Source organism: Talpa europaea, assembly GCF_964194135.1.
Source record: "Talpa europaea genome assembly, chromosome: 5".
In the NCBI taxonomy this organism is placed as follows: Eukaryota; Metazoa; Chordata; class Mammalia; order Eulipotyphla; family Talpidae; genus Talpa; species Talpa europaea.
Window position 1 is genome coordinate 142,781,254 of NC_140071.1, and position 60,948 is coordinate 142,842,201.

Genomic DNA, 60,948 nt, shown 5'->3' on the forward strand with positions numbered 1-60,948 from the left:
GCGGCTGCCGTGGAGGCCTTGTGGGGTGGGAGGGAACGTGCCTGAGCCCATCTAGTCTGCAGAGACAGGCCTGGGGGCACCAGGGAGGGCGGAAGAGGCAGGGCCCCCAGCACCCAGAGCAGGCCCGGCCTCCCTCCCTCCCCCGTGGCTGCCTGCATGGCCGGGTGCTCTGCTCTCAACTGCTGACCCCATGCAGCACCCCGAGTAGAGGACAGCCTGCACCCCCAGTTTGTGCAAACACTGGTCGCCACGTCCCACTCAGCCCTGGGGGGTCAGGGAAGGCATGTCTTCCCCGCAGAGTCCACTTTCTCCTGGGACATGTCCAGTCTCTGGCCTTCATGGGGGTCTCTCGATGTCCCCTCCCGAGGGGGCCCAGCGTCCACTCTCAGCTGGCCTCCGGGCAGGTGACTTGTTTCCGGGTGCCCATGCCCCATGGCGCAGTGCGTGGCGAGCTGCTGGGTTGGCGCTCGGTGCCTCTTCCGTGTGCTCTTCCTTCCCTGAGACACCAGAAGACCACAGGGCCACCTGCCCCTCACCGGACTCTCCCCCGGTCAGCAGCTGCTGAAGGCCCCGGCTGACCCCATCTTGCCTGCAAAATGTTAATTGCAAACCCAGCCCTCCCCCACCCTGGAGGGAGGCATCCAGCTCTACTGCAGGGACAGCTCTGCCCCGGCTAACCAGCAGGGCCGCGCCTGGGCGTGCATGTGCCATTAGATGCAATTGCACCCCCAGCCCACCCCCTCACCCTCCACCATCCCTCCACCCCCCACCCATCCACCACGCCTCCTCCCATCCACTGTCCATGATCATTCTCTCTCTCTCTCTCTCTCCCTGGAGGAGCCTTCATGAGTCATTGCTTTGCACCATTATCTTGATGCCCTGATCACTCGGAACAACGTTGCCCGGGTCCCGAGTCCCCGCGACCTGCTGCTTTTCTTTCATCTTCTTGTTTCAGGCACAGCAAGACACTCCAGGCCCATTCAGGTACCCCCTGCCGCAGCCCTGAAGTCCGCCACTTCTCCAAGAAGCCCCAGCTCCATGTAGAGGGAGCCACCTTAGATGAATGGGCGCAGACACAGGCTGGGCCCCTCGCAGACTGCCCTGGGTCCTGTGCACGCACCCTTGGTGCCATCACACGCACAGCCAGGCGCATGCACACACACAGACACGCCAGCTGCACCTCCGAGGAGCCCCGAGTCCACACAGGGCTCTGACTGAGCCCTCAGAGGGTCTTCCTCGGCCTGCACAGTGGCACGGCAGCCCCATCCCCTTGGGAAGCCCCCCACCCCGCCCCCGGCCCAGGTCTCTGCTCGGCCCCTCAGGCCATCCTGGCGCGCAGAGCCACCCTTGCCTCCCTCCCTCCTGTCAGTCTGGCTGCGGCCGTGGGAAATGCCGTGGGCTGGTCTTTATCCAACTAAACGGGATTGAATTGAACCCACAGACTGTCAACCAGCGGGAAGTCGCGAACCCCAGCTGTGGCCAGGCCACCTCCCGTCCAGGCGACCCTGGTGCCAGCTCTCACCTGCCTGCTTCCCTGGGTGCAGCTGCACCTGCGCTGAACCCTCCCTCCAGCCACCCAGCGCGTCCGGGCTCCCGGCCCTAGTCTCGCCCCAGCTTCCTCCCCGCGGCCGCTGTGGGCCCAGGAGCCTGGGGGTGTGTCCGCTGAACAAGCACTGTCCTCCTTGAGAAAGGCCCCCACGTACGTTCCGTGCCCCGCCCCGCCTTTACCTGCGTGTTCTCACGAGGGCATCTCCCAGTCCCGCGCAAGCGTGTCAGCTGCGTGACCTCCGCGGGGCCTGCGCCCTGCTCTGGCCCCCGGGCTGCTCGCCACACGCCGCAGGCCGCTGGGGGCCCTGTGGGCCTCGCCGCATCGACACCCAAGCCCGGCCTGCGCCGCACTGTCCGGGGAGCCTCCAGGGCCAGGGCAGGGCCTGGGCAGCCACGTCGCTGGGTCACTGACACTTGGGGTGCTCGGTCGAAGCCCACCTTGCTCTGTAAAGACGTGCTGTCTCCGCTTCCTTTAGAGGAGAGGCGGGGTGCACGCAGGGCGGAACGTGGCAGCGCTCTCCGGGCCGTGACCCCACGGCAGGACCAGGGCTGGCCTTCTGGGCCACGGCAGGGGCTGTGGCCCAGCGGCTCCCTCCCTGCGGTGGCTGGGGGAAGAAACGCCAAGGTCGAGGGCGAGGGGGAGCAGCCCCGGAGCTGTGCTGGTCCCGGCCGGCCTTGGCGTGGGCGTTTGGTTTTCCAGAGCAGCTCCAGGGTCACAGCAAACTGAGATGATGGAGCTTTCTCGCACGCCTCTGCCCCCCCCACCAGTGACACCCCTGCTCACATAAGCCTCTGCCCCCCCCACCAGTGACACCCCTGCTCACATAAGCCTCTGCCCCCCCCAGTGACACCCCTGCTCACATAAGCCTCTGCCCCCCCCACCAGTGACACCCCTGCTCACATAAGCCTCTGCCCCCCCCAGTGACACCCCTGCTCACATAAGCCTCTGCCCCCCCCACCAGTGACACCCCTGCTCACATAAGCCTCTGCCCCCCACCAGTGACACCCCTGCTCACATAAGCCTCTGCCCCCCCCCAGTGACACCCCTGCTCACATAAGCCTCTGCCCCCCCCAGTGACACCCCTGCTCGCATATTCTAGTTGGCGCTGGTAGAAGTGGAAAAACATGTAGCTGCACCCCAAGTCCCAAGAAGCTGAGGCCGATGACCCCCTGTGAGTGACAGGGTCTTGGCTGGGTGGGATCAGTCAGGCCTCAGCGGCACCGAGGGTCTGGACTGAAGGCACCAGTGCCCCCCAGAATTCAGGAGCCCCTGAGTCTGGAGGCAGAGGCTGGGGCAGGCTGGAAACCCATAAAAACTAGGATCCCATCTGCCTCCCCAATTTGTTTCTTTTTTAAATAAATATTGACGGAGCTAAACTTGGTCTGTGACATTATGTAAGTGCAGGTGCAGAGCACTGGCGTCCGTACCCGGCTTGTCTACTGAGGGGGTCTGAGTGCCGTGGTCTTCAAGACCGCGACACAGGGGTGGGGTCCCAGCGTCTGACCTGGACGCAGGGAAACACCCCAATGTTCCAAGAGCCAGCAGTGGTTTGAGAGGACGAGGAAAGAAACCTGGTCCGGGGGCTGGCCGCAGAAGGCATGCTCCCCGTCGCCCCCGCCCCCGCCCCCTGCCCGGGGCCCTCTGGCCCGGGGCCCTGCCGGCCTCCTGGAGCCCCGCTAGCCGAGCCCCGCTGCAGGGCTGCTGCGGCTTTTTTGATTGAGCTCTTTTGCTTTCCACGCAGGAGCTCAGCACGAGCCCGCCGCCTCCCGGTGCCGGGAATGAAGACGGGGCACACAGGGGACCCCGGAGCGCGAGCGTTCATTTGCCTGCCGGCCTCCTGGCATCGAGGCCTGCAGGTCTTGCAGCGGCCGGCGGCGGGTGGATGCTGCGGGGACGGGAAGTCAGCCCAAACGGGCATTAGCATCCCCGCACCGCGCGCTCACGGAGCCTGGGTGATCAATTTTTCAGTGGCTTTAATGGAATATTATTTCCTTCTCTGAAATCAATCTCTCCAAGGCCAACACTTCAGATTAGGTAAAGCAGCTGCTGACACGAAGGGAGGGGGTAGCCAACAAACAGCCTTTCTCCTGAACTGACTGCAGGAGAGCAGGGAGGTGTGGGGACCAGGGAGCTGTAGATGGTTCTGTGGCCTCGGGAGAGAACGGGCCCGGCTAATTCATCACCCCCTGACACCTGGGGGAGGGGGTGGCAGTGGGCGAACGGCTAGGAGCGCAGGAGAGAAGGGGGCACGGCAGGATGAGTGGCTGGTGGGTGCGTGCGTGCATGATAGGTGGATGGAGGGCTTGGGCAGAGGCCCGCGTGCAGCCGTGCGGGGTGGATGCGTAAGTGGGCGGTGGGTGGGCGTGGGTGGAAGGATGAGGGTGGGTGAGGAGTGAGTGTGCAATGCTGCGTGGAGTGGCCGGGAGTAACAACGTTTCTTTGCTGCTTCAAGACATAAGTTGGGGACCCAGGGATGCTGACTTTCCCAGGACGAGCCCCACACGACCATCCAGATCACCCTGGGAGTGCCCGGACTGGGTGGGGAGCGGCAGCTGTGCCCTACGCTCTGAGCCCGCCTGGCCCGGCTGGCGGGGGCTGGCTATTGGGCCTCTGGCTCCTGAGCTGGGCTCCGGCCACGTCCCTGATCAGACACTGCTCAGCACCCTGTGCCTCGGTTTCCCTCCAAGAGGCTTCTCCCAGCCAGGGCTGCTCAGTGTGCCTTCCCCGCCGCCTCCCGGCCCCCTCTGTCCAGTCCTCTCGCCGAGGGGCTCCTGGGAGGGTAAGGCCAGGGCGGACCCGCCAGCGCCCACCGAGGCTCTGCCCAGCTGCGCCCTGGCCAAGCTCCTGGCCGGCCAGCGGACCCAGGTGGACGGACAGCCAGGGCGCTGCTCAGGGTGGGGTGGGGTGTCCCTGGGAGGGACACACCCTGAGGGACGTGGACGTGTCTCTGGGAGGAGCACGTGTGGCCGCAGGCGCTGGGAAAAGCCTGAGCTGGGCTGGTTCTACCTCCTGCTTCTGCACGGCCTCAGCAAATGCCCTGCGCACCGGTGCCTCAGCCTCCCCCAGCGGGCTCCGGGGTCTCCTGGGCCCCCTCTCGGCCCCCAGCTTCTGCCAGAACCTGGCCGCAGTAGCCGGCACCTCCCTCCTGCAGAGGGACAGCAGGGGGGCGGCCGCCAGGGCTGGACCATCCTCATAAATTGCACCGAATGGCTTTGGGCTGCTCTTAGACCCCCCGTAAGCGCCTGCCCACACTTGGGGCGCCTCCCAGGGGCTCGGGCGGGATCGTGCTCAATTTTGTCCTCAGTATGATGTTTGGGGTGCTTTGGCGGCACCCCATGGATGCCAGGCCGGCGCTACAAGGTCAAACGTCACCCCCCGCAGCAGATGACCCCCCCATGGCTGGAAGCGAGCGAGGGCCACAAGCCGTGCAGGGTGCACCCCAGCCCACTCAGCGGTTCCCCCTCCTCCTCCTCCGGCCCAACCCCAAGGCGCTGCCCCCACTTAGCGAGGAAAAGGAGGCTTGGGCCTGTCATTCAGACGCTGCTCCCCCGCCCCGCCCTCTGCTCCCACCCGTGGGTGGTGGGGGGGGCGCGGGCAGGCTCCCCCAGCGCCAAGAAGGCCGTTTCCTTGGCAACAGGGTCCTCCTGCTTTGGGCGGCAGGGCCGGCTTTACCTCCAGCAGCCCCTCCCGGGACCCCTTTGGGACCCAGCAAAGTCAAGTGTCCGTTTCAGAGTCGTGGGGGACACGGCCCCGGGGGCTCAGGGCCCCGCCCTCAGCCGTGGGTGGAATTTTAAGCTCAAGAAATCTTCTCACACAGGCTGGCGGCGCGGTTGCACCTCCTGAAGTAACCGCTGTCGAGCAATCCGCCCGTGAAAGGCTCCAGAGGTGCCGGGATCTGGGGTCTCATGCTTGTGGAAGAAGCCAGCCCCCTGGGCTCGCTCCAGCTCCAGACCGCTCCCGTCTGCGGGTGCTCCCCGGATGCTGCGGGTGCTCCCGGGACCCAACCACCCGAGCCTGGGCACCGGGAGGCATCTGCATCCCCACAGCCGCCCGCTGCAGAGTGCCCACCGCCCCTGCCTGCCTGTGGGCCGAACTGCCCTCGGGGTCCGGCCCTTGGGACTGACCGGAAGTGAAGCCCTTGGGGAAATGCCCCACCAAGCCTGACCTGGCCCTGCCCCGGACTCGGGGCAGCCTCCACCTTTCCACACCCCTTCCTGCTTTCACCCTGGGTGGTGGCGCATCTGGCAGCTGGGCCCCTGCAGCGCCTGTCCCGACTCAGCGCATCCACGCGCCGCGGGCTATGACGGGCAGGTGCGGGGTTTGCAGGGGCGCCTGGCGCTGGCTTGGGGCTCCAGGGAGCTTCAGAGAGGTGCGGGCAGAACAGCGGGCAGTGGCCGGGCAGCAGCTGCCCTCCCCCACCTGGTGCCCCTCCAGGCTGTGGGCCTGACCTGGGACACGCGGGCCAGTCCCTGGACACCCGGGTCAGTGGGCCAAGGCGGAGTCTGCTCTCAGGGAGGGAGGCCACGGGAGACGGCGCACGGCCGGCCTGTCCGGGCTCTTCCTCCACTGCGAGCAGGGCAGGCCGGACAGCGGCTCCCGGAGGCCAGGCTGAGCTGTCACCGAGCGTGGCTGGCTGTGCAGGGGACACTCCCTGGGCCAGGCGGGAGGGCGGCCGGGCCAAGGGGAGGCCTGCGCCAGCGCCCAGCCCCACCGCCCAGGGCTCCTCGCTGCCTGAGCAGAGCCCCAGGGCAAGGGACCCTCAGGGCCCACCGAGTCAGACGGGGGGAGCCCCAGTCCAGTCCTCATGCCCTGTCCCTCCCACAGGCCACTGGGCCTCCCCGCACAGAGCCTGCCTCTGCCCAGGCTGTATTTAGGGTGCCTGGGTGTCCCAGGAAGAGTGTGTCTGCAGCCCAACAGGGGCCCTGACCCTCACCAGCCCCTACCTCTGGGCCTTTGCCAATGCAGTTCCCTCCACCTAGAAGGTCCTCCTCCTGCCCCTCCTCCCCGGGGTCCCTCTGCCCGCGGAGTTCCCCACCCTCAGAACCACGCTCTGGCGGCACCCCACTCTCCAGTGGCAGCCCCCACCTCTATCCAGAGGTCCAGGCACTCTGTCTGGTGCCAGAGTCAAGTGAGGGTCTCGGGGTCTCCCCGTGGGGTGGGCACTGGTGGCCCCCAGACCGCCCAGGCCAAGCAGGACAGGTCCTGGGCTGCGCCTCCAGGGAGACGCTTCACTGGGTGCAAAGATAGGGCCCGCCCCACAGCTGCACAGGAGAAGCAGGCGGTCAGACGCGCCCCCGCCCCCGACAGGGGCAGACTGCGCGTCCTCTGCTGACTGGCCTCGGCCACTGGCAGAGCCTCTGCCCGGGGACACTTGGAGCTGTCAGTCTCGGAGATGAAGAAAAACGGCTGCATGCCCTTCCGAGACACCCCCCGCGGCTCCGCCACCTCCCTCGCCGGCTCCGCTGCGCCTGCCCGGCTGGGAGCCGGGTCTGAGGGGCCACAGGCCAGCGGGCTAGGGCCCAGGCCCCCACGGGATCCGAGCAGACCCCCCATCTGCCAGGCGCTCCCCCACCCCTGTCCTGTACCCGGAATTTATCCCAGGTGTGGGGTGCACCCTGACGGGCCGGGCTGCCCCAGGAGGGCTGACGGGTGGGCTTCAAGGTCCCAAGGCCCCCACCCTCTGCCAACCCGCAAGGACCCCTCTCCCAGCTCCTCCTCCAGCCTGCAGGGCCCAGCCCCAGGGAGGGCCCTTGCTCCACCCCCAACCCCGCCCTGCGCCCTGGGCCTGCCCTGGGGGAGACCAGTGTGTCCGCTCTCCAGCCCCTCCCCAGGGCCAGTGGGCAGGTGGCAGGACACCCCCCAGGCCTCAACTGAGGCCTCAACTGGCTTCGGGAGGAGGAAGCCTCGGGAGACTCTGCAAGTTGACCCAGGGCGCAAGTGGGAGCTCAAATAAGACCCTTCCTCACGGCAGCTGTCGCTTAGCCCCGGGCGTGGCACCCGGGGGACGCCAGCTGCCGAAGCAGGCCCGTCACTGCGAGGCCGCCCAGAGAGACCTGCGTGTGGATCCCCATCAGCCAGGCGTCCCCAGAGGGGAGGCGACGGGGAAGCAGACACCAAATTGCCTCCCTCCACGCGCGGCGCTCAGCAGTGGCGGGTGTTTACACACATTACATCAGGGCGCTCAACAATTAGTTCCTGCTCCCCGCAGCCGCTCGCCTTGTTAAGGAAAGCACCAATTTCTCAGATAAACAACCCGTCCTTACTCAGCGGCAGGCCTATTCTTAAACGTCTACTTAATTGCAGCACCGCTGTTCTAGCACATTCTTCCTTAGTCTCCACAGAAGACACAAGCATCCTCGCTCACAGCCGCACTCCCTCGGCCGCCCGCCTGCTGCGGGTCCTGGGCCGTCCCGGGAGGCTCCTCGCCCGTCCCTCTGGCTTCGCTGTCCCCGTCAGCGCGCAGGGAACAGGACACAGGACCCAGCCAGGAGGAGGCGGCTCGGCCTCCCCAGCCCCCATCGCGCTCGTCCTTAGCTGCAGGGCTGCCACCCAGCCCCGCTGCCTGCACGTGCGTGCGGGCGTGAGCACTGGCCAGTGGCCTCTGCACTGGGCAAGGGAGGCCGCGTCACCAGATCAGCCTGTAGACGCTGGGGCGGGGCGAGGCACCCGAGCCATGCCAGAGCGCCCTCTGACCCCGGCGTCCACTCAGGTACGTCTGCCCCAGAGCGGGGGTCTGTGCTGGGTGAACCAGAACGCTGGCCGGGCAAGGAGAAGCAGGGCAGTGCCAGCTCTCAGCGCGGCCGGCTGGCGCCAGGACGGCCCACAGCTCAAGGTCAGCAGACTTCCGCCTGGGTGCCCTGGAATCTCCAGTCCACCTCTCCGGGCGATGGCTGGAGCCTCAGGCACGGGGCCAGCTCCCCCATCAGCTGCCAAAGGGGCGGGAGAGGCAACCTCAGTGCCCCCCAGGGGGCCAAGGGCCGGCTGCCCCCTCTCCAGAGACTCCCCAGCACGGCCCGTCCGGCACCGCCCTCCACCTCCCAGGTGGCAGTGCCGCAGGGCACCCCCAAGTCCTTCCTTCTCCTCTGGGCTCCCCCAGATTTCCCTCCTAAATAATCCACTGGCCTTTAATCCTTGCCTCAGGTTCTGCTTTCCAGAGCTCAGCTGAGACCGGGAGGAGGGGAGCCCAGCAGGCAGGAGCAGCCCACGCAGTCCCCGACCAGAGGAGGTGGGTGGTCAGGGGCTTGAGGGCCGTCCAGTGGGGCCCAGTGGACGGGGTTCAGGGACCGCAGTGGGGGGCTGAGCTTGGGCCAGCGCTCCGAGGAGGCAGGCTGGGTCTCCGGAGCAGGAGGGCAGGACGCCTGGAGGGGGACGGAGGGTGGCTGCCCCCCGCCCTGGCCCAGGCGGGCAACTGCAGCAGAGTGCAGCCCCTCGGCCCAGGAAGGCCCCAAGGGCAGAGGCTGGTGCACACCCCTCCCCCTCGCTCCCCCGTTGCGCCAGAGTCTGCGGAAACTCAAGAGCCACAGGCCATTTGGTTCTGATCTGCCAGCGGGTGGCCAGCCAAGCCTGCCCCGGCCCCTCCGCCCGTCCTGGGCTTGTTTTGTTCAAAGTCAGGAAACTTTTCCAGCCCCGCAAGTGAACTGGAACACGGGGTGAAGTTCAGGTCAGAGTAACGCTGCGCCCCAAGGTGGGTCCCGTCCCTGGGGCAGCCCAGCCATGCCACGCGCACACGTGTGCCCACACCCACACCCATGCCACACCCACGCGTGCGCACACGCACATCACACACGCTCACACGCCTGTGCTCCCATGCACACATCCGTGCACACACCCGTACGAGCTCACGCACTCACAGGCACACTTTACACATGTGCTCTGTCCACACGCACCATCACGGCACCCCGGCGGCCAGGCACAGCGGGGGAGCCTCTCTGCAGGGCCCGAGTCTGCGCCGGGAACCAGGGTCCTGCGGCCAGTCAGGGCCTGGGTGCCCACCGCCATGCGGGGTCACGGGGCTGGCCCCAGCCAAGCGCTTCCCCGACATTCCTTTTCTTAATTCTTCTCTCAAGATGTCGAGTTGCTGTGAGTGGGCTCTGAGCAGCCACGACGCCCGCTGGGGGCACAGGGCGCACCCGCCGCACCCGCCACACCCGAGGCAGGAGCCGCCCCAACACCCAGCAGCCCGCTGGGGGCAGAAGCCCCACGCCACAGGGTGGAACTCGGGGCGCCCCTGCCAACGAGCGGCCCTGAGGCAGAGCAACATGGGTGGGGGCAGGGCAGCCCCCCCTTGGGACCCGACACCCTCTGTCCTTGCCTCAGGACCCCCGGCGTGGAGTCGGCTGTGGGGTGGCCATTACCCCCCCAGAGTCGGCTGCACCCACCGCTCGGGGGCCTGATCCCACCCGGGGGACCCAGTGCTCCTCCCACCGGCGCCCGCCCCCCACCCCAACAAGGAAATAAATCACCCGCGGGCCCTTCCCCTCCCCAGCCTGCCCTGCCCGCCGAAGCCCAGCCTTCCTCCGTGGAGTCTTCCTAACGGCCTCAGCCCAGATTTGAGGCTTCATGCGAAGAGCGCAAGAGCCCAAGGCTCGTCCAGCCGGCCAGCATGCCCGGGAGCGCCGGCCAGCGGTGGGGTGGGGGAGCGGGGAGAGGGAGGATGGGGCAGGCGGTCTCTGGACCCCAGCTCTCCCTTCCCCACCTGCTGCACCCAGGGGTGGGCGCATTACTCCCCGGCCTGGGTGCGGGCCCCAGGAATCGGGAGGTCAGGCCGCCCCCAAGGCCACAAGCCAGGCGCAGCAGGCAAGACAGGGCGGGCCGTCCCCAACGCCCTCCCCTGCCCCTCGCCCCTCCAGCCTCTCCCTGAAGCTGCCGCCTGCCCCGAGGTCCTGGGACTCCACGGCTGGGTCTGCAGCGGGGCAGGAGAACAGCGGCCAAGCAGACCCGGGTGCAGGCGGGCCAAGCCGAGGTCCGCGAGGCCTGGGCGCCCCCTGTCTCTGGTCTGGGCGGGGGGCAGCAGCGCCGCGACACCCACCCAGCCCCTTCCCTGTGCCGCCTGCTGGGTCCTGGGGCAGCACACGAGGCCTCAGCCCAGCCCCGCCCTCACCCGGGCTGAGGCCAGCAGCTCTCGGCTGCCCTTCCCTAGTAAACACCCCACTAACGCCATCTCCTGCTCCCCAAAATGTGCGTCCACAGCTGGGGAGCCGCTGGGAGAGGACCCTCCTTTCCATCCCCTGGTCTCTCCTCAGGCAGAGCAGTGGGCGGTGGGCAGTGCAGCCCTCCCTCCCCACGGTGTGGTCACTCGGGAGGCAGGCAGCCTGCCCCAGAGCACAGGGTGGCCCTTGCTGCACCCCCAAGAGGGCCGGGGCCTACACGCCTCCAGCCCCCGACCAGAATCACTCGACCAGCCCCCACGGTGGCCCAGAGACGGGGTGGCGGAGGGGAGAGGCTCGACCCGCTCCAGGGAGTGGCCCCCATGGCAGCCCACGACGGCGGCTGCAGGAGTGGACGGAGGAGGCCCGCGGGACAGGAGGCGGCGCTTCTCCAGAGGGGACAGCTCCCTGCCCCTTCCCTGCCCGCCCTCCGCGGGCCTGACCCGCTTTCTCCCCAAAGCAGCTGGAATCTGCCCGGTATTTCCAGCCCCCTGGCCGCGTCCTGACCGCGGTTCGAATCAAATCCCTGCTGGCTCAGCGGGCTCGCAGGCCACAGGTGTCTTCAATTTCTTTGAGGGGAAAAAAAACAAAAGAAAATCATTTCCCGAAGTATTATCTTTCTTCCATCGATCTCAGCCGCCGGGGCTGGCGCTGGCCCAGGCCAGTTGGACAGCAGGTCCGTCTGGGGACTCAGCCCTGACGGGGCTCAGGCGTCCAGCCACAGGCCAGGCGGCAGTGGGGCCCGGTGGGGCTCCCGCCCAGTCGGGCCCACTCGCCACCCCTCCCGGCCCCTCTGCCCAGGGCCCCAGCACCACACCCCTTTGACCCAGTGTAGGGTCAGGACAGGCCACGGGGCAGGTTTTCTGACCCAGCAGACCGGGTCAAGGAGGAGTCAGAGTCCTCAGTGGCTTGTGCGGGTCTTTTATTTAGATTTACCAGGCACAGGGCAGGCAGGGGTGCTGGGGGGCCGGGAGGCTGCAGGCCTCCCAGCCCCCAGCAAATCCTCACTCTGTGTGGGCTCTCCAGCCTTCTCTCAGCTTCTTCTGCTCTTGCTTCTCTCTCGGCTTCTCTTTCGGCTTCTATTGGCGTCCCCGTGACGCCGCCTTAAAAGCCCAGTCTCAGCCCAGGTGAACCCCATCTCCCTAGGCCCACCCCCCGCTCCAGGTGCCGCCATCAGGCACTCAGGACCAAGAGGATCCGTCATCTATCCTGATGGCGGGAGGGCGGAAAAGCCTGACATTTTTCCTTACCCTACACCCAGGTCTGTGGGGGCCAGGCCCCGTGGACCCGGCGCGGAGTGGGCCGGAGCCCAGGGGACACGCACTGCCGGGCTAACGCCAGGCAGTGGAGCGGCAGCCCGGGCCCCACCCGACGCCCGGAGGTGAGAGGCAGCGGAGGCCGGAGCCCGGAGCCCTGCCCAGGAGCCGCCTGCCCCCAGCCCCCCGTTGGTGTGGACGCCCTGTTTTGAGCTCTGCCCTCATGGGGCCGCTCGGGGCTCCCCCAGGCTGGGACAGACCCACGACCCGCCCTCAGTGTCACGTGCCGCCCGCAGGGCCTCCTCCCACTCTGGGCGCTCACCGGCCGCAGGCTGAGGGACCCGAGCGGGCAGGACGGGCAGTGGGGAGGGGTCTGGGCGGCAGGATGGGGCTCCACCCTGGCCGAGTAGCCCAAACTCCTGCAGGGCCCTGCGGTCACACGCCAGGCCGGGTGTCACGTGGTGGCGGCCTCCTGACCGCCCACAGCCTGGGGACCTGCCCCTGATCCTCGTGTCCTCACCCGCCCCATGGCCTTGGTCCCACTGCCCCTCTGCCCTGGCCGTCTGTCGGCTAGTCCCCAGGGCACTAGCCCCTTGGCATGGCACCCAGCCCCTGGGGGCAGCTGGGCCTCCTGACCACAGCGTTGTGGGGTGGGTGGCTGGAGGGGGGAGGGGCAGGGCACAAGGTGGGACAGCACCGTGCTCCCCACCGTCCTCGCTCGTCTGTGAGCAGGGAGACCGGGGCTGGATGGTCTGACGTGGGCCCAGAGCCGCGCAGACAGCCAAGGCAGTGGGGATCCTGCTGCAGGCATCTCCCCCACCCCAGCACCGAGCACGCGGGGGGGTTTACACAGGAGGGGCCCTGGAGCACGGCCCTGCGGTGCCGGGGTGCCAGGCTGCCTGTGGGGCAGGACCCCCACTCAGGCTGCTGCGCGGCTCTCCCCCTCGGCCAGGGGCGGAGGCTCTGGGGAGGCCCAGACTGTGAGGCTGAGGCTGTGAGCTGGGAGCCAGGCTTTCCTGTCTCCATGGCAACCCGGAGCCGCTGTCAACGCCCTTCGGTAGAGGACGACCCCGGGACTGGCCCAAATCCCCTGACCCAGACAGACGTGGTGCTGGGACCGCACCTTCACCACCTGCGGCAGGTGGGGCGGGCTCACGCCAGGCGCCCCGGAGCCTCTCGCTGGCCGTGCACCCACAGCCGATGCGCAGGGTGTGCTGGGCCTCCCACTCGGCCTGAGACCAGCGTCTCGCCCACTTGGGGCCTCCAGGACCCCGGGCGGCCAGAACAGGGGCCCAGGGCCGGCAGGAACGGGGTTCGCAGCGTCCAGATTCCAGTCCCAGGTGCCAATTCTGCTCAGGCCGCCGCCGCCCGGATCTAATTGACTCCATCTCGTCTCACACCGTCCGGCCAGCTCCAGAGAAGCCCCAGGTTATTTCAGTTCCTTTCAACACGACCCGACCAAAGCGCAGCTCCCCCTAATCTACGCACCGCCTCCTGGGGCCTTCCACGCTCGCCACAAAACTGTGCCGGCCGCCACCGCCCTTCAGCATGCACCCCGCCCCCCTCCCCTGCAAACGGGGCACCTGCAGCAAGATCGGGGTCCTGTGGTCCCCGCACCCCCACCCCCACCCCGCCCCTCTCATGTCCACCTTCTTCAGCGTCGTCCCGTCGCCTGTTCTTCTTCTTTGCCTCCTGCCCCCTCGTGGGCACTGCGTCTCCACCACCCCCACTTGCAGGAGCCCCGACACTGTGGCGGGATGGACGAGCACTTTCCACACCCCGTCCCGCCTCACGGCCCGGCGTGGCCCACTCAGCGGGGCCGGGTACAGGAGACACTGGCTGGTGGCGTCCCCTCCGGGAGTGGACCCCAGGCTGGCCGGCGGCCCCCAGCGCCCGCCGCCTGCCCTACTGTCTGCCCTGCTGCCCGAAGCCTCCCTGCCAGGCGGGGCCCCAGCTCAAGCCCAGGGTTGCTGGGCCGCTCCCGGAGCCCCTCTCCTCCACCCTCCCCCGCCGCCCCTCCCACGGTGCCCCACCGGCCCTCCCACGGCCATGCCCATGAGTCCCCCTCGCGGGGACCGCCCCCTGGCCCGCACTGCCCCTAGAACCTTGACGGCCTTGGCGGGGCTTCCATCAAGACCGCGGACAATTCTCAAGATGCCGGCGGGCCCGGCGCTTCCAGCCTCCCACGCGGTCATCCGCCCGGCGATGCTGACCCTGCGGGCCGCCGGGCCTTGGGGCGGGATCGCCGCCGGGCGGAGGCCGGTCCAGCCAGGCCGCTGTCGTGAGATGAGCGGGTGGGGCCGACTTCAGGGCCACAAAGACGGTCTGGGCGCCAGGTCCCGGCAGGGAGAGGAGCCCCCCGGGCAGCCGGCCTGAGACTCCCCCCTCCAGCGCGGAGGCTGCGAGCTTCTTCACGTCACATTTTTCAGTTTATTAAATATTCATTGAGAGCATGATTTTTTAAAATCCTTATTGTGGAAATTTCCGAACATACGAGAACGGAGCGCGCAGCCCCGGGAAGGCCCCCCAGCGCCGACACTGCCGTCTGCTGTCCTCACGGACACCTCACGCGGGTTTGAGGGAGGACTATTAGGGGCCAGTGAGGTCCCCCCAGAAGGCTTGTCCACTTCGGAGCCCTGGCACCTCTGAAGGTCACCGCACGGGGAATGCGGGGGCAGGGGCAGTTGGAGGCCCTGCCCCACCCAAGGGTGCCCTTCCCCGGGGGACAGACGTGGACATGGGGTGCCAGGGCAGGCAGGGAGCAGGACAGAGCCCCAGAGCCTGGGAGCGGCGGGACGGGGTCCTGCCCCTCTCTGTCGGCCCCGCCGACCCCTCAATGGCCTGTCCCTGACGTGGCCCCAGACCCCAGAATCCCTTCCAGACCTGTCCGGTTGCGTGTTCCCCTTAAACACTCCAGAGCCTGCGTCCAGCGCTCCTCTCCTCGCAGCCTGTCTCACAGGCCAGGAGCCCCCCAAGGCCGTGACCCTGGGACCTGCTATTGACGACTCTTTCGCCCGCTCGCCGGTCCTCATCCCTCATGCCCCACCGCCCCACCACGCAGCCCAGCTTCAGGGGCTCTGTGCCCATGTCACACGCACCCACACCCCCCACACACACCCCACACCCCACACATATCCCCCACACACCCCACACGCAACCCACACCCCTCACACACTCACACCACACACACCCCACACGCATGAGACAGAGGGTTAGTCAGGGGGCCACAGGAACCAACTGAAGCAGCACCCAAGGGTCAAATCTGGAAAGACGGCACCCACGGGCCTCCTCAGAGCCAGCAAGAGGCTGAAGAGATGCCACAGCCAAGTGGGTGAAGGCAGCACCTGGGGGCAGACACTCACCCCCACCCCCACCCTCCACGCAAATCAGGAAACACAAGAGAGCATGGGCGCCCCGAGACCCGCCTGGGCACCCCCAGATGCAGGGGCTGCACCTGACCGTCGGGTGGAAGAGGTGTCTGGCTCTTGTGCGTCCCGCCGTTGGCATGCACACACTGTGACTGTGGACACCTGGCCCAGGAGCACCGCTGGGCACACGTGCGTGCAAGCGCTCACACCTGGGCCCAGAGGAGCGGGCAACAAGCGGAGAGGGGGCCGCTCTGAGGCAAGGCCACACGACCACACGGGACTGAGAACACCAGAGCGAGGAGCACCAGAGGAACACCAGAGGAAGAGCACAGAGATTCGGGGGGTCCCCAGCCCTCCATGCCGGGCCCGTGTCTGCCTGGTCCGTCGCACGCCCGCCCCCCTGCCTGTGCACCTGCTCCAGCACTGAAGCCTGAAAAACCCACTGAGGGCCCTGCGCTCCCTTCATCCGCCTGCCCGCGTCCACGGTGACCCGGCCTGCGCCTGCGGCTCTGCACTGACCCTCCCCACAGCCTCCACCGTGCTGGGGCCTCCGCGCAGCTCCTCACTTCACCCCCAGGGCTCGGGCTTTGGGGTCCTGCAGAAGCATGGTGGTCCCAGCACCGGCTGGGACAGGAGTGCGGGGCGGGGTGGGCCAGGAAGCCTCGGGCCTGTAGGTATTTCGCTCCAGGACCCTGCAAGGCAGGCGGGTTGCTGCGCTGGCCGCGGTGGAGGCATCACTCACACGCTCGCATTGTTTTTCAAGTGGGCTGGCAACACCTGCTCCTTTATGAGCGCAGCGCAATCAGCCTAATGGGCGCAGGCTTTTGTGCGCCACCATCTGCCCCCCTGGCTCCCCGCCTTGCCTCTGGGAGTTCTATTTTCCCCACAAAGAGAGCCCCATAAAGACGCCGGGACTCCTGCCGCGGTGGAAAGGCACAGCTGGAGCCGGCGGTGGGTGGGCCGGGTCACGCCGCGCCCGTCAGCTTTCAGCTCCCAAGTGGGGGACATGGGGCCTGTGTCCCCAGGGACACCCCCTGTGCTAGCCTTGCCCCCCAAAGCCAGTCACAAGCAGGGGCGACCTCAGCCATCTTGTTCCCCTCCTCAGCCCCAGTTTCCTGTCCAGTGAAATGGGACCATGGACTCACCTGTGCCGCGGGGCTTCCCACAGACCTGACCTTCCTGCCTGTGCGCCTCTGGAGGATTGAGAGTCTAAGCAGTGTCCACCTCTGGCGCCCTTGTGGGTCCCTCCCCAAGCCCCGGCTCTGAGGCCCACTGAGTACTTGAAGGCACAGTCTCCAGATCTCATGCCCCCAACCTGCTCCACCTGCATGAGTTTCAGCTGCTCCGTCACTTCTGCCCTCGTCCTGCTGCGCCCAGCCCAGAGACAGGCCGGGAGAAGCTAAGGCGCCTGGCTGCAGACAGAAGGCGGGGCTCTGTGCTCACAGCACTAAGGTCCAGGCTGACCGAGACCCCGGCGCTGCTCCCGGGCTGCTGTCCAGAAGGACATGTCACTGGCCAGCAGGCTTCCTGGCCGTGTCCCCCCACTCTGTCATTGAACCAGCTATTTCTGTGGCCGTGTCCCTCCCTCCCCACATAACTGGCCAGCAGGTCCCTTGTCCATGTCTGGCCATATCCAGCTTCCCATATGGAGGTACTATGAGCACCTGTGAGCATTTGTAGAGATAGTGTCAGCAGCTGTGAGTGCCTGGCGAAGTGTGGGCACCTGCAGAGGTGCTGTATCTGTGGGGCCCTGGGAGTATCTGTGGGGCCCTGGGAGTATCTGTGGGGCCCTGGGAGTATCTGTGAGGCCCTGGGAGTACCCATTAGTATATGAGGAGGTATGTGAATAGTCGTGAGTGTCTGGGGAAATACTGTGAGTTTTCATGTTCACATCTTTAGAGTTTTTATCATAAACAGGCACTGAATCTTATTAAATGCTTTCTCTGCAACTATTGATATTATCATTTGATTACTGTCTTAACTTTTGTTGATATGTTCTTGCATAAGTTGATATATAATTTCATATATATATAAATATATATATATAAAAACCATGATTGCATCCTTGGGACAAATCCACTTGGTCATGGTGTCCCTCCTTGTGTTATTCTGCTGAGTTTGGCTTGCTAGTATTTTGTTGAAAATATTTGCTTCAATGTCCATCTGGCATATTGGTCTATAAACTTCTTGTGTTATCTCCGTCTGGTTTTGGGATTAGGGTATGTTGGCATCATAAAATGGATTAGGGGGCACCCCTGCTTCTTGAATTTTTAAAAACCATTTGAGCAAGGTGGACAATAGTTCTTCTTTAAAAGCTTAATAAAAGCCATTTGTAAGTCATCTGGGGCTGGGCTTTTGATTGGCGTGTGATTTTTTCCAATTTCCCTATTGGTGATTAGTTTGCTTAGTTCGTGGGTGAGTCTTGGTAGACTACCTGAACAAGAAATGTATGCGTTTTACAAGGTTATTGAATTTATTGACATAGTTTTTCATAGTCATCCCTGACGATTTTTTTGGGTCTTGTGTCTTTCTGTGCTGTCTGTGGTGATTCTGGTTTTTTAATGTTTTCTTTTAGCCCAGCTAGGGGTTTATCTATTTTATCTTCTCAAAAAACAAAAAAAAAACAAAAAAAAAAAAACAAAAAAAAACAGGTCTTGGTTTCATTGGTTTCTTGTATAGTTTTGTGTTTTTTTTTTTTTTTTTTTTTGTGGGACCCTCGCCGGCGGCCGGGGAACGAACCGAAGCTGCAGAGGCTGCAGGCAGCCCCGCAGCCCAGCGCTCGACCGCTGCGCCGCCAGGGGAGGCCCTCTTGTATATTTTTTTTTGATCTCTAGTTCATTTATTTCCACATTCCTTCCTTTCACTAAATTCGGATCTTGTTTGTTCTGCCTTTTTAAGTTGCTTTTGGTGTGATATTAGATTGTTTATTTGGGAGTTTTCTTTCTTCTTAATGTGGGCCTGTATTGAAGTTTCTGCCCCTTAAGACCGTTTTTGCAGCACCCCCTAGGTTTGGGTAGCTTGTATCACCATCTTCATTTGTCTCCAGATATTTTTTAATTTCTGCTTTGATTTTCTCTTTTATCAAATTGCTACTAAGCAGCATGTTGTTTAGTCTCCATGTAATCATAGTTTATGCATTTTTTTCTTTTCTTACAGTTGCTTCTAATTTTATAGTATTCTGGCCAGAGAAGGTATTAGGTATAATTCCCATTTCTGTAGTTTTACTGACAAATGACTTGTGTGCCCAGATACGGTCTATTCTTGAAAATGTCCCGTGTGCGCTTTAGACAAACGCCGATGAGTGGGTGGGTGGGGGTGCTGTAGATGTTGGACAGGCCTCTCTGGGTTAGCTCCTCATTTAAAGGGATTATTTCCTTATTTATGCTTTGCTTGCTGACCTGGCATTATTGTTAGGGCGGGTGTTAAAGTCCCCTAGTACTGTCTTGTTGCCAATCTCTCTCTAAGTTCTGTTATTGGCTTATGTACCTTGGTGCTCCATATATGTAAGGATGGTATTTCCTCATATTGCACTAGACCCCGTAATCGTATTAAAATACCCCTCTCTAACTCGTATTACCCTTCTTAGTTGGAAGTCCATTTTATCAGTATAAGTGAAACTTCTGATTTTGTTGATTGCCATTCGCTTGTATAACTCTAGTCTGCGTCAGTCTTCATCGACGAGGTGGGTTTCCTGTAAACAGCAGAAAGCTGACTTCACTCTGAAATCCATTCGGCCACTCTGCATCTGTTGACTGGTAAGTTCAGGCCATTTATACTTAAGGTCATGATTGAGACATAAGTGCTCATTGCCGTTTTGTTGTGTTTTTGTTTTTTGTTTTTACTGTTCGGTTTGTCTTGTCTTTACTTTTTGAGAGCTTCCTGTTACATTTTAACTTCCATTTCTGTTGCCTTATGTGTTATTTCCATTATTTTCGGTTTGAGGCTAGTATGTGACAGGCTATTTATGTGACCCCTCGGGCGGCCTGGTCACTGACGGTTCTGACAGCCACAGTGCTGGTCTGCCCCAGCCTCCTGCACTGCAGCCAGGCCTCCTTGCGGGTTGTGCTGCCCCAGCGATCACTCTAAACCCAGTGCACAGGACATTTTTCCTCCCCCTTCCTGACAGACCAGTGCTCCCCGTGGGTGCTGTGGCTGTCCAACCCCCACCCCCACCCTGGGGAGCTCAATCGCAGGAGTGGCGTTGCATCTGGAGGAGGTGAACCTGAGGTCTGCACTCTGCCACCATCTTGCTGGACCTCCAGTGTTGAGGTCTTCTTTCCCCTCGGCTGCTCCCTTGCCTTGACAGCACCAGGCGGTTCTGTGCATTACTGGTTTTAGTGGAATGTCTGATGTCTCAGGGGCACGTCTAACTTGGCTGCCGTATTAGACAAACGATCCTTCATCATGTTAAGGAGATACTTTCTTTTCTAGCTTGCTAAGATTTGGAGTAAATTAATGAGTATGTTTACCCCAAAATCTAATCCTTAGTAACTTATAGTCTCTGTAAGTGCTCAATGAATATTTTGGAAAAATTTGTTTTTATTTTCCTCTTGTGTGATTTACTGTTTTTCTGGTGAAAGCTTCACATTTCCAGGATTAGCTCTCATGGGTTCATCTTTCCATGTAAAATAAGGCTGAGTTGTACTTGCTCCCATTTTCATTGAGATTTTACATCTGAATTCACAAGGACACAAGTTCTGTGGTCTGTGTGCACGTGTGGGCCACAGCTCACGGGTTCTGATGTCAACTCAGCTTCATCAAATTTAATTGGATATTTTCCCATCTTTTTCTCTCTGCTGGAAAAATTTATACCAGATTGTGATCATTTCCTTGATAGTTATAAAGAACTCGCTGGAAAAACCACTGGCCCCTGGACACGTGGGGAGAGATGATGATGACAGCTTTTCAATAGTTTCCTCACGTAGTCTGATTTCCTGCTCTTGAGATAATTTTGATAGTGCATGTTTTCCAAGTAAACCTATTTCGTCTGAATTTTTACATTAATTTTCTCTTTGCTATTTAAGTTTTTTCTTGTTTAAATTGGATGAACATTGTCTGTCTCAGAGAGGGTGGGTGCGTGTGGCCGCACATGAGGACGAGTCCTTTGCGGGTATCACGGCTCCTGCCATTTCCGGGATAAGTCGACCCCAACCCCTTGTGCTCTGTTCCTGCTGACTCCCTGACTCTGCTCTCACTGCGCTTTCAGAACAGCCTTGGCTGGGGAGTCTTCAAGGGTCCCTCTGCAGCCTGAACACGAGCTGTCTTTTGGAGGGGATGCCCTGGGGTCTGGTTCTGCAGGAATCGTGGGCAAGAGGTAAGAGGGGACGGGCCCACGAAGGCATTAGAAGGTTGGAGGCAAGAGATGCATGGAGGTGGCTCACTTGGACACCTGGGGGGCCCCACCTGCAGCCCTCACTGCCCATGGGAATGCCCACGGGGGTAAGCAACAGGGAGGGCCTCCCCTCTGGCTCTCGGCACCCAGCCTGCCCCTAGCCACCCAGGGTGCACTCTGGGGCACACGGGTGCTGCACCCCGGCTTCCCTCACACGCAAGCCTGGCACTAGCGCTGGTGAGTCCGAGCCAGTCCTCAATTTTTCTATAAGCCTGAAACTGTTCTAAAGAAACACCCCTTGGGGGCCTCCCTGGTGGCGCAAGAGGTTAAGACGCAGCACTATGAAGCAATCCGCAGCCCCTGCAGCACAAGTTCGATCCCCGGCCAGGGAGCTACCCACATGGCACAGCAGACCTCTCCTGTCTCCCCACTGCTCCCCTCAGCAGTGTGTTTCAGCCAGTCTGCCTGTTCTGCTCCCCACTCTGTCTCTTGTGGGTCCTCTCGCTCCCACACCTCTGACCCATGCAGCAGCTCTTGTATGCATAAAGAAAGAAAGAAAGAAACACCCCTCTCTAAGAAAGATGTCACCAGGCTCCAAACTTAAAGACAAGCTGTCCACGGGTCAAAAAAGCAGGGAAATGTGACCGGACGCAAGGGGCAAGATGGCCTTTTGGACATCCCCTCCCCCGCCCCAGCAAGGCTAGCTCTGGCCATGGCTCCAGGGAACAGGCCTGAGTCCCCCCAGTCCTGCCCCCACCCCTGGTCCAGGTGGAGACAGAGCGGGCAGCGCCATCAGGGTGGCACGGGTGACGGGCATGAGCCTGGTCCCAGTGAGGTGGCGGGGGCGCCCCCGGGGGCCTTGGCATCTCTGGCTGCACGGAGGGTCAGGCTGGGCCCCCGGGCGGCTGATGGACCTCAGACCTGGGTTGGAGGGAAGCGGCAGAGGGGATGCCGGCTAGAGGAGCTGCTGAGGAGGTCGGGTCCTGGGGCCTGCGGGCAGGCAGCGGGACACGGAGGACCGAAGGGCAGGTCTGGCTGTCTGCTGGCTTCCCCGCCCCCCGCCTTCCTCTCCTGCCCCCCAGCTTCGCTGAGGCTCCCCAGTCTGGAGGTGGCCCCAGGCAAACCCCGCTGCCCGTCCCCCCCAGTGCTGGCCTCTGTGCGGGTCTGGGAAAGACCCTCCGTAAACACCGGCCATTTCCTAGGCATCAAGCCCTGGCTGTAGAGGCTGCCCCCGGCCCCCGCTGTGGCACAAGATGGAGCCAGGCCGCTGCTCCCGGGCCGAGGCTCAGCGCTCAGCCTTCTGGAAGCGCTCGGGAAAGCAGAGGCTGTTTCTTGTTAAGAGGATATTGTGCCCTGAATCAAAATGGAGCGTCAAATTACCCTGATGGCTGTTCCGTGAAGTGCCTGCTTAGTCATCCTCCTCAGCGCTTTGCTGAGACGGGATTTCTGAGCTCATGTCCGAGGCTGCAATGAGCTAACGTGCATTTTCACTCCAAGCTAATCAGCAGCAAGCGCCGGCCGGCAGCTGGGAGGCCCCCCCGGCCCCCTCCCCTGGCCCTCCCCCCCCACCAGTCATCGCAGGGGCGACATGAGCCAGGCCCCACTCTGCTTCGCCACCCGGCTGGGTCCCCAGGAGGAGGGTCGGTGGCCTGCGCTGAGCGGGGCTCCCTCCCCTCGGGCCCTGATCAGAGGGGACCCGCCTGGGACGGCCCTGTCCGCTCCAGCAGCCCAGCTTAGAAGATGGAGGCTTCGCCGGGGCTGGGCTCGGTGCTCCGCACATGGGCCGCCCAGTGCGGGCTTGGGCCATCCTTGTGTGTGATGCCCACCCGGTGACCTCGCTGGCCTTCCGGCCCCCAGAATGAATAGCCAATTTGGTCTCCCCACAGCTGCAGCAGCTGCCAGGAAGTTGGATGATTAAATGGCCCCCTTCGAAGTGAACGGAGCTGCCCTTGAGAGGGTGGCGATGAAGACGGCTGCAGTGTCCACTCTGGGCCTCCCCGAGGGAGTCTGGAGGTCAAGGGCAGGAGCTTGACCTTGGAGGGCGACCTCTCCCCATCTCTCCTTCCCTCGCCCAGAGAGGTCCATCCAGCCCCTTCATGTGCCCGGGGGCTGGGACCGGCAGGCTCCACCCCAGCCTGGCCCCTGCCCCCAGCCACCTGGGCTCTGTCCCTGGGGACACAGGGCTGGATGTGCCCCAGGGCGGCTCTCGGATCAAGCCCGGAGCCTCAGGAGGTGCTGGGCAAAGCACTGTTGTCCACCCCAGCCCAGGTGTGGGGGCTCCCGGGCTGCCGGGTAGGGCAGGCGAGGAGTGGGCGGGAGGGCTGGGCACACACAGTCACGGCAGACCTGCCCTAGCCGGCCCCAGCTGGGCTCCTGCTGCTGACTGCTGGACTCGGGGCCCGGGGCCAGGAGCCCCTCTGCCACCCTTGTTCCCCCTCAAGATCCTGTCCGCAGCACCCCCACCCGGGCCCCAGAACCCTGCAAGGCCCAGAGCCCTGCAAGGCCGCATGCCGGCTGCCCTTGCGGCTGCGCTGTGTCGAAACCCGAGCCCCCGAGCAGGGTTTGATCCTCCGTGACGGTGGGTTGCTCTGCCAGGACGGCTGGCGCCCCTTTCTGCGAGCTGACCGACCTGCCAGGCCCAGCTCTCACCCACACCGATGCCCGATGCCCTGTTGTCCTGATACTGAGGCCTCCGCCCAACACGTGCCCCGCAGCCCGCTCTGCCCCTCGCCCCGGAGCCTGCCGCCCATCTCGAGCCCCTGAACCAGCTCCGCAGCCCTCGCCGGGCGCTGCTGGAGTCCCTGCTCGCCAAGGCCAAGGGAGCAGCCTTGCTTGTTCGCCGCCTCCGGCCTCCTGCAGACAGCGGCGTCTGCCGTCTGTTCCTGGCCAGTAGCTGCTGCTGACAGGAGACCGGGCTCTCCGCGGCCACCCTGAAGTCCGGCCCCTGGCACCGGCATCAGCGGGCGGGTGCCCCGGTGCGCCAACGCGGCTGGTCCCGGGGGCGGTCGGCGCACGAGGGACAGGCTCTGGGAAGGGTGGGCCTGGGCAAGGCCTGGGGTTCCCGGGGCGCAGCTCCTTCCCTGCCCGCCTCCAAGGCACAGCAGAGCAAGGGGGATCCCCGTGGGCCTCTGCCCTCCAGGGCCCCCAGGCCTTCACCCACACCCCTGGGCAGGCACCCCCTCCCGCCTGGTTCCCCAGGCATGCCCCCCCAGCCTCCGTAAAGGAAGGCCAGTTCCCCTTGGCTTGGGGTCCTCGATCTGCCCCCCAGATCTGTTGCAGCTGCTAATGTTCCAGAAGCCCCCGGGGCAGGGACACCAGACTGTGGGGAAGGGCCTGCGCTCCTGGCCCCGGTCCTCTCCCCGCGTCCTCTCTGTCCACCTCGCAACATCCCGGTGGGGGGCGGGGCGGAGGGGCCTCGCGTGGGGTCTCCGGTGCGGTTACCTGACCCCGCCTGCTCCTGCCGCCCAGCCCGTCCTGTTTCCAAGGGGCTCGTTCATCTCACAAAACGATTCCAGAGAACTTGCTCTGGGGTTAATTACCGCTTCCTGGGAGCTTTTATTTTTGAACTTGTTTACTTGGTTTGATCAAAATCTCTTCCTTCCTCTGCTCTGGAGGGCATGCGGGGGTGTCGCCGGCAGAGGGGGGGCTGTGTCCACCGGGTCTCAGGCCCCGCCCCCCTGCCCTGCTGCTGGTGGACCGGGTTCCCACCCCGCCTCAGGCCGCTGAGCACCATCTTTGCTTTAAATTATGCACTTTCCCCAAATGACACCAACCCCCTAGTCTTGCTTCACCAGCCTCCTCCCACTCTCTGCCCACCGCCTCTGGAGAGCCGAGCTCTGACTCCGCTTCGCTTCCCTCCCTCTGGAGACGCCGTCAGGCTGCAGGCGCCCCGTGCAGCCAGCACCCGAGGGTCCCACGCCAGTGCTGGGCAGCTCTGGGCAGCAAAGGCCCCTCCGGCGGACAGCAGCGGCAGATGCAGCCCTTGTCCGGCCCCGGCCACGAGAGCTTTTCTCAACGGAGGTGCGATTCGCTTCCCACCCACACCAGCTTCAGGGGTGCAGTGTCAGCCCCCCACCTCCCCACAACCCCTCCGATGCTCACCTGACCCCGGAAGCACCCCTCGGGGCCCCCTCGCTGCCCACTCGGCAGGGCCAGCTGGAGCCCGGCAGCCCAACCAAGCTCCCTGGCCCCCCCAGACCCCTACTCTGTCCCCAGGGCTGTGGTTTGTGACGGGACACCTGGCGGCCGCCTCCTTGGGGACAGAGAGATTCTGATCAAACCAAGTAAACAGCAGCTTGAGCACCAGGACCCCAAAAGGGGCTGGACTCCACTTCCAGCCTCTAAGCTGCAGAAAATAACCCCAACTGGGGAGGAAGCTGCCCCAGCCCCTGCCTGCTCCTGGCGCCAGGCGACCCCCTCCCTGCCAGGCGAGACCCAGACCTGCTCCCCAGCTGCCCCTCGCCCCAGCAGGACAGGGGTCCCCACAGCCCAGGGCGGTCAGGGGAGTTCCACAGTCTGCAGCCCCGCCTCCCTCTCTCTCCTCCCACGGCCCCCACTCGCTGCCCGTCACACCTCCAAACAAGGCCTCCCACGACCCCAGGCTCAGGGCCCCCCAGCACACAGAGGGCGCAGGCACCCCAGGGAGCAGACAGCCCAGGGAGCGGGACTGTAACCCCGGGGTGCCGGGCGCGGGCCTGCAGCCCTCTGTGTCCGTGAGGAACGTGCTCGTGTGCCGCGTGGCTGCATGATGCACGTCCACTGGCCGGCACGTGTGCATGGCTTCCTCTTTGCACGCATGCGTGTGCCTGGAGCGTCCGTGGGTGGGCTGCGGGTGTGCGCTCGTGTGTGCATGGGGGCCAGGGGCCTTGGGTCGGCAGGCACTCCCCGACGCGGCCACTCAGGCCTGTTCTGAGCTCAGCCGCCCCAGGGCTCCCGCTGGCCGAGCCCAGTGCTGGGACCTTGTTAACAGCTGGGAGGACGCGTGGGGCGCCCAAGCTCGGCCACAGCCCGCTGGCAGGCCCCGCCCCCGCCGCAGCCCCGGCTGCCCCTTCTTTCGTGTGGGAAGCTGGGCACCCGTACAGCAGGGTGAGGGCTTGGGGGAGAGAAGGGGGCCCTCTGGGGCTTCTCGCCGGCCACCAAAGCGTCCGGCTCGGTCGGGTCTCCGTGGTGAGCTGGGGAGCCCAGTGGGAGAGGTAGACAGGGCTCAGGGATGGGGCTGAGAGGGGCACAGAGGGAAACCGAGGTGGGGAGCAGCAGCGGAGCGGCCTGCTCGAGGTCACAGGCCCCTCTCAAGCCCCCTGCACCCCCAGCTTGACCTCATTGTTCTCCCCCAAGCCACCGGGCCCTACAGCTGCCTCACTGACCCGGAGGGCCAGCCGCAGGTCTGCAGCAGGACGGCAGAGCCAGAGGCCGGCCAGCGCCAGCCCCGAGGGCTCTGCGAGGTCCCGGCCGAGGTCCCAGCGGGCGGGTGGGGAGAAGAGCGGGTGGGGACCAGGCCTGCCCTGCTCGGCACTGGCCAGCAGCATCTCCTGGTACTTGTAATGGATTTTCCACTTCCTCTGATGTCTTGCAAAACCTAATAACACGCAGAGCCATTTTTCAAAAGCAGTCAGGCTGCGACCCACACCGGTGCTCAAAGCATCCTCCCCCAAGGAGCCCTGAGGGGCCTGGGCAACACACAGAAAGGGGGTGCCCTGTGGTTGGCCAGGAGCGGCTCAGCTGGGGCGCCCAGCACCTCCCCCAGGGCCAGCCACCACCCCCAGGAATGTTCCTGAGTCACAAGCTCCTCCCATGGGTCCCCGCACTCTGGGGTGGCCGCAGCCACAGGCAGGAGCCCCCCGCGCTCCCAGTGGGCGTCCTGGGTGGCATCACAGACGACCTGAGACGTCATGGGGAGTCTCTTCTCTCCCAGCTCCAGAGGCCAGAAGTCCCAGACCAGAGTCCCCTCCGAGCTCTGGGAGGCCCCTCCTGCCTCCACCGGCTGCTGTGGCCGCGGCTGTCCTGGGGGTGGCCACATCACCCGGTCTCAGTTCATTCCCCGTGGCTCACCCGCCCGCAGTGCGGGGCAGCCAGGCCCCAGCCCCTGCAAGGGTGCCCGCCACCCTCCAAGGACCTGAGCCCTCTCCCTGACCCTGGCCTGCTCTGGCCGCGACCCCTCAGCTGCCCCCCTGCCGCCACCTGTCTCCCAGGCTCGCCCTGCCCCAGACACCCACCCCTTTGCTGCGGGCATCCTCCAGGGGCACCGCTGCTGCCGGGCCCTCAGGGGTCTGACGGGGCCTCGCTGAGGGGAGCAGGTGGCCAAGGCCTGCAGCGAGCGTACATACTGGTGGTGCCGGGTCCATTTTGCAGGTGAGGAGACTGAGCCCAAAGGGTGGCCCGCAGCTCCCCCTGGCGGGGACAGAGGCCGCATCCCTGAGCCACAGCGCAGGGACAACAACCATCCCCGCCCCCTGCATCATGGGCCCCCACAGCCTCCCGCCACCCCCGTTCTGGGTGGAGGGCCTGGCTCGGAGCCCAGATGTCCTGGGGCAGGGCAGGACCGACCCCACACTCCAGCCCGCAGCGAGAGCGGGGACCCCGCCCAGGCCCGAGCTTCCTGAGGCGGCCAGCAAGGGCTCCTGGGCGGGAGCGCCCACTCCGGGGTGGAGGCTGGGCCTCCACCTGCACAGAGTGGCCCCGGCTTCACTGCGGGAAGCAGCAACTAAGGAAAGGGGGGTCACAAGGGTGAGGGGAGGAGCAGAGACAGAGCGAAGGCTGCCCCCCATGGCCGGCTGTCGGGGCGGGCAGGAGACAACGCGGTGCTGGCCGAGGCCTGGCCCTACCACAGCACGGCTCCCGCCAGCCGGGCGTGCCGCCCCACGCCGGGGAGACTGAGGCACGAGCAGGAACATCACCCCAGTCACACCTGAAGCCAGGGCACAGCCCCCTTCTGGGGGCACAGGCACGGGACACCCGGCGGGTCTGGGCGCCTGGGTGGGGCCCCCTGGGCAACGTGAGGTGCAGGGCCCCCCCAATCCGCCCGTCTCCTGATTCCGTTTCACAAGCGTTTCAAGCTCGGCGTGAGCAGGAGAGGTGGCAGTCCTAGTGGAAGGAGCCCCGAGGTGCTACAGGAAGCTAGAAACGGAGACACGGGAGGCTGAGCCTGCCCTGTCCACCAAGCAGCCCCGCCACGTCCGGCGAGGGGCACCCAGCACCGACGCGGGGCAGGACACCCGGGCGGGAGGCTGAGTGCGCTGCCCCTTGGCTCTGGAGGCCGGTCGGGGTGTCCGCAGGCCGGGGGTCTGTTCGGCCTCCTGCTGCGGGGTCTCGCGCTCCTTGGCTTGTCCAGCCTCTGCCTTCACGCGCCCCAGCATCTCCCCATGGGCCTGGCTGTGCCTGGCACCCGGAGTTCTGCACGGAGCCCTTCGCATGCCAGCTGGGGTGCGGCCCAGGGTGCGGCCGCCCCTACCCGGGCCAAGTGCAGAGAGCAGGCCGGAGGCCAGCGCCGCTGACCGCTCCCCGAGTCCCCGAGCGTCCCACAGCCCAGGCAGGGGCAGCGCCTCCATGCCCGGAGCTCAGGCCTCAGGCGAGCTCAGGGCCAGCAGACCTGGGCACGGGCCCTCTACAGGCGAGACGCAGCGCAAAGCCCCACAGACGCTCCTGGCTGCAGAGCGGGCGCCGGCCCGATGCCCCTGGGAAGCAGAGCGCCAGGGAGAAGGGGACGAGCAAGGGGCCAAAGCAGGGAGACGTCAGGAGCAGAGAAGGTGGCAGCCAGGGTCCCACAGAGATGGGCGCCACCCGAGGAAAAAGCGCCAGAAGGGAGCAGAGCCGCGGGCAGGCCAGGGGGCCGGGGGCTGGGGATGGCAGGAGGGGCCGGGGAGCAAGGCCACCGTGGGAAAGCCGAGGCACCTGCCAGGCTGCCCGCTGCTCTGGAGTCAGCAGGCGGTGGCCCCCCACCCTGCTGGAGGCAGAAGTGGAAGCAAGGGGTGCCAAGGTGGCAAAACGGGGTGCCTTGAGGGCACTGAGGAAACAGCTACCCTTGGCAAGGGAGGACAGAGGAAGGCGGGGGAGGGCAGAGGGGGACAGGACAGAGGAAGGTAGGGGAGGACGGGGCGGGGGGGGCAGAGGAGGACAGGGGAGGACAGGACAGAGGAGAGCCAGGCCCCTCGTCTTCCGTGAACGTCACCCCTGGCCCTCGACCGTTTGCCTCTGGTTCAAGACTCGGTCAAGTGCTCGGCTGGGACGCGGGCATCTGGCTTCTCTGCGTCGGGGATCTTGCAAGGCAGACGAGCGTGTGTGTGAGGACAGAGAGAGGCAGGACAGAGGCAGGCGCCAAGGGGCAGCGGGAGGCGTGGGAAGGACAAGGCCGTCCCGTCAAGCTCGCGGCAGGCCTGTCGCTGGCCATGCAGAGGACTTCTGGCTGCTTAGCAGCGCGCCCGTGTCCCACAGATCACACAACAGCAGCGCGGGATGGGGCGGCCAGCCGCCCAGCGCCCGCGGGACGTCGGCGTGCCGGAGCCGGCCGGAGCACCGCCCGCCCCTGGAGAGGGGACCCCAAGGCTGGGGAGGCGCGGACTCTGGGGCGGGGCTGAGCCGGGGGGAGGCGGGCGAGCTGGTCCTGGGGGGGCCTGGGGGAGAGGGGGGACACTCGGAGGCTGGCGGGGAAGGACAGCATTCACCTAGACACAAGTAAATCCCAGCCAGTACCTCACATGCGAACCCGACGGGCGCTTCGTCCTTACCCCGATGCAGGACGCACAAGCCATGAAAGTTTCCACCAAAAACCCAGCCCCGTGAAGACGTAAAAGAAGGACGTCAAGGAATGTCTCCTTTGTCGTCAAATAAACATGGGGCCCCCGGGAAAGTCACCCCCGGCTCTTGACCATTTGCCGCTGGTTCAAGACTCGCGAGACCCAGCCAGCACGGCGTCCAGCACGGCGTCCAGCACGGCGTCCAGGCAGGAAACGACCGCTCCAGCAGCAAACACGTTTTTCAAAAGCAACATGGAGGAATGAGTCGGCTGGACGTCGGGCTTGGGATCCACCTCTGGGCCAGTGTCCAGGCAGGTGGCCCTTGACGCGGACCCCAGACTCGGCCGGGAGCCCAGTGGGCCCCGCCCCCGCCCGGGCCTGCTCCAGCCCCACCCATCCCCTCCCACAGGCCCGGCCTTCCAGTGGGAGTCACCCAGCCCCTTGCCCCCTCCTCACTCCACCTCCATCTGCCGCTGTGGCCCAAGAGCCTTGCACCCGGTGGTGATGGGGCGACGTGAGTGCCCCCCAAATCTGCATGATAAGCCCTAACCCCCAGGACCTCGGTGTGACTGCACTTGGAGGGCAGGTCTTTACAGAGGGGACGAAGGGAAAATGCCGTCACCAAGGAGCGCCTGCCCGCCTGCCCAGGGTCCCTGTGGGGAGAGAAGAGGGGGTGCAGACAGGCAGGCAGGGGGACGACCCCGCAGGGCACGGGAGGGGAAGCGCCCCCCGACCCCGCCCAGGAGGAGGCCTGGGAAGCCGTTGGCTGTGCCTGGCCCTGGGCGTCAACTGCAGCCGGAGGGCGGCCCCTCCATGGTCCTTTGCTCTGAAGCCCAAGCTGGCCAGTCCACCCACGGCGGACACTTCAGCCAGACGCCCGTGCCCCTGGGAGACAGGACAGCAGGCTGTCCCAGGAGCCCAGCCGAGGAAGACTCGAGTCAGAGAGAGAGAAGAAGGTGGACACAGGTCAGCCCGGAGCTGGGCTCACACGGGAATGGGCTTCCCAGCGCCTGGAAACGCGGTCACCCGCAGACGCAGGAGACGCAGCAGAGTGCAAGGGCGCAGGCGCGGCGCGGGAGGCACCAGCCCCAGCACCATGTGCCCCGGGACCAGAGGACCCTGGACCCCTCAGCAGCCTCCGCCCTCCCACGGGCAGACTCCGTCCACCTGGCCCTCGGGGCGGGGCTGCAGGGAGACCAGACCCGGCCCGGTGGGCCCCGGCCAGAGAGCCCCGTCTAGGGGGTGCACTGACCGTCCTCACCACCCGCCTCGGCCTGACCTAGAGACCCCGAGAGTGAAGGGGGTGGCAGGGGCGTGTCCGGGGAGAGTCCAGGTGATGTGCCCTTTTCAGCACGTGGCTTCGCCGTGTGGCTTGGTCCCTCCCAGCAACAAGGTAAGGTGGGCACAGGCCCCAGGGAGAGGGAGAGCCCCCGGCCCTGTCCTGCTGGAGACAGGACACTGCACCCAGCCAGAGGCCAGAGTCAGCCCTTTCTCCACCCGGGGCTGGGCACTGCGGCGGGAGCACCCTCGGTGGGGCCAGGCAGGGACCGTCCCGGCCACGCCACGGGGGAAGGGAAGGGCACCCCCACCCAGTCCAGCCCAGTGTCCGGGCGCCCTCTGCTCCACCCTCGGCTCGCCGCACAGATTCCCGTGGAACAATCCAGAACCCAGCCCTTGTCTTCATGGCTGGGACCTCAGCCCCAGGTGCCAAGGGGACAGATGGGCTCCATGCTCCTATATCCGCAGCCCAGGTTGGCCCGTGCCCGGCGGTGGCCGCACGTTGACCTCTGGCCGTCAGTCACTGCCCTTGGCAAGGATCCTGCGCCTCAGGAAGCTGCCCACAGGGCTTCCAGGCCTGGCGCCTGCACTGCGCTGGGGCGGGGACACCAAGGGGATGCCAGGGCCCCGCCGGGCTCTCGTCAGCCCGGACCCCTTGGGCCTGAGACCTGAGGGAGCAGGACAGAGTGGCCGGGAGTTCAGGCAGTGGGCCGAGCCCCTGCAGGCCCCAGGCGTGCCGTCCCGCCTTCGCCTCAGACGCAGGCAGCGTGGGGCTCTCAGCCAAGCGCACCATCTGCCGCGGAGGCCGAGAAGCCCACAGGCATGGGGCGCCGGGAGCAGCGGGCAGACGGGCTGGAGGGGCATCGGCCCGTCCCGGGGAGGGAGGAGGGCAGAACCCCGGGCTGGGGACGGTTGGGGCCGGGACTGAGGCAGGGGGTTGAGGGTGGAGCTGACTTCTGGCGGCAGAACCGGGGAGCAGGGAGGCAGCGCCCAGCTGGAGAGAGGGGCTCCCTAAGTCTGGCACGAGGAGCGGGGCTGAGATTGACACGCGTGTGCCCTGGGGGTGCGTGTGGGGTGTGCGTGCGCACAAGTATGCGGGTGTGTGCGTGGGGAGTCTCTGTAGGCCGCCCTCCCATGAACCCCCTCCCCGTCCCCAGGCCCTGCTCCCCCGGCCTGGGCTGGTGCGAGGCGCTGACCTCGCTTCATTGCCACGGTCAAGGCGCCTCCCGCCCCCGCCCCCGCCCCCGCCCGGGTACCAGCACATGCATGAACCACCTCCCTGGCTGGACCAGGCCTGGAGGACCACCCGGAAGAGAGAAACGCTGGTTGCCGGCGCAATGTGCAGGCCAGTTTCCCTGCCCCCAGCCCAGGCCTGGCCCTGCCCCTGGGCTCTGGAGTCCCAGACACCTCAGCGGTCACAGTCAGCGCCCATGTCGTCTGCTGCCCGGCACCCGGGGGCTCCAACGCTAAGGAGCGAGGGGAGAAACAGAACCTCCAGAGTTCCACTGTGTCCTGCTGGGCCCGTCACACCGTCTCGCGGAACTGCTCCCCTAGCAATGCCTCCCCACTCCGCACCCCTACAAATAAACTCAGCCCGAAACCAGAGGGGTACGCGGCTCGGCGCCTTGGCGGCAGGGGCCTAACCCCTGTGTGGCGCTCCTGCGGGGGGCTGCCTGCGGGGAAGGCCCCTCCGTGCCTGAGAACGGCCCCCAGGCCCTGCCCACCAGGCCCCACGGCTGGAAAGGCCAGCCCCCGCCTGCCCTGCCCTCCGGACCCTGCGCCCTCAGCCCGGAGCCCTCCTGCTGGATTTGGGGAGAGGCTCCCTGCGAAAACCCTCCCTGTGTCTCCAGGCACACCTGTCCCGCCTCTCACCCCCAGCCCAGCCCCCTCCCCAGCGCCCCCAAAGAAGGGAGGATCCTCCAGGCCCCTCAGTTGCCACAACCTGGGGGTTTAGGGTTGTGCTGGAGGCTGGGCCTGCCCACCACCCGGCGCAGCTCAGGGGGTGCAGCGTGGCTCGCCTGGCAGGCTCCATTCCCAAAAGGGAGAGGAGGGCACGGCCTGCCCACCCCTGGCCCAGCCCGCTGCCGACCCCGGGCTCAGAGAGGCTGCAGACGGGCACCAGGCACGGGGGAGGGGGCAGCGGAAGCTGCCTGGCCCTCAGGCAGATGGCTGCAGGCCCGGGGGTCAGGCCAGACCCAAGGCAAGAGCTTGGGGCTTGGGAGCTCAGGCGCCAAGGCAGATTGGGGCACAGTGGGGTAGGGGGAGGGCGGCTGTGTCCTGGCCTTGGCTCAACTGTGGAGACGAGAGCTGCCGGGAGGACCTGGAGACACGGGCACCATGACCCCAGCAGCAGAAGCAAGGCAGGGAGCCCCGACCGTGGGGGGGCGGCCATGGCTTGGACCCCTGTGCTGAAGGCCCAGCCCAGGCACTCAGGACGGCGGCTCGGAGGCAGGGGCTTTAAAGAGGTGACTGGGAGGGGCTCAGGACACAGGCCTCCCCTCCGGAGCTGCCCCGCTGCCGGCCAGACCCCGCGGGCTGTCCTTGCATCGCCAGACCCTCCGGACAGCAGCTTCCCCTTGCGGAAACGTCCTCTTTCCCAGGATTGTCCGCGCCTTCAAGGGGAGCGCAGACGCGCCCAGCGTGTCCGTCACCCTGCTCCGGGTCTCCAGATACTGGCCTGGAGTCCAGGGTTGGCCCGAGCCTCCCCGGGCTCAGGGCTTTCACCCCCTCCCGTTTCGTGGACGAGCAGACAGGGGCCAGAGGGGGCGGCTGGCACCCGGCAGCTAAGGCAGAGGCGTCCCTGGCTTGTGAGCACAGCCCTGCCCACAGCTGCCCCAGCACTGCTCTGCCGCCTGCAGCGCACCCCCTGCAGGGAATGCAGACGATTCTGTGCAGAAAGCCGCCTCCTCCAGGAAGCCTCCCAGCTTCCCAGCCCTCGGCCTGCTGTGCCCATGCCCTCCCTGGCAGAGGCTCCGCCAAGGAGGACACCCTGGCATTGGCTCGCGGACACCGTCTGGGCAGGACCACGTGCCCGGGGCTCTCCTCTCCACCCGCACTCGGCAGGTGGGCCGGCGAGGCCAGCCCCGGCCTGAGCAGCCCCCACCACTGGGCGGCGAGGAGCGACGGCGCCGAGATGCTCACGCTGTGTGTGTTGGGGCTTTTTTTTTCCTTTTAAAGTAAAAATAGTTTATTTTTAACATATTCATGTTGTTTTCTTTTTTAAGAGGTGCGAAAATAAAAAAATCCCATTTCTGTTTCTTCTCTTGGCCCAGCATGTCTGTGAGCAGTCTCCTCACACACCCGAGGCTGCGACAGGCCCCAGCCCCAGCGCCACGGGGTCCTCAGGGGAGACTCAGGAGGGGCAGCCCGGCAGCAGGAAGAGACAGAGCAGGGCATCTTAGGGACAAACCAAAGAGGTTGCCCCCAGGCGGAGGGCCCGCTTCAGGGAGGCCAGGCCCAAGGGCATTGTGCCTGGACACTTTGCCAGGTCAGCTCCTCTCCCCACTGGGCTGGGGCCTGGGGGCAGCCCAGGCCCTGCCTCTGGAAGGCCACGGGGCAGAAAGCGAGACCCGAGGGCTGGGGCCCCACAGCGAGCTGGGAAGGCCTCCTGGAGGAGGTGGCTCGGAGCAGCATCCTACAGAGGAGCAGGTGCTCAGCAGAGGTGCGGGCATCCCAGGGGAGCGCCAGCCCGGAGGCCCGGAGACCTTGTGGTCAGTGAGAATTGGGGAAGCGGGGCCGCGTCCATCCCTGCCCTGCACGCAGGCCTTGGCACCCGGGACCCACGCCCCAGGACGGGGAAGCCGCCAGATGCCTGGCCGTATGGAAGGGACTCGGGAACCACCAAAAGGCAACCAGGAGGTAACAGAGACCCCATCGCAGCGACTGGCCTTGGGGTCTCACCAGGAGGGGGAGGACAGGGCCGCAGCGCGAGGGTCAGGGGGCAGCACAGGCCGGCGGGCGCTGAGTGGACGTGCTGGGCCTCTGAGGGCCGTGCAGTAGATGGCGTCGGTGTGAGAAGGCCAACGAGGCGAAGCCTGAACTCTCAAGGGCTGGCCTGCGTGTGTGGCACAGCGCCAGCCGCTCCCAGACGAGTCTCAGGTCACGCTGAAAACCCAAGCGTGGCCAGGGAAGCCCGAAGGAGGACGGCGGGGCCAGGCCGGCCCTGGCTCCTCACACGCCTGGTCTGATCCCGCTAGGGGCCTGGACCACCGGGACCGGCCAAAGCACCGGCCGCAGGAAGCGCCGGCAGAGACAGTCTGAGGAGCCGTGAGGGCGAGGACGCAGACGGGGCCCGCCGGCCAGGACGGAGCCCCTGCGTGCAGGGCGCCGGCTGCAACAACGCCCGCCGGGGACCCTGAGGCCGGCAGCGCCACAGACTCTGTTTCTGGCCAGTTACTTCACCCTCCTCTCCCCTCCCACTGCCCCCGCGTCCTCCCTCCTGGGCACGCTCTGCGCCTCCCAGCCGCTGCCCCGTCGCAGTTCTGGGAAGACCCGGCCTGGCCTTCTCATGGCCTGGCTTTCAGGCTGACCCAGGCCCGTGCACAGAGCAGTGTCCAGAAGAGGACAGCCCCGGGCACACCGGAAACTACCGGAGGCGGGGGTGCTGGGGCCGTGGGGACCTTCTATTGAAGGGTGTGGGTGGACCCCAAATCCATACTAGTAAGAAGAGGCTCCACCCAACAGCTTCACTGTTGGGGGCTGCCCAGCGTGTGGCCTCTGACCATGGGACCGGCCGGCGCCTAGGGCCAGGCAGCACTGCCACAACGGCCAGGGCCTAGGGGCACTGGCAAAACTGGACAGAGACGTGGCCCACCACTCGTGGACGCAGTGCCGCTCCCACGGCGGCAGGAGGGCACTCGAGGGAACTGGGGTGAAGCCAGTCAGGGCAGACGCAGAAGTGGGGCATTTACATAGCAGATGACCCAACAGAGCCACATCCTCGTAAACACCGGTGGGCGTTAGCAAGGCAGTGGGGCGCTGAGGCTGTGGGCGCCAGAGAGGCTCAGAGGGCGTGGGGGTGGCGGGAGGAAGCACACAGGTTCGCACACAGAGAAGAGGGGTCAGGACCCCGCCCGTGTCCGCCTGAAATTTAGCCTCGAAGGCCTCCGAGGTCAGAGACCCAGGAGACGGCGTGTAGTGGGAGAGTCTTGGTTCCAGACACCGGCACAGGAGGGCTCGGCGCCTTCGGGCACCTCTAACAGGGCCAGAGCTGAGATCCAGGAATCAGTGTTCGCAAGGTGGTGACGGCCACTGGCAGGTGGCCTGGGGACGTACTCTGGTCCCTGAAGCACCGAGAGGTGACGGGCAGGGCCGACGGGTTGCAGCGTCCGCCACTTACACCGAAATGTGCAGCAGGTAGAGCTTGGAAGGGCAGGAGCCCACGTGGGGCGCCAGGGCCCCGTGCCAGCCTCCTGACTACTCTGCCATTATGAAAATCCCCATAATGAAGGGGAAAAACCTGCAATTCTCTGCAGATCAGATCTCCAGGCGGCTCAGCCATCTGGTGCCGGGCCCACGTCCAGGAGCAGGCGAGGGCTGCTGAGTGGCCAGCACGCCGAGTCCACGCCTCCAGGCGCGGCGGCCCCGTGGGCGTCTGTTGACGGTGCCCTACAGCCGCTCCTCAGTCCATCTGCTCTGGCTTCCCGTGGGCGCAGACGGCCGTAGTCTGCACGTTCCAGGCTCGACCACAGAGGCGGGTGGGACACCATGGGAGCCGCGAGTCGCTCGAGTGTGAATGTTGGCAAGCGGGGAGGCCACGAGGGAGACCGCTGAGAGGGGGTGACTTGCAGCAGCAGCTCCAAAGGCTAAAGACCTGCCTGCAGGCGCCTGCGCCTCCCCCATCATGCTCCCGCCTGAGCGAAGCCCATGGAGTCCCCCAGGCTGCATTTCTGTCCTTGCCACCAAGGGCGTCCTGACCGTGCAGTCTGGCAGGGTCCTCGGCCGGCCCTCCGTCCACCTGCCGGCTGGCGCTCCGGAGCGCACTCAGGGCGGGAGCAGGAGGACGGCCGCAGGCGCCGCCACCGCGTGCACAGCGCGAGCAGACGGGCTTCCTGCAAAGCAGGGAGCCCAGATGCTCACCCAGCCGGGCCGCCCCTGTGCGGCCAGGGAAGCAAACTGAGCAGCAAGGAGAGGCGCCTCGGGCCCCGCCAGCGCGGCCCCAGCCAGGGGAGGCCTCGCCCCGCACTCGCACCTGCACACGGGGAGCTCCCGGCGGGCCCGCGTGTGCGCTGGGCCCATGGCGTGCAGCGTGCAGCGTGCACCACACAGGGCAGAACTCGAGCAGCAGGATCTAGTGGGGGCAGTGCCGGCCGTGGCCATTCTTTCAACTTTTCTGTTCCAAAAAAACTTCTCTGTTCTCCAAAATAAAGAGGGGATGAACTCTAAGAAGGTAGGATGGAGAGGAAGATGTGCACATCGCGGGAAGCGGGGCGGCCGCTGGCGGTGGCGGGTCTCAGAGGCTGCGCTAAGTGGGTGAGAGCGGCCATGAGGCCTCGGGGCCTTCTCCTCACCACACCTTGGCGGGTCCCTGCAACTACAAAGCACATGGGGGAGGCCCACAGGGGTCACAAGGCGGGGAGGGGGCACTGCCCACCATCTAGTCCTGTGCACCCAGAAGCTCCATATGGGGGTCCTGATCCTGCCTGGGGGTGGGGGGCGCTGAGCAGCAGACATGCCCAGGAGACAGGGTGCCCGCCCATGCCCATGCTAGCGACCTGAGTGGTGAGCCACCAGCCAGGGGCGTAGGGGTGATGTTGGGAGGGACCGCAGCATAGCCCGTAGCCACACCTGCCCGCACCCTGGGGACCCTCCGTCTCCCGTTCCCGCTAGAGCACGACAGCTGCTGCCAGGTGATCGCTCCTCGCCTCTCAAGCACTGCCCTCTGCCCAGCGCCTGCCCTTCTGCCAGCCCAGCCGTGCCCCACTGACCCTGCGCCAGCCAACATCCTGCTCGAGGTCAAGGCCGGGAAGAGCCGGGCCCCGTGGGCGTGATCTCCGTCTGGCTGCCTGGAAACGCACCTGGGAGTCCGCACCTGGAGGGGCAGGTGCACCAGGAGCCTGTCCCCTTCCCTGGGCCCGCCCGGGCCCTGCTGGCCCCACTTCCAGGCCTGCCAGTGGGAATCCACACCCCACTTCTTCCCTTCTCCCTCTGGGCCAGCGGGGTGACCCCTGTGCACGCCACCTGCTGCCCAGGCTGGTGCCTCCTCCCCCTCGGCAGGGAGGAGTAGAAGAGAGCACGGGCCAAGGAGTCCCAGGCTGGCCAGTCACCCCCGGCCTGGGTCTCCCCTTCCTGGCAGGAGGCCACAGGCCCTTCCTGAAGCCGAGCCGTGCTTGCGATCCCCACGCCGCATCCGGGCGTCGGGCGCCGGAGAGCCGCTGCTTGGAGGTGCAAGGAGGCCGGGCCGGCTTGCTGCCCGGTGGGCCCGGGAGACCCCGGGGGCCATGGCCCTTCTTCCCGAGGAGCCCCTCCTGCTTTGGGGAGCCTCCCTGGGACTCCGAGAGGCTTGGCCAGGTGGGAGGGATGGCTTTGGTGGCCCAACCCTGAGCGAACTTCCTGCCCTCACTCCAGGCGGCTGGGCCCCAGGCTGGGGGGGGGGGGTGGACTGGGGCAGGGGGGCGGCCGGGGGCAGGTGGGGGTGGGGGTGAGGGGTGGCTGGCTGGTGAATGAGTGGGGGCGGATGGCTCTATGGGAGTGTGGATGGGTGCGAGCCAGGCAGGCGGGTGGTGACTGAACAGTGGGCAGGTCGGCGAGAGGGCGGAGGGCCAGCTGGCGGGCGGCGAGCTCGAGGGGCTGAGAGGCCAGCGGCTGCGGGGTGACGTGACGCTGCGTGGGCGCGCGGTGCGGCTGTGAGCCTGTTCTTACGTCTCCAAGCCAGTTTTTTATGCATGATAAAGATTATTCAGAAATAAATTTTCAAAGAAGTAAATTTTCATTTATTGTTACAAAACCCGAAGCCTCAGTTTTTCCCCCTAAACTATTCGTTCAATCTACAAATTATCATTATACTTAAATTTCTAACAAATTTCTAACTTCAAAATTCTTTTTAAAGGTCTCTGATTAGCCTGAGATCCCACTCTCAAACACAAATAATAAAACACCTCCAAAAATTTAGCTACATTAACAAACTTAATGTGTTTTATTTCATCTGATAAACTTTCCCAAGTTAAGTAATTCTTGTAAACGTAAAAAGTTACCTTCTTGGGCCTCCCTGGTGGCACATGAGGTTAAGACACAACCTATGAAGCAGTCTGCAGCCGCTGTAGCACAAGTTCGATGCCCGGCCAGGGAGCTACCCACAGGGCGCAGCAGACCTCTCCTGTCTCCCCGCTGCTCCCCTCAGCAGTGGATTTCATCAGTCTGCCTGTTCTGCTCCCCACTCTGTCTCTGGTGAGTCCTCTCACCCCCCACACCTCTGGCCTGTACCTCAGCTCTTGTGTGCATAAATAAATAAATCTCTAAAATAAATAAATGTGCCTCTGAGGGGACGGGCCATCAGCAGCCGGGTCTCCTCCTGTCCGGACGCTCACGCATCGGGGGACTGAGCCCTCCATACAGAAATGCCAGTATCGATCGATCGCCAGCACAAAACACCACTGGCATCAAAACTGTAAAATATTCCTGTACTTAATTCTAAATACTCCTCTGGGCTCGAATGTGCTTGTTCCCTAATGAAACAACCAAGAGATTTAGGGGCATTTTCTGGGTGATCCTGGGCCTGGCAGCCGTGACCCTGAGAACAGCAGGGCCACGGGAGTCTGCCACTGCGGCCACCATAAGTAGGTGGTGTGTTCAGCCACTACGTGTTGAGGAATTATAGCAGCTAAGCTAACGGCCCAGTCATCCTCGGGGCGCCCACGGCACAAGGTCGGGGAGGAAGGGAGACATGGCCCTCGGGAGACCAGGCGCCCTCCTCAGCTGGGACTCAGTCCGCGGGTCAGCGTTCACGTTGCCAGGGGAGACCCAGCCGCTGGGCCCTAGCTCCCTAAGCTGGAGACGAGGGAGCTGGGGTCTGCATTCCGGCTCCTGGGGCGGCGGTGGGGCCGCGCCCCCTCCACCGCCCTTCAGCCACAGCCTCCTGTCTTGCTGATGCCAGGACGTGGCCTGGAGCCCAGCCTGTGCAGCGCGCTTCAGAAACCGGGGTGCTCGCTGCCACTGCGGTGGCTCTGTCTCCAGGCCTTGCAGCGCGCGGAGCTGGGAAGGGGGTTGTTTCTGATCATGAGTTCTGCTGCGGCTTCCAATTCACACACCTGCTCCTCCTCGGCCGCCCCCGCAGCGCCGTCCCTGGCTCCGCCGCCCACGGGAGCGCGGGTTCCCGAGGATACATGACTGCCGCTCCCCGGGGCCACCCGCCACCCCTGCTCCGGCGGCAGGCCGCAGAGGGAGCCCGAGTCTCCCTCAGCCAAGGCTCCTGGGCCCCTGTCCTGCCTGGGCCTGTCACCCACTCAGGGAGGGGCTTGGTTTCTGGGTGAATTTAATCTTTGGGCTTTTTTTATGCTTGCAGATTTAATTTTATTTTCTGAATGTGAAAATCATTCACATGATTCAAAAGTCAAAATCAGATTGAAAAGGCACACCCAGTGGGGTCTCCTTCCTGCCCTGGCCCCGGGGCCTGCACCCCAGCGGGGGGCGGGGCTGGGTAGACACGTGATGGAGGGAACGGATGGCTGGTCTGCGTTTACACCCTGCGCCCGTCTCTCGCCCAGAAGCTGCACCCCCAGATGCCCGTGGCCCTTTACTAAACCCACCCTGGACTCACACATTCAGGTCCCCACCTCGCTGGAACCCCCCTCGCTGGGATGCTTGCCGCAGTGCTGTTCCCAGGCCGCTGGCTGCCGTGCTGCCCTCCTGGGAAGGGCCGCTTAGCTCTTAGGAGCTCAGCCCGGGAACAGCTTCGTCCCCGGTGGCCGGGGTGCCGTCTGGAGGGAACGCCTGCAAGGAGCAGTGGAGTCAGAGGCTGGTTTGTTGCTATCACCCCACCCCACCCCGGGGGAGGGGGCCGCTCCCCCTGGCATTGAGTTGCGCAGGTGCCAGGCCCCCAAGTTCCCAGGACCCCCCAAGAGCATGTGTTCAAGCATCTCTAATGAGACTTCAAGATCCGTTGTCAGACTTTTTGAATGCACTGACCATCAGTCTTTCACCCACCTTTCCATGGAATATTTGAGTTTGTGTGCAATTGGCTTTGAAGGGTCACACATGTACTGGGCCTCCCTGGTGGCACAATGGATTGAGCGCAGCGCTGTGAAGCTGTCTGCAGCCTGCAGCACATGCTCGATCCCCAGCTGACCAGGGAGCTGCCCGCAGGGTGCAGCAGACCTCTCCTGTCTGCCCGCTGCTCCCCTCAGCAGTGGGTTTCAGTCAGTCTGCCTGTTGTGCTCCCCACTCTGTCTCTGGTGAGTTCTCTCACCCCCACACCTCTGGCCTGCACCCCAGCTCTTGTGTGCATGAATGAATAAATCTTTAAAAATAAATAAATAAAAATAAAGGGTCACACATGCAAGGAGCAGCAGGCAAAGGGGGAATCAGAAATGGCCGCCAAAGACCAAGAAGCGCATGCTCCGTGGACAGACGGAAACCAGAGAAGGCTCTCCCCGACTCCCGGGCTCATCCCCCAGCCCCCTCCCTGGACCCGCCCTCGACCCACCCGGGTCTCTGCCTCTGGACCCGACCCCCCTAAACCCCTCTCCAGGATCCATCCCCAGACTCCGCCCCTGGACGCCCCCTGGACTTTGGGCGACCTCTTAGGTGGAGAAGAGCACGCAGCGCAGGCATAGTCACGCCTTGGGGTCATGGCACAGCACAGGCAGGCACCTTTGCTCAGAACTGGGTCTGGGCCCGCCGCCCCAGGCAGCCTGCAGTAAGGGCCTCCTCCAAGGACTCCCAGCCGCCCTGGGTGGGGCGGGAATGGAGGCCCAGCCAGAGCCGCTCCACTCGCCGCAGCGGGGCCTGGAGGAACTGGGAAGGCTGCAGAGAGCCGAAGGGGGCTTGGGGATCCGGCAGAACCCCCACAATCAGGGAGGTGGGGCAGTCATTAGAGTTTATTATAGCTGAGGTTTCTCGAGGAATATCCCAGAGAGACGAAGGCTGAGGTGGAAGCTGAGCGAGCCGGGCAGCCAGCGCACGGCCGGGCTGCAGGCCGCGGGGAGAAGCTGCGGGCGGCCACTCAGGAAGCCGCTGCCCAGACCCGCGGGCCCAGCCCGGCTTCCCTCCGGCCCCGCCTCCCCAGACATCGGACTCAGACCCGTTCCTGCGGGACAGGAAGGGCACCTGCGATGGGAGGCGGGGACGACCTTAGGGGACAGGGCACAGCCCACCCCCCAAGCTAAGAAACCCTGTGCCTAGGGCAGGGGAGGTGACCATCTGGGCGGTTGCCTGACAAGGTGGGGCTTGAGGGCCTTCACCAGCTCGTCGCCCCTCCGGAGACGGGCTCCCGGAGACGTGTGCCCTGAGCACCCACCGGCCTGACGGGGCGACACAGGGAGATGCGTGGGTCGGGGGCGCGAAGGCTCCAACCCAGGGCCTGCAGGCACAGGCAGCCCAGGGAAGGTGGCCCCACCGGCCCGACCCGTGGGTAAAACCCACGTGAGCGGGAATCCTGAGCCAGCCAAACCGCCGTGTTTCCCTGGGGTGTGTCTCCACAGAGCCCGCCCCGGGAGACAAGACGGCAGTGCGGGCCCGGACAGTCCCGAGACCCCCACTTTCTCTGTGATGGCTCCCGTCCCCTCCCCAACGGGGTCCCTGCAAACCCAGGCTGGGTTATGTTTTCTCACCCCCGCCCCGAAAGTCTCGGAAGCCACCGCAGAGCCTGCTGTGCACAGTGGGGAAGTGGGCCCTGGCTGTGGGGCCCCCAGGTGCTGCTTCCCGCCTCCGGCTCCACGGGGTTGGCATGCGGAAGGGAGGCTGGCCTATCTGATGGGCCCTCGGGATCCTGCGCCTCTCCATCCCAGCTCGCGTTTGGGGTTTTTCCCCCTTGACAGCGTCTACCATTGTCTGAAGCCACCCCGTTACCTGCTGTCCCACCAGAAGTCCAGGCTGGACAGCAAGGCCACGCCTGGTCCGAGGAGCTGCTGGGCCCCCAGCACCTTAGCAGATCAGTTATGCTGTAACTGACTGTGGGTGGATGGATAGTGGATGGTGGATGGATGGTGGGTGATGGGTGGAAGGATGAGGGATGATGGATGGATGATGATGATGGATGGATGGATGGATGAGAGATGAGGGATGGTGGGTGGTGGATGGATGAGGGATGGTGGGTGGATGGAGGCGTGGGGGTGGGAGATGGGTGAAAGGGTAGGTGGGAAGGTGGGTGGGTGGGGAGGAGGTGGGTGAGTGAATGGACGGGTGAAGGGTGGGCTGTGGGGTGACCCATGGGGGTACGGATCACAGAGTGAAGCCCCAGCTCTGTGCGGGGCGCCGTGCCCTGCAGGAAGTTCCATCCCCCTCTGCATCACCAGCGTGGGCAGCATTAGAGGGTTTGAGGTGACCCCCAGGCCTACCCCCACCAGAACAGGCCCCTCAAGCCCACTGTCGCCATCGCCAGCCTCCCTTCCAGCTACCGCCCCTGCGGGACCTTGGGGCACCCCCCGCCCCTCCCATCTGTCTCCATTTCCGCCGCAAGCAGATGTGCAGGTGAGGACGGCAGACCCCGGCGCGGGGCCTTCAGAGCAGGTTCTGGTCGCTTGGGCTGTTCTGAGCTCTTTCCAAACCGCTAGTTCCCCCGGGAAGCGGGGGCTCTCGAGCCCCCTCCCCCAGGACAGCTCTTGACTCCACACCCCAGGGCCAGACCCGGCCTCGGCCCTCTGCGGGAGGAGCCTGCTGTCCAAGAGAGCCGGCCCTCCCGTGGTGACCAGCGCCCCAGCGCCCGGCGCGGGGGCGGGGCGGGAGGGGCTCCGAGGCCAGACCCGCGGCGCCCGCCGGTGTGCGGGGGGCGCCGCCCGGAACCTCTGTCTCTGAAAGATGACACACCAGGAGTGACGGAGACGGCAGGTGCCACCCAGCGCGCCCCCTCTCCCCTGGGGGCCAGAAAGTGACACTACAATTATTTTGCCACAAGGATCAGCCCCTCGCCTGCAACAGCCCTCCCTCCATGCACCTTCCAGAAATAGCGACGCTTCCTCCCAGCTCTGCCCCCACGCGTGTCACCGCTGTGAGCGCTGCCGGGAGGATGTTGTTTGCACCCCAGGCTGCGGGGCCAGAGCTGCAGGGCCCCCTCGGGGTCAGAGATGCCACGGCATGGACGGGGGCCTCTGGAGCTGCCCCTCCCTGCCCGCAGGGTGAAGACGCGCTGGGCTCTGCAGCCAGCAGGGCGCCCGCTCTCTGCCGATGAGAACGTGGAGCTCGGGGAGTACAAGAACCAGGGTGCACCCTGCTCTCCCTCCTGACACCCCACCTGCAGCAGCCGTTCGCCTTCTGAAGCCCCGGGGCTGGTTATGGGTCCCCCTTTGTCCAGGAAGGACGGGCTGGCTCAGCCTGTCCTGGGCCGCCCGACCCCAATAGCAGGGAACCCATAGGCTGCCCAGGCAACCCCAGGGAAGGCCAAGGGTCACCCCCCACGCCGAGTGCAGCCTTAGCAGTAGTCAAGCCATCTTCTCCCCACCTCCCACGGCCCGGTTCTCCATCCGACTGGACACGGTGGGGAGAGGGGGTCGTTCTCCCAACCTCCGTCCGCCCATGGGGAGGGGACTCCGACTCCCGAGGGGGGATCTGTCCCCTCCTGCCTGCCTTCCAGAGCTTGGAGTGGCCCGTGGGGGGCTAACGGCCAGTGTGGCCGAGGGTCTGCTCCGGCCCCAGCCCTGAGCTCTGCCCGGAGCCCCCGAGGGAAAGTGGGGCTTTTGACACCTGCTCCCAGGTTCGCTCCCCCAGGCTGAGTCTCCTCTGGGTTCTGAGGCCACCCCAAGCCACCCCAGCCAGGAGGCTGGGACTCAGGAGCGTAGGCCAAGGTGTCTCCTGCCCGCAGAGCTGCCCTGGGGCTGGGGCTGGGGCGCACAGGGCACCTAGGACGAGCCGGGAGACAGGCGGAGAGCGCCACCTGCTAACGGTGGACAAGGGGAAGCTTCAAAAGCAGGACTGAGAAGAGCTTGATCAGAATTGAATGCAAGTGTTACTGGCCCCAGGAGGCAGCCGTGGGGAGTCAAGGGGCCAAAGCAGGAAGCCAGTCGAGAAGGGGGGACACACCCCATGGGTCGCTGCCAGCCAGAGCATCCCTGCGGGGAGGGGCCTGGCCAGGGGCAGGCAGACAAGCAGAGCCCAGGCCTGGCTCCTCAGCAAGCCCAGATGCTGGGTGACTCCCCCTGCAGCCCAGAGAACCCCCTACTTTAATCCTGGGCCCTGCCAGCCCCGGCCCGATGCCAGCTCTCCCTCAGGGGGCCTGACTGCACAGGGTCTGGCCCCAGGACTCAAGTCGCTGTGATGGGGCTCGGGCAGACTGCAGTGGGGTCCCGGCGGGGTCACGCCCTCACCGTGCAGGCGCCATCCACTGTGCGCTGGGCAGGCTAGGACACCGGGGCAGGCCCTGCCCGCTGGGCTCCCCGGGCACACGAAGCGCCAGCTCAGGGGCGGGGCCCTCAGCACACCGGGAGGGCATGAGCCAACGATGTGCAGGGACACCGGCAAGGACGCCAGCCCCCTGCTGCCATGTGCCCACGGGCCTCTGCCCACCCGGCCTTTGCCTGGGAGGGGAGGGGGCGGCTCCCAGCGCAGGGCTCAGCTTTAAACCTCAGCCTGTGCAGAGAGCACGGCCCCCTTCGCAGCCACCAGCCCCACCTTCCAGAGCCAGCCACCCCCCATTCACTGGGTGCCAGGAGGGAGCTTGGGCAGGAGCACAGGGATAGGCCATGTCCCCACAGCACAGGCCCTCTGGCATCCCAGGGCTAAGAGCTGACACATCAGTGAAAGGCAAGGCCAGGGGGCCAGCCTGGTCCCCACCCATCTCTGGAGGGCCAGGCCCCACCCTGCCCAAAGGCTGCGCCCCTGTCTCCAGCTCCTCCCCGGACAGCAGCTCAGGCTGGGCCCCACCTGCCCACTGCTCAGGACCTGGCCTGGGGCATGGACCGGCCTCCCCAAGCCCCTTGGTCCTTGAGCAAACTAGGCTCAGAGGCAGAGTCACAGCCCTGGGCAACAGCCACGGTGCCAGGGACCGAGCCCACCAGTTGGCCCCTGCTTACGAAGGCCCAGCCCTATACCCAGGAGTACCCAGTCCAGCAGGACAGGTTGGCGCAACCCCAGTGGGTGTCCAGGCACCGAGGGGCAGCATCCAGAACAAATAGATGGGAGTCCTTGGAGGAGGCCCTTACTGCAGGCTGCCTGGGGCGGCAGGCCCAGACCCAGTTCTGAGCGAAGGTGCCTGCCTGTGCTGTGCCATGACCCCAAGGGGTACAGGTGGACACTGGGGACCCCCGCTGTCGTCCCCCAGCCCTGCTGTACACACAAACATTGCAAACATGCATGCACATGTAGACATGCACGTGCATACATTCCTGCACACCTGTGCACATGTGTACATGCCTGTGGTACACGCCTGGCGCGTGCGGCCGTGCGCAGGCATGGCCTCCCCCATAGCCTGGCTGTCCCGCTCAGACACACCCCAGGAGGGCCAGTGCAACCAGGCCCGCAGCTCGGCCTCCGTGGCCTGGCGAGCCCACTGGCTCCAGGGTGTGGAATCAGCTTCCTGGAGAGTTCAGGGGCCCTGGGTTCTGGGGGCGGAGCTGGCTCCATGGTCAGGGGGCACACCCCAGATCTGGGCAGCAGCCTGGGTCCAGCTCCCACCCCACCCCATGCGCTTTACCTGCCTGCAGGGAGCCTCTCCTTGGCCCTGGAAGGGCAGGCAGGACAGAAGGGGATGCAGCTGGGGCAGGGCGATCACCGACCCAGAAGAGTTCTCTGAACAGGCAGCTAGGATGTCCCCGGGCCGTGCTGACCGGCCATCAGGCACAGCCTTCGGGACTCAGTTCAGTATTTGTGGACCCTGCCAGCTGCGGAACTGACCCCACAAGGAGTCCAGACTGTCCCGAGGCCATCCTGTGGCTGCCGCAGCGCGTCCAGCCCCCAGACCCAAGCAGGCCGGCGCCTCTGCCCACTCCCGGGGCTGGAAGCCCTGAGGCATGTGCCCCGCGCAGCAGAGATGAGAAACAGCTGTGTTCCCAGGGCACGGATCAGACGGCAGCCGGGCAGAGGCAGGCGCGGGGCACGCACCCCCAGGGCTTGGTTCTCTGAGGAGAACTTACAACACAGGACCAGGCATCAGGTGGAGACTCCTTTAGGGTGAGAAAAATATGAAGACAAAATTGCAAGTTTTGAACACCCAGCACATAATGCTGGGGGGAAGGGATGTCCCGAGCAAACTCCACAGATTTCTGGGCCCCGCCCCACCCCGGACCAGAGAGATCCAGACGCCAAGGACTGCAGACCCTGATGCTGTCCGCGCCAGAAGGAGGGTGCTGGGAGCCAGGGTGGGGCCCAGCAGCCGGGCTGGGTGTGTAACAGACTGTGGGCCTCGGGGGGCTGGTTGATCACTGGCTTGCAGCGTGCTGCTGGGGTTCCAGCGCGGTGGACGCGGCAGGACGCAGACACCCTTCTCTCTCTCTCTCTTTCTCCGAGTGACTCGTTTCTTCATTTGCCCTTTCTGTAAATAAGCCCTTTATCGCCCTTTTTGTGTGGCCTGCGGTGGGTCTCATGGTAAGTCCCCTTTAAGTGGGTGCGTGAGGACCCGCCCTCAGGCTGTTGGGGGAGAGGATGTCCTGAGCTGATTCCGTGCAGGCTGTGCGGCGCAGGGGGACAGGAGGACAGGCTCAGGAGGACAGGCAGGGGCTGGGGTGCTTATTCCTGGGCCCCTCCCTTCCTGGAGCACGTGTCGGGGTCCCAAGCCAGCAGGGTCCTCAGGCCCCTGGGGCAAGCACCCCACTCCCTCCCCAAAGAGGTAACCCCCCGGGATTGTCCCACCAGACTTGCTGAAACCCAATACCGCGTCTTCTTTTTTTTTTTTTGATAAACGCTTATTTTTTTTTTTAATTTTATATACTTTTTACATCATTTTTCATTTTTGCACAATGTATGCATTTTCATCTTGGTCATAGTCCCCGTACAACTCCCACCCCCCTTGTTTTGATCCAACTCCCTCCTCCACCCCGTAGTGAGTCTGGTTTATAGTTGCACCAAACTTCCATGACGAAAGGAAAAATACAGCAAGACACATAATAGTAAAGCTCCCAAGAATCCAAGACAAGGAAAAAATAATGAAGCTGCCAAGAGGGAAGAAACAGATAACACGCAAAGGAAAGCCAAGCAGGTGGACATCAGACTTCTCCGAAGAAACACTGCAGGTAAGAGCGATACCTCTGCTGAAGAAAAAGCCCCAGACTGTGGGGACGGGAAGACCGTCCATCCGATCAGGACCACCTCGCTGGGGCCGCAAGCGGAGCTCACGAGGCAGTGCTGAGAGGACTGGCCGGGATGCTGGCCACCCCGCCACTCCAGGCCAGTGGGGGGGGCCGGCGGCACAGCACGTCGGCTGAGGTTTGCAGAGAAAGAAACAAAACTGGATTCACAGACACCCCGACACGGACGTAAGAGAGTCTAAGGAATCCACAGGGAAATCGGGGTCACAGAATGGTAAGCAAAGTTGTCGGATTCAGAGTCTATGTCTAAGATTCAACTTTATTTCTATGTTAGCCACAGTGGTAGAAAAATTTTCATCAGTAAACATACTTTCCAGCAGCCACGAAGAGATCAAAAATCTAGGAATAATATACAAGATCATTACATGGAGGGCCTCCCTCGTGGCGCCAGGGGTGAAGACGCAACCCATGAAGCTGTCGGCAGCCTCGGCAGCACGAGTTCCAGCCCCGGCCAGGGAGCTGCCCACAGGGCGCCGCAGACCTCTCCTGGCTCCCCGCTGCTCCCCCCGGCAGCGTTTTCAGTCCGTCTGCCTGTTCTGCTCCCCGCTCTGTCTCTGGGGAATCCTCTCACCCCCCACACCTCTGTCCTACACCCCAGCTCTTGTGTGCATAAAAAAATAAATCTTTTTTAAAAATTACAATGTAAGAAAATAAAAATGTTGAATCAATTGAAAAAAAGAGTTTCCAGCTGGTCTTACACACGAGTCTTGCCTCATCTGGGCTTCACTCTCGGCAAGAAGGCCCCGGTCAGGCGCCGGGGCGCGGGGAGCCGGGCAGCGGGGAGAAGGCCTCCGTCCTGGCAGGACCCCGCCCGAGGAGCGCGCCGCCTGCCACGGACTCGGCGACGTCTGCGCGGGCACAGCTGAAGCGCCAGTGAAGCGCCAAGGGCTTTGATGAATCGTACGAAGAGGCAGTTGCGGGAAAGTGGGTTAAGGAGCCTGACTGGGGACTTCCACAAAGAGGAAACACGGGCAGCTGATGCGGGGCGCACGCGTCGGGGACGGCCGGCAGCGGCTCTGCACGGGGCTGCTGGGCGGGCACCCCCACAGGCGTCACCCCCACGGGCACCTTCCACCACCCCACGGAAGGGTCCAGGTAGCCGCTGAAGCTGAAGAGAAGGCCCCTTCCCCTCAGGGGTCTTCCGGCGAGGAGGGAACAAGCACCAGAGTCACAAGAGGGAGGCGCAGAGGGAGGTCGCCGAGAGCAGGTCTGCCCCGCACGGGAGACCGGCCGGACCTGGCCCACGAGCTCCGATCCCCCTCGCGTGGCTTAGCTGGGCGGGGGAGACAGAGCAGGGCCTGGGCTTCTCCAGTGGAAAGAGCGGACAGTGGGTCTTCCTGAGACCGGGACAGGCGTCGCCCCGGCCTGGGGGGAGGGCTGCCTCCCCGCCTCGGAGCCCCACCATGGAATCAACCTTTTGCTAAAAGACGCAAATTGGGGTGCAGGTCTCTGCCCTCTCATGCATGAGAAGCGGCAGTTCCATCCCCGGGTGATTCTCCGAGGACAGGACGCGCCGGCTGCCCACACCTGTCCTCAGCAGCACCTTTGCCGGCGGGAGGACACAGGGGCACCGGCGGGCACAGGCACGGCAGTGGGCTGAGCTGGGCCTTGGCTGCGTGGAGCTGTGGGGACGCAGGCCTCTGGCTTGGGGCCCAGTCCGGGCAGACCATCCTTGGCAGCCCAGGAGGGCGGGAGCAGGGTGCCCAGGCCCCACAGCCCCACAGCCTGGGCGAGGTCAGCCTGTTGACCTTGGCCAAAAGGCCCCATCCGTCTGAGCCGCTTTCCCCATCTGTAACCCGGGTAGTCCGGCTTCTAGGGACCGTCCTGGCTGGCACCGGGCGCCTGCCCAGCCCCAACGGCTCTTCCATCTGCCCCATCAGCGCCAGCCTCTGTCCTGTCCCCATTCCTCGGCCCAGCTGAGCCTGGGGAAGCGGTGACCTGCCTGGGGTAACAGCAAGCCCTTCCCCAAGCTCACCAGCTCACTGCCAACACGGCTGGGGCGCTGGGCTGCTCCCCGAGGCGTTTGGGGGCCGGTGGTGGCCCCTCGGCCTGAGACGGTTCATCTGGCAGCAAGGTGGGCCTGGCCGGCCGCCCAGCCAGGGCCCGGTGCAGGGTGATGGCGCCGCGCGCGAGGCTGGAGGCGCACGGAAAGCTCCTCCGTGCAGTCTCCGGGGGAGGCGGGCGCGGGGGCGGCGAGCGCTCACAAAAATGTCAACTTCTTTAAAAATGTGTTTTCAGTAATTGCTGTTCTGCGCCAAGTTTCAGCCTGGTGGGAGCTTCGTGTCGACGACGAGGTAGGAGTGCTAGGGACAAGTTAATTGTCCTGTGTGGGGTGAGGTGCCTGCCGGGTGAGCCAGGTAGCTGGGAGGCGCTTCCTGGCTCTGCCAGCATGGGGGCTCTGGAGCGGGGCGCCAGCTCCGGGGGTGGCCAGGAGGCAGGGCTCCCGCCGCCCCGCCACGGCTGTGCCGCCCTCCTTGGGATCGCGTGCCTGAATCTGCAGAAATGGGGGGTGGGGGGCAGCGGGGAATCATCGGGAGCCTGGGAAAGGAGGGTTAGAGCGGCCTTCTCCCCCAAACCCTCCGTTATCCGACCCCCTGAGCACTCCCGGGCCCGCCCTGGATCTGAGGGTGAGGGCACCAGGACGCCTCGCCCCACCACCACCAGGAGCCCCCTGACGCCATGGCTTTTTTCAAAGGCGGCAAGTTCTAGAACCGATGTGGAAGCCAGGGAGGAATTCATTTTGTACCCATCCCTCTAGCCCTCCATCCCCCACCCCCACCCTCCCCCATCCCCACCCATTCCATTCCACAGAGCGCCAGGGCAGCGGCGCCATCTGAGGGAGGAAGACAGGGCGGAAGCGCAAGACAAAGACTCAGATGGTGGCAACCATGGAGCTCTTCCTGGGGGTGTTCTTCCAAGAGAAGACTTGGGGGGACTGAGAATTGTTGCCACGTTGCTGGGTGCCCTCTGTGACAGCTGGCAGGAGAGGAGGCCGAGAGGGCACGCTGAATGGCAACGACGTGCGGGGTCTGCAGCTGGACCCCCTCGCTGGAGGGGGGAAGCTGCGGAGCCCACCATGCCCGGGGTGCCCTGAGGCGGGGGATGGGGCAGGTGGGGGCCCAGGTCTTCAAAAGAGAGCAGGTCGTGGGTTTTGGAGGAATCACTCGCCTGGAAATCGAGGCTACCTGGGGTTCCAGGAGGAGACAGGGAGAGTCACAGGGCGGCGCAGGACAACGAGGGCCCGTTTCCAGTCAGAGCCAGGCCAGGGGCTTTCGGTCAAGGGTCTGGGGTGATGCTCATGGGTTCAGGAGGGCACCAGGGTGGACTGGAGAGCCAGGGAGTGGAGGAGAAGGGGACGGAGAGGACAGAGCTATGGGACACGCGGGCCTGGGAGACCTGAACTTGATCTGCTGAGAGAGAAGAAGCCTGAGGGCTGGGAGACAGCGAGCGGTCTTGCCGCCAGGCCTGCCCGGGGGTCCTGCAGGAAGCGGGGCGGCTGGGAAGACGTGTTATCCCGGCACCTGGGGCTCACCCGCCTGGCAGAGGGTAGTGAAGCTCTTGGTGCCCACCCAGACCCGGAGGCCAGCACCCCCACCCGCCCCAGCTGCTCCCAACCGCCACTTCCCTGAAGACTTGCAGGTCAAATGGAGACTGCCGAACCCCATCATCCCACCCCCACGACCCCAGCAGATGACTCTCACCAGTGGGGGAGGGGAAGGAAGGACCAAAGGGCCCCAAAGTGCAAACTGTGGGTCTGACCCACTCCAGAGACCCCAAGGGGTCAGGCTGAAGCCTGCAGTTTTGTTTGGCTTTGTGCACAGGCCTGCTCGACCAGGGCACCCCCTTCTCCTGGGCCCCAGCTCGGCCTCTGCGCCCCGGGCACGGGCAGGCAGCAGCTGCACAGCTGGGCTCTCCTCCCGCCCCCCTGTGCTGCGTGTCCCTCCTGGGCCTTGTGCTCCTCCGAGCTGCCCTCCCTGAGCCGGCAGCGCTGCCCAGGCGAGGCGGCCTTCCCACTTCCCTGCCTCCCGCCAGTGTTCCACAGGCCCCTCTCCCCTCTAGTGCCAGAGCCTCTCCTTGCTCTGTCCACCCTCTGGGGATCCCCGGAAGAGATGGGGTGTGCTGAGCCGATGCCCGGGCAGCGCCACACAGTCTGGCCAAGGCCAGCGCTCGCATGGGCCTCTGCAGCCTGTCGGCAGCAGCCAGGCCCTGGGACAGCCTGAGGGCCCAGGCCGGGTCAACCGGTGTCCCCGGAGCGCAGGGCCCTGTGCAGCCACCAGAAAGATGCAATGTCGTGCGGAGGGAAAGGTGTGCAGAAGAGACAAATGCTGAGCTCAGACACACGCGTGAGAAAACAAGGAGGGCGGACACTGGGGAAAGCAGGGCAGGAGACCAGCCGCAGACACAGCAGTGAGGCTTCTGAGGTGAGGAGCGAGGAAGGGTCAGCGCGGTGAGGGCCGAGATGGGGAAACGCGAGGGGCTGGGAAATGAAAGGCGACGCGCTGAAGACGCAGCTGCCCAGCCCGAGCCCAGCTCTCAGGTCGCTACGGAGCATCCCGCGCCCGCCCGGCGCCCGCCTCTAAGCCCCGGGCTCCATTTCCCGAACAGCCCGTCACGCCCGAGCCGCGGAGGCCGCGGAGGCCGCAGACGGCCCCTCGCGGAGCCGCGGGGCAGCTCGGCGGGGCAGGCCGCGCGCCTCCACGGAACTTTGAAAAACAAAACACGTGTAAGTCAGATCGCGCGGCCGCGGCCGCCGGGCGCGGTGGTCAGCGGAGGCGGCCGGCCCGGGGCGGGGGCGGGGGCGGGGGCAGCCCTCCTGGCAGGGGCCGAGCCCCCCCGGGGCTCCCCACGGCTCCGGGCGGGCCCGGGCCGGGTCGCGGACGGGCCCGGGCCGGCCGGACGCCGGGGTCTGCGGGGCGGGCGCCTGCCCAGCCAGCGCGCCGCCGCCCGCAACCCGCGGGAGCCCGGCGTCACGAGCCGCCGCGGTTGCCGAGGAGACGAGCCGGCGTTTCCGCGGAGCTGCCCGGGACTTGTAGTCCGCGAGCGGCCCGAGCCCGGCCTGCCGCGCGGGGCGGGACTACAACTCCCAGGAGGCCGCGCGGCGGGCGGGGCGGGCCGAGGCCTCCCGGGCTCGCGGGGGTCGCGGCGGCCGGAGCAGGAAGATGGCGTCGCCGAGGGCGCGGGCCGGGCGGCGCGGGCTCCCGCCCCCGCGGCGGCTGCTGCTGCTGCTGCTGCTGCTCGGGCCCTGGCCGGCGGCGGGCCACGGCGGCAAGTACTCGCGGGAGAAGAACGAGCCGGGGCCGGCCCCGACGCGCGCGCCCGGGGAGGAGTTCCGCATGGAGAAGCTGAACCAGCTGTGGGGGAAGGCCCAGCGGGTGAGAAGGCCCCGGCCCCGGCCCCGGGCCCCCGACCCCCCCGACCCCGCCCGGGCCCCGGCCCCGGCCCCCCGACCCCCCCGACCCCGCCCGGGCCCCGGCCCCGGCCCCTCCGATCCCTCCTGGGCCTCCGACCCGGCCCGGGGCCCTACGATCCCGGGGCCCAGACTCATCTCATCGCTGGGGTCTGCCAGGCAGGGCCTCCCCCATCAGCGGTGGGATCCCCCCAGGCGTGGCCTGTGAGACCCGGGGTCCCTGTCACGGGGCTCCGGTGGGGACTCTTCCCTCTGACGGCCGGGCCTCTGTGCCGTTCCCCCTACTGACCTCTGGTCAGTAGAGACAGGTGTTACCCCCACCCCCAGCACAGGTGGGGGGAGGGGCAGGCCCCCACACCCTCTTGCAGGACCGAGAACCGGCTCTGGAGAGAGAATTCCAGTTAGCGCCGCCCCGCGGCCCCCTCCCGCACACAGGCCCAGCCACTTCTCTGACGGGGCTTCAAGTGGGGGCGCAGAGCCCGCCTGCCTGTGGGGTCTCCAGTCTGCGGGTCTTTGCCTCTCTCAAGTTGGGTCCCCCTGTGTGCAGAAAGCAGGAAGGTGGGCCATGTTGCCTACCCGGGCTTCTTGGGACAGGAGAGCCCCCTCCCTTGCGCCCCGGGGGCAGGGCAGGGCTGGGAGGAGAGGTCAGTTGGTGAGCTGCCCTGAGGCTTCATTTACTGCTGAGGATCCAGGGCCTCTGGAAAGGGCATCCCAAGGTCTTCGCCTGAACCCGCCTGGACTTCCCTCTGTGGGCCTGGTGCAGTGCGCAGATGGGTGTTTACGAACCACCTCAGTATCCTCATCTGTCAGGTGCTGGCCCAGCATTTAAGCATTCTTGAATCTGCTTGCAGATGAAGACTGAGCTCGGAAGAGAAAAGAGAAACTTTGGGAAGGAAGAGAGAGCTGGCAGGGGGTGGTAGGAGGGACCAGCAGTGGGCCCAGGGTTGACGCCGAGGGCATTGGGTCAACAGGCCACTATTTTGCTTCTCCTGGGCCCACTGTCCAGGCCTGTGGTGTGGGCTCAGCCTGCAGAGGTAAGGGAGAGGCAGGGAGGCTGCCCCTGGAGAGGGGCCTGGAAGGGACGCAGCAGCAGGAAGCAGAAAGGAGTGGGGAGCTGGTGCTTGGCCTGTCAGCCTGGTCAGCTACTCCCTTGGCCTTGCACCTGGACGCCCCCGGCCTCTCCAGCTTTCAGTCCTCATCTCCATCTGCTCAAGGGCCTGACCACCACGCTCCTCAGGAACCCCCGCCCTGGCGCCCTGGCCCAGATGCCCTCCCCAGCAGCCCCCCGAGTCCTAAACTTTCCGGTCCTCTATGCAAATAAGATGTCCAGGTCCTCCGGGTCGGGTGGACACCGCTGCGTTTCCTGTATCCTCCCCATGTCCCGGGGGCCTCCTTTTGCACAGCCCATGCCATGACTCCACCTGCTCATCTCCTGACCCCAGAAGCTTGTAGGCATTGATGGGAGATCCTGGGGGGGGGCAGGGGTGTGGCTCAGATGGCCTCGGGTCCAGAGTCAGTGCCCAGCGTCTCCACTGGACGTCACGGTGGCTCGGAGCACAGCCCTCAGGCCCCAGCTGCCTCCCACCTCCTGCCATGGGTCCCTCTGGAGCAGTGGTTCTCACCCAGAGGCCCTGAGGTGGGCGGCGCAGCTTGTCAGGGCAGCATCTTCGTGTGCGCCCACCTGCTGCTGCCCCTTCGTGGGTCCTTTCTGTCCTTCGCTGCGTGAAAACGTGCGGTGTTTTTTTCTGCCCTCTGGACTTAAAGGTGTGGGGAGAGGAAGTCCACTTGCCCGCCCACCCCCTCCTAGTGGGGACCCTGGGCTGGCCTCCATGCCCAGCTGGAACCAGGGGCCTTTGCCTGAGCCCCCAGCCCTCTCTACGACCCCGGCTTCCATGAGGTTGACCAGTCCCTGTGTGACAGGAGGGCCCTGGGCTGTGCCAGGAACCAGGGGCCCTCTCCCAGCCTGGCTCTTGGGACATCTTCCGGGGGTTGCCAGACTCCTGGGAGGGCTCCTCTCTCAAGCCTCGCCCCTCTGGTCTGAGCGGTCGGCCCCAAGCGCGGCCCCCCAGCGCCTGCAGGCCAGGAGTTGACTCTGCCCTCTGGATGCGGCCCCTGCCCTTGGCCGCGCCCCTACGAGCGGTTGATGGTTGACTGGGCTGTCGCCGCCGCCGCTCTGCCGCCCGGTAACTGGCTCTTCTCACGGGGCGCGTTGATGTTCAACTTGCCCTTGCAGCGGTTGGAGGCGCCCCTGTGGGTGCCGGCTGCCAGCTCAGGGCCACCCTTACGCTGCTTCCCGGGCGCCCTGACCTCGGCACATCCAACCCAGGGCACTCCCGCCCTCCCGGGCAGCGTCTGGTCCCTGTCAGCCGGGGCCTGATGCCCGCGTGGTGGCATCCCAGCCAGCGGGGGGGGGGCGCACTTCGCCGTGAGGTGCCCCTCAGCCCGCTCCTCTGCGTGCTGTGGACGTTTCTGGTGGACCTCGCAGAACACCTCACAGAACACCAGAAGAGGGGTGCATCTCTGCCCTGGGCCCCTCCCTTGTCCGAGCCCTGCGGCCCCCACCCATCGGCCCGCTGCCTCCAACACGCTGCGGCCACGCGGGGTTGTGCTGTCGCAGGAGCTGCTGCCCGCATGCTCGGCCGTCAGCACTGCTCCCCGGGGGCCCAGGTTTAGAGTCTGCCCTCCTCAGGCAGGCCTGAGCTGCGGGGAGAGTGGGGGTCCTCGAAGGTTGTTCCTGAGCAGGGACCGGGTGGGGTGCAGACGCCCCTTGCTCACCTTTGTCAGGCCGCTCTGGCCGCATGCACGCCCTCTGGTCTCCCGCAGCTTCAGCTGTCTCCTGTGAAGCTGTCCGAGCTGCACGCTGACCTGAAGATGCAAGAAAGGGACGAGTTCATCTGGAAGAAGCTGAAGCTGGAAGGCTTAGACGGAGATGGGGAGAAGGAGGCCGCACTGCGGCGCAGCCTCAGCGGTACAGTCCCTTTCCCGCAGGCCGCTCGGGGCCTCCAGGCCAGCGCCGCCCTCGGCCGGGCCCCGCTGCAGGCTGTGCTCTGAGGCTGTCGGCTGGCTGGGGGGAGCGCAGGGGGCGCTTCGGCCCTCAACACAGCAGCCGAAGACCCTGGGGCTGCTGGACCCAGGGAGGAGGTGGGGGGCTGACTGGATGCCCAGGGCCACCCGGAAGAGGAAGCGGGAATGGCCCAGGGGCCAGTTGCTCAGGTGGGCGTGGGGGATGACTTGTTCTTGGGGGTCCACGGAGGGGGCAGCTCTGCCGACTATCATGGGCGAGAGCCAGTGTGGCGCCCCGCAGGCCCTGCTCCCTGCCCCCCAGCCCCCGCCAGAGGCACTGGCTCCGGCACTGCTGGCGGCCCTCCCGCGGCTTGCCCAGTGCGACAGCAGAGTGGGGGGCCTGGACCGCCTGCGCTCCCGCGCCCCCACACCCCTGCACCTGGCCAGCCCGCGGGCATCAGGCAGGCATGTGGGGTGGCTGTCCCTCGGGACGGCGTCCCGGGTGAGACGTGCCCCTCTCCTAGTCATCGTGGCCAAGTACGGTCTGGACGGGAGGAAGGACAGAAAGGACGCCCACGAGGTGAGCAGCAACGCCATTGGCGACAGCGCCCAGGAGGACGGCCTGGGGGACCCCCGGCTGGAGAAGCTGTGGCACAAGGTACCTCCATGCACCGCCCGCGACCAGCCAGTTCTGCCATGGCCCTTGCTGCGCTGCAGCCACTGGGGGGGGATGGGGGCAGCGTTGCTTCCTGTCACCATAACTGGGTTTGCTCCCGCTGAGCTCTGTGGGAGTCAAGTGGGGGTACAGACCTCAAGTTGGGGCCAAGCCAGCTTCAGTCCCCTTACTCGCCCAGTCCTGGCCCAGAATATTCTGTCTTGACTCCATTGAGTGGGGTCTAGACTTGGAATTCTCCATCAGCCTCCTCGTCCTGGGTCACAAGGGCTGCAGCAGGGGTGGGGGGGCAGGACCTCCTGTGGCCACACCCCTGGGGTAGGTGTGGTGGCCCCGCAGTGACTGCCCCCATGCCATCGGCCTCGGTGATCTCATGGCAGCCGTGTTGGTTCTCACCTTCGTGTCACCCCCCCAGTGAAGGGCGTGAGCAGCAAGTGCAGCGCCCACTCGGAGGCAAGGCCTTTCTGACCCTAAGGGGCCGGGCAGTGGTGGGCACCTGTGTGCCCCCAGGGGAACACGGAGCGGGGCGCGGGGGCAGGCTCTGGCACCTTCTCCCTCAGGCTACAACCTCCGGGAAATTCTCCAGTGAGGACCTGGACAAGCTGTGGCGGGAGTTTCAGCACCACAGGGAGAAGGTCCAGGAGTACAACATCCTGCTGGAGGCCCTGAGCAGGACCGAAGGTGCGGTGGCCCCTGCCCTGGCTCATGCCGCAGGGCCCTGGGGCGCCCACGGTGTTTCCAGCATCTCCGCAGGGGTGGGGGCCTCCCGGACCCTGCACGGGCCTCCGGGCCTCTCTGGCCCGGGACCCGCTCGCGGTTCCCTTCCCTGAGTAGGCATCGGGGAGGGCGGAGTGGGTGCCCCCAGCCGCTGAGGCCTCAGGGGCGCCGCTGTCTGCCCAGACGTCCACGAGAATGACATCAGGCCGGCGGGCCTGGGCCCAGCCCAGCAGGAGCTGCTGCGGGACAAGCACGCCGAGCTCAAGGACCGGCTGCGGGCCCTCAACCAGGGCTTCGACCGCCTGCGGGAGGTCAGCCACCAGGGCTATGGCACCCGGCCGGCTGGTGAGCGCCCCCTCTTTGCCTAGGCCACCTGCCGCTGGGCCTGCTGTCCTGCTCCACCCCCCAGTCTCCTCGGCATCTGCCCACCTTCCTGACCCTTGACCATGCAGCCGGCTGCTCCATTTGGGAGCTTTACCTGGTTTTCTGGGGGTAGGCTGGGGTCTCCCCACTTCTCTGGGGCCAGACTGCAGGTGAGGGCATCCCCGAGGCCACATCCCAGGCCTCATCCCTGCAGGCCCTGTGAGCTGCAGGCTGGATGCCCTGCCAGGGAGCCCAGGCTGCTGCCAGAGGGTGCGGCATGTGCACACCAGGCCCCGGGCCACCAGGGAGCCTCGCCTCCCTGCGGGTTGCTCAGCCCACCCTTCTCTGCCAGAGTTCGAGGAGCCGCGCGTGACAGAGCTGTGGGAGCTGGCCAGGTCTGCCAACTTCTCCGAGAAGGAGCTGGAGTCGTTGCGGGTAAGGCCAGGACCGGCCCTGGCTCCCCGGCCAGCCCTGTGCTCGGCCTTGCTCCTCGGGTCAGTGCGCCAGGGCACACGGACATGCCAGCAGGGAATGGGGGGTGAGGGATAGTCCGGGGGCAAGACCCTGCACAGGGGCCCTGTGCTGGGCTTGGGGAGCGGGGCTTTGGTGGGCAGCCTGGGCATCTTGGGCCCCTGTTGTGACCCAGCCCCCGGGCCAGGCGAGCTCTCTGGGCCCGTGGGGGTTCTGGAGGGTCTGACGCAGCCTGGGGCTGCAGGCCTGGAGACACTGCCGAGACACTTCTCATGCTGCACCTGGAAGACAGGGTGCAGGGGGGCCCTGAGGGCGGTCAGTGGGTATCCCTGCCATGTCCAGCCTTTGGGAACCCCCTCCTGCGGGACCCCATCCCCAGCAGCACCCAGCCCTGCCCAGGGCGTGCGGCCTGCCCTGGGGGCACCCAGGGGCATCTGTGGACTCTGGCGTCAGGGCGTGCGGGGGCAGCGAGTGCTGATGCCTGTTCCAGGAGGAGCTGAAGCACTTTGAGGTCAAGGTTGAAAAGCACAAGCACTACCAGGAGCAGCTGCAGATCTCGCACCAGAAGCTCAAGCACGTGGAGAGCACCGGGGACCGGGAGCACGTCGGCCGGAGCAAGGAGCGCTACGCCCTGCTGGAGGAGAAGACCAAGGAGCTGGGCTACAAGGTGGGCAGGGGCCTTCCCCCCCCCGCCAAGTGCACAGTCCCCCCCACGCCCCTCCTCGCCCCTGGCTGCCTGCGGGCCTGTTGCAGGCACCACACCTGTCCTGTCCTTAGCCCAGCGACCTGCCAGGGGTGTGGGCAGCCTCTCCGGAGATTGTCCTGGCTCGCGCCGGCGTGGGGGAGGGCACATGTCCATCAGAGACAGGGACTGCCATGCCCGCGAGGCCTTTGGGTAGGCTCCGCTCCTGGCCTACCCCCGCAGGGTGGGCTCCTTCCAGATGGCACTGGCAGGGGCCCCAGACTCCTGGCTGCGCCCACAGCCCGGACCCTGCGGCCGGGGCAGGGAGGCCCACGCCTCTGCGAAGAACAGGTGGTGGCAGGCGGGGCCTCCTTAGCACTTTTGCATTATGGACCACAAGCCAGTCCCTGGCCAGCCAAAACTAAGTAGGGCGAAAGTAGGCAAAGTACCAGGAAGGCAGGTTGGGGTCTGCCAGGGGGCAGGGCAGAAGTCGGGGGCAGGGGCCCACCCTGCAGAGAGTGATCCTGAAATTAGCGTCCCGGTGTGCTGTGCGGGTGTGGACGAGACGAGTGGGCGGCCTGGTGAGGGTGGGAAGTGCCGGCAGGCTGGACTCTCTACTCCGAGAGGCCGTGGACGCCCATCAGACTCCCTGCAGGGTCCTTCCCAACCCCCCAGCCCCCCATGTCAGGGAGGCAGCCGGCTCCGGGCTTGGCGAGAACCAGGCATGTGCGCAGAAGGGCCAGGCCGGGGGTCAGCAGGCACAGGGCCAGCGCCCAGGACGCCTGGCCAGGCTCCTGCGGCCACGTGGGGAGCAGGCGTGTCGAGACCGTGGGGCTGCGCGTCAGCTCCTCCTGGTTGGTGCCCCGCAGCCTTGCTGCCACCCACTCAGTGAGGGGCGCAGCAGGTGTGAGGGCACGGCGGCCGCGCCAGGCCCCGGTTCACCCACTGTTCCCGCAGGTGAAGAAGCACCTGCAGGACCTGTCGGGCAGAATCTCCAGAGCGCGCCACAACGAACTCTGAGCCCCGCTGCAGGCACAGGCCAGGACTTGGCGAGGGTGGCAGGCGCCCCCAGAAGCCCAGGGGAGAGCTGGACGCAACATCACCATCCAGCTGGGCTGCCCTCACCACTGGGAGCCTCTGTCACCTCTGGAGAGGCCACGCCCCTGCGGGAAGGTTCCTGCCACAGCCTCACGGTCTCTGTTGCCCCGTGAGTCTATTGGCCACGCTGTGCCCGAAGCCCCCAATACACTCGGCGTGGCCACTCCATATTCTGTCCTGCGCTCTGCTGCCCCCACTGTGTGGTGTGAGCCCCTCTCAGGCGCCATGAGCAGCTTGGGGGCGCCCTCTGCCCCCGGCCTGGCAGTCCCTCTGTGTGAGCCTGGCCCCGCCATGCAGCCTTCCCCGCGGTGTGGGGTGCCGCAGGGCTCGTTTCCCGGCCTCTGCAGGGTGGGGTCGGGAAGAGCCTTGGGGCCCCCTCTGTGCCCAGCTCCCCTGAGGGAGGCTCCGGGGAGGGGCACCAGGTCTGCGCCTGGCAGAGGCTTCCTTTCCGAGTGGCCACCTCACACCCAGGCCCAGCGCGGGACCCAC

At 65.4% G+C, this 60,948-nt stretch overlaps 1 protein-coding gene across 1 annotated transcript; it reads left to right on the forward strand.

Annotated features, from left to right (window-relative positions):
- Positions 1-53,204: 53,204 nt before the first annotated feature.
- LRPAP1 (LDL receptor related protein associated protein 1) lies at positions 53,205-60,627 on the forward strand (the record flags this gene model as incomplete). The annotated part of the gene is made up of 8 exons (XM_084233326.1): positions 53,205-53,417; positions 56,276-56,420; positions 56,980-57,113; positions 57,689-57,809; positions 58,029-58,190; positions 58,561-58,643; positions 59,170-59,346; positions 60,319-60,627. 8 exons carry the CDS (start codon positions 53,205-53,207, stop codon positions 60,379-60,381), a joined length of 1,098 nt encoding a protein of 365 aa, XP_084089452.1. The 3' UTR covers positions 60,382-60,627.
- Between the last annotated feature and the right edge of the window lie 321 nt (positions 60,628-60,948).